Source organism: Pinus tabuliformis, chromosome 7 (assembly GCF_031772625.1).
Source record: "Pinus tabuliformis cultivar Carrire ecotype Pingquan chromosome 7, CPIR1, whole genome shotgun sequence".
In the NCBI taxonomy this organism is placed as follows: domain Eukaryota; kingdom Viridiplantae; phylum Streptophyta; class Pinopsida; order Pinales; family Pinaceae; genus Pinus; species Pinus tabuliformis.
Genome location: NC_142293.1, coordinates 546,178,551 through 546,250,639, shown reverse-complemented (window position 1 = coordinate 546,250,639; position 72,089 = coordinate 546,178,551). Strand labels below are relative to the sequence as shown.

The 72,089-nt window shown below is 35.7% G+C and overlaps 1 protein-coding gene and 2 pseudogenes across 2 annotated transcripts; 2 read left to right on the top strand and 1 right to left on the bottom strand.

Moving 5' to 3' along the window:
* Positions 1-40,566: 40,566 nt before the first annotated feature.
* Positions 40,567-41,393, bottom strand: LOC149248500 (transcription factor MYB106 pseudogene; annotated as a pseudogene). The gene is made up of 3 exons (XR_016265037.1): positions 41,042-41,393; positions 40,804-40,940; positions 40,567-40,644 (listed from the first exon to the last, which is right to left on the bottom strand). The product of XR_016265037.1 is annotated as a transcription factor MYB106 pseudogene (transcript).
* Positions 41,394-46,254: 4,861 nt separating this feature from the next.
* LOC149248499 (putative receptor-like protein kinase At1g80640) lies at positions 46,255-66,250 on the top strand. The gene is made up of 7 exons (XM_089450253.1): positions 46,255-46,468; positions 46,950-47,197; positions 47,445-47,577; positions 52,217-52,280; positions 52,402-52,498; positions 56,901-57,006; positions 66,054-66,250. The coding sequence occupies exons 1-7, from the start codon at positions 46,279-46,281 to the stop codon at positions 66,248-66,250; spliced, it is 1,035 nt and encodes a 344-aa protein (XP_089306379.1). The 5' UTR covers positions 46,255-46,278.
* Positions 66,251-71,231: 4,981 nt separating this feature from the next.
* The window catches only part of LOC149248498 (glucan endo-1,3-beta-glucosidase 12-like), a 6,817-nt pseudogene continuing 5,959 nt past the window's right edge, over positions 71,232-72,089 (top strand).

The window sequence follows — 72,089 nt, the reverse complement described above, 5'->3', positions numbered from 1 at the left end:
GAAGATTTTCATCCCTCTAAACTAACTCAGTGATGGATCAAGATAAAGCTTCTCATTATCATTCCATAAATGTCAAATACATCATCAAAATAACAGTCACAAGTGCTTCAACTCAATTACCTCTTAGCTACAATAAAAAATCGAATACTAATGAGTTCCTTAGCATGTTTATTTATACAAAAGCGTAGCTATCAACAAATCCATAGAAAATAGGGATGTTTGTCTCCCTAACTCGAGAATAGGTGGATCTAGATCTTCCTTGACTTGCACTAGCTTGACTTCCAATGACCTCAACGTGCTTGGTTGCCAATGACCTTGATTTGATAAGAGATAGAGTGGTGATATTTTGTTGATTTTAGGAGTTAAGGAGGTGGACAACCTCCTAGAATCTATCCTTGTTTTTTACTCTGAGCTCCTGCACTCAAATTATCTCAAAATTGCTCCAATTTCTGCATTTACCAGATATTAGACCATATGACATAGCAACACATCTTTTACTCCTCACACTAAGCATAATATAACAAAATTTGTATATAAATGTGAGAAAAAGATAATTTAATAAGTTTGAGTATGGAATTGTGAACCTTATGATATACCTATTGATGAGCCTCACCAACATCGTTACCGGGGAGGTGTCTAGGTGTATGTTATTTTTTATTAAGCATTGTTTTATGCTTTTCATATAGTTTTAAAAAAGAAACATTAAAAAAAAGAGAAAAAATTTATTTCATGCCTCGTAGAAGTAGAAATACTCAAGGAAAATAATTACAAAAAATCCCCACACCCTCAAGCATTCAACCTTCACTCTTCTTCGGTGACTGTCAATTTCCCTCTCCACCTACAAGGGAGTTAGAAGACCCTCTAGATGAGAAAACTGAAATATTTGAATAACCTATTGAGGAAGAAGAAGAACCCATTTCACCTACCCAACCTATGGTTGAAAAAAGAAAAATGAATTTTTCCCTATCAGAGAGAATAATGGAGAGGCTAGAATGAAAAATATAAGCCCTACTGCCCTTCCACACTTTCATGGCTTAACGTCTAAGGATATTGATACCTTCATGTTTGGATTTGTTTTTGTTTGTAGGACCTATGACTATTCCTCCAAAGAGAAAAAGCTAAAGCTACTCCCCTCTACCCTTAAGGATGCAGCCTTATGCTAGTTTATGGGGCTGCTTGGGGGTAGCATCATTACCTAGCCTCAAATGCAACAAGCCTTTAATGACAAGTACATGAACTATTATAGGTCCAAAGAAACCAAGAAAGAAATCTTTAAAATGACTCTTGGACTTCGTGAATCCCTATAAGACTATGAGGAGATATTTAAAATCAGTTATAGGAGGGCCAAGTCCACCGTTGATCCAGAATGACTCAAACTAGTTCTTCTCCTGGGGTAAATGCATGGTAAAGCATGGTCCACTTTGCATTGTGACAAGTATTTTCTTAATATGAAAACAAACCGTGGTCAACCATGTTTATTTTAGGATTTACAATATCTATCTCAGGGTTTACATACCTTGGGTTTATAATGTTAATACCTTGGGGTTAATGTTATCCCCTTGGGTTTATAATCCCTTGGGGTTTTAGTATTAATCCCTTAAATTTATTAATCTAAGGGTTCAATATGGAAATCCATCATGGTCAACCATGGTCAATAATAATAATAATAATAATAATAATAATAATAATTATTATTATTATTATTATTATTATTATTATTATTATTATTATTATTATTATATATAACAAAGATACCATCGATATTTCTAAATGGTTTGGATGTCGGGGAGGGTTTCGATCTCTGCGATAGCAATGGCTCCTTCTCACGTCGGCCAACTCTCGGGAGATTCCAAGAAGCCGGAAGCCGTGCGACCTGCGTGGGACATCTTCGGTGTGCAAAGAGTAAGGCTCCTATGTTATCTGCAGCAGTCAGGGGGTATAAGGAAAACAGAGGTGCGAACTTGCCCAGATCTGGTGTATACAGGTCTCCCTCAGGCGGCGAAGACAGTCGATAAACTCCGGATCAACAAAAATAGTTTGGATGAGCTACGAAAATGTATACGGATCGACCATTTGACAGTCTGCCCCAAGGCCGTAGCTGCCTGTGAGATTATGCTTGGTGAGGGAGCTATCTCTAGCAATAATGGAGCCCTCAGGACGAAAAATCACCGACTCTGTCAAAGGTATGAAGGAAAACCCCAGATCTCTGCTTATCAAAACGCTGATCTGTTTTATTATGACGCCGATCTGGACATCCATCTGCCATTGAGCCCTGATTGGGCACCATATCCATCGTTCTGCGGCATCGAGTACAGATCGAGTCTCGGGCTTTTAGATTCAGACCATCTTGTGGCAGATCGACCCTCTTTCTGGTCAGATCTGGAAGCCCCCTCACCGAATAAGCTGTGCCGATATGAACAAAAGGAGCAGAATAGAATCACAGGGTTAGATCTGCCAAAAACAAGATCTGGAATCCTGGTAAGAGACCACAGTTTCCAAGTTTTTGTAAAAAACCCTGAAGGAAAATCAAAAATAATTTGGGTAAAAGAGACAGATACTGTCGAGCAAATGCAGGATATTATTATGCAACAGTTGGGTTACCCCATCAGAACACAAAACCTGATACATGGGGGCAGAGTGTTACAAGACACAAAATACCTTTGGGAATACAGAATCGCACCTCTGACAACAATCATCCTCAATCTGAGGTTAAGAGGAGGTGCAACCAACAATAACATGAATCCAGACAGGGCGGGAGGAAGTGGCATTGGTTCAATTGGGAAAAAACCAGGCAACATTTCCTTCAAAAATGTCCTACAAGGGAAAAACACAGAAGGAACAGCACCGAACCAAACAGGTATGGACGCAAGGCCATACATTGTGGAACAGCTGAACCACACCCCAGAATACAACATAGATACACCAGAAATAGATGAGCAATGCACCATATATGAAAGACAAGTAATAATATGCAGATTTAACTGCTTTTGGCCCAAACTGGCTGATCTTTTTCTTTGGATCTACACGAACTGGACCACGCACTGTGAAATACATCTCTGCTCCAAGGGGTTTTTCATAGTGAAATTTCTATCAGCAATAGATAGAGACATAGTAATGCAGGAAGGACCTTGGTTTTGGGGATCCACTGGACTCTTCATCACACCATGGTTCCCAGATTTTGATGCAAACACAATGGTTGTCTCCAAGATGCCAGTTTGGGTGCAGCTACACAACCTCCCAATACATCTTTGGAATCAACAAGTACTCACTGGAATTGGAAATACAATTGGGCGTTACATTAAAATGGACACCCAGCGAGTGGAGGAAAGAATATATACTTTTGCACGAATATGTGTGGAAGTAGACCTCAGCAAAGGCCTGCCAGACCAAATTCAGCTGAAGCATAGACAGAGCAGCTGGACACAAGTATTAGATTATGAAAACACTGCATTCAGATGTCGAATATGTAGACAAACAGGACACCTACAAAGCACGTGCCCAGCAGTCAAAAAAGACAATCGCAGAAAGAAGAAAACGGAAAAACAAGCAAAGGGATGGTATATCCCACCACCTCCCCCGGATGACGAGGAGGAAGAAGAGATGGATTATGCCAACCCAAATGAGAACAATCAGATGAATAAAGAACCTGCTGCAGAAGATACAAATCCACAGGAAGATATAGAGACAGCATTGGCAAGAAGATCAGAAATGGATATGGGCAGAAATAAACGCCAACACACATCAGACACATCAGATTCTGATAACCCACAACCTGTGGCTGAAAATGCATTAGCACTCATAACTCCCACAGAATCACAGGGGGTTTGGAGAAAGGTTGAGAAGAAAAAAGGGCGAAAAGTCTGACTTTTCCCCACTTGTACATAAATATTTTTGCTTTTACATGTTTATTTCATGAAATCCATACACCCTGCGTGGTGTGAAAGGATCTATGCATCTTTTTGAGCATCTTTTTTGAAATCTGTTTACAGCATATGCCAAGAGGCATCTACAACATGTAATTTTTCAATCATAATGAAAGATTACGATTTTTCCAGTGGAAAAAAATTAATAACAATATTAATAATAATATTAAATCCATATCCACTAATGCCTATTAGTGTATATAAACCACATTTATTAATGTGGTTGATATACACCTATCGATGTATATCAACCATGCTCCAATGTCACATTGTGTCAAAGATTGTCTCAATATGAAAATCAACCATGGTCAACCATGCTCAACCATGGTCTAACGTCTCATTGTCACAAATATTGTCTCAAAATGAAAATCAATCATGGTCCAATGTCGCATTGTGACAAAAATTTTCTCAAAATGAAAATCAACCATGGTTAACAATGGTCGAATGTGGCATTATGACAAAGATTTTCTCAATATGATAATGCACAATGGTAAACCATGTTTATTTTAGGGTTTATAATATTTATCTTAGGGTTTATATACGATAGGTTTATAATATTAATCCATTGGGATTAATATTATTCACATGAGTTTATAATACCTTAGGATTTTAGAATTAATCCCTTGGGTTTACTATTCCCTTGGGAAAATAATATCAATACCTTGGGTTTATTAATTTAAGGGTTCATATTCCTAGGGTATAATATTATTCATAGAGTTTAAAATATCAATCCTAGTGTTTAATATAAATCCCTTAGGTTTACAATGATGGTTAGCCGTGGTCTACCATGGTCCAACGTCCCATTTTGACACACATTGTCTCAATATGAAAATAAACCATGGTAAAACGTGGTCAACCATGTTTATTTTAGGGTTTATAATATTTATCTTAGCATTTATATACCTTGGGTTTATAATATTAATCCCTCATGTTTATTATTTTGTTGGGTTAATAATATGAATCCCTTGGATTTGTTAATCACAGGGCTCATATATCAAGGGCATAATATTATTCATAGGGTTTAAAATGTTGATCTTTGGGTTTAATATAAATACCTTGGGTTGATAATCATAGTCAACCATGCTCCAACGTGACATTGTGACATATTTTTCAATAAGAAAGTAAACCATTGTCTAACGCTGCATTGTGACAAAAAATGTACCCATATGAAAATCATCCATGGCCAACCATCTTCCAACATCAGATTGTGAAAAATATTGTCTCTATATTAAAATCAACCATGTAAACCATTGTCAACCATCATCATTTTGAGGTTTATAATATTAATCTGTTGAGTTTAATATTATTCCCTTGGGTTTAATATTGTTCTCTCGGGTTTATATCACCTTGGGTTTTAAATATTAATCCCTTGGATTTATTATTCCCTTGGGTTTCTAATCCTTTAGGTTTTTAGTATTAATGGCTTTGGTTTATAATATATATCCCTTGTGTTTATTAATCTAAGTGTTCATATTCCAAGGGCATAATATTATTCATAGGGTATATAATATTGATCCTTGAGTTTAATATAAATGCATTGGATTTATAATTATGGTTAACCATGGTCCAACATCACATTATGGTACAAAATTTCACAATAAATAATTAATTAACAATCATTAATATATTATTATAATATTATATAATATATTAGAATAATAAATAGCATTATGATATAATTAATTAATTAAATTAATTTATTATATTAATATATCTTTATTTATATTTAAATAATTTATATAATTAATTAATATAAATTAATATAATAAATACAAATTAATTAATATGAATCAATATTGATAGTGATGTTAATATTTATTATGATAGTTATTTTTGTAATATTATTATTATTTTTATTATTATATATTTTATGAAAATGTATATTAATAAATTTCATTAATATTACATCTATATCATTAATACCTATTGTGTTTTTCACCCACATTTATTGATGTAGTTTTGCTAACATATATTAACTTGACAGCTATGAAGTATATCAATAATATTTATTAATTTGGTTATGCTAATTTATAACATAAAATGTTTTATTTTTATTTATTTATTATTATTGTTGTTTATTTAAATGTATTGTGTATATTCTTTTATAATATTAATATAAGTTTTGCCATTTATTTTACAATGGATTTTTGGTTTTAATGCAAGTAATGTTATAAATATATATATGTTCTATATTATTTTAGAAAATTTAAATATATTTAATTATTTATTTGTATTCCTAAACTAGCTAATTAACTATTTGGCGCTCTTTATATAATTTTAGATATTTTACAATTCATGTTTAACCATTAAAAAAAAAAAACCATGTAGTTATATAAACATATTTAATTATTTTTTTTATTGTCAAATTAGCGAATGATTTGATGCATTATGTATTTATATAATTTTCAAGATTTTAAATATTATATTGAAACATTAGAAAATTTCTCAAGGAGGGGTGTCAACTTTCAACATGATGAATTACATCAACAGGATATTATAAATAATAAAACAGGTTTGAACCCACTTTCAAATAGGGATTGTAGAGGTTTCTAACATTTCAATCAATAATAATATACAAACAATGTATTTAAAAAAATATATAATATTCTTACAAGTAAGAAACATGAAGCTCTCTCGTCGACTTTAACACTTTGAAGGCGTAAACATAGTTACATTAAGATTATAATACAAATGTATTGAATGCATTAAGGCCATGGTAGCCACGCACTAGAGATTTGACTATCTAACCACAAAATGATATGTTTTATAATCAAACTAATAAATATGTAAGTTTTTTAAAAATTGAGCTCTATCACCAATGTACCAACATTTCTCTTAAAATGAAAAAATAACTATTCGACGTAAACAAACAAGAAAACTTCATTCTATTATTTTTATTGTATAGGTAAAAAACCCTTCAATTTGATTACTCTATCTGCGAAGTTTAGTGTTTTATATAGCATACTAATGCTTGTACTCTATCCCCATATATTCGTGTTTTATATAGCATACTAATGCTTGTACTCTATCCCCATATATTAGTGTTTTATATGGCATACTAATGGTTTTACTCTATCCCCATAGATTAGTGTTTTATATAGCATAATAATGGCTCATGGGCATGGACTTCCCACGTGAGTCTCAATGTTTAGGCTTTAGGCTTCATAATCTAGGTTGTAAACTTTCAGATTAGATGACTTTATTATTTTTTATCTATCTTGGTACTTTTAGAATGGATCAATTCAATGAATCACCCTGTAGGGTCACTTTTACTATTGGGTACTAGTTTGAGGAAATGGGGTTTTAAACCTATTGAAGTTGTTTTGAGGTACTAAAAAAAATTTTGTAAGGTAAAAAATGTTTCGATCAAGTATTGGACACAAAGATGTTGTTATACACGCAAATACCTTTCCAATGGTGCAAGAATCATATAAATCTAAGTTCATATACAAATTTATGTGTTCTACAAGTTAACCTTCTAGGTTTGACCCCTATGATATGAGTGGATACCGCATTATCCTATGAATATTTTTTTACCACCATGGGATGAGTGCATGCCACATTATCCCCTCTTACTGATGCATGCAGTGGTTGGTCAACCACATAGATGCTTTGAATAACAATCTAGAATGTACACGATTATAACTTAAGTTGAGAATTGAGGGTGTCAAAGCTAACCCCTAGTTAGCTATTGGGATATGTTACATATCAAACGAGTAGGACAAGTGTTCCATTCTATGCTATTACATCTTCTTATATAGTATAGCAAAGAAATATAGACTGGGCAAAGATGGTTAATATTCTATGGTACAGTTAATAGACAACATGTCATAGGTAATTCTATAAAGAGTGTCATCTTATTTGTACATGCACATTGATTATAGTATAGAAAAAAAAAAACAGAGTAGCTTCACATTTTAGCTAAATTTTCATGTATATTATTTTCTTAGAAAAAATCTTTATATTCATTATGAATTATGTGTAGTTATATTAGTTGTTTACTTTCAACCTATTTATTTCATACTTAAATCAATAATTAACAAATCTGAAACCTAAAATGAATTTAACAATTATACTATACATTTTATTTTAAATTTTAATTTATTTTATCAAAATCATTATTTTATCAAAATTATTGTTATTATAATGTATAGATCATAGATTAAATGTGCAGAATTTCATAAATAACACAATTTTTTTAACACAATTAAAAATCCGCTATGGGTAAATTTATGGTTGTAGCATTATGAAGGCATTATTGATCATGTTGTATTGTGAAGCTACATGGTGCAATGCAAATCTTTGAGTTCTTATTTTCTACCTTCTTTTTTTGAAATTTCTTATATCTATAAAATATTAGAGTTGTCTATATATATATATGGAGCTCTAAACTTTTAACTTACCCGTCAATTAATGATTTCATTAGTAATTGAAAAAAAATAAAAATATATATATAAATAAATACACACCAAACTTATCCTCGAATCTTATGACAAGACAAAACATACGAAGTATTGATTCTTGAAATCTCATGACAAGACAAAACATCTGAAGTATTGATTTGGGACAATATTAAATTAAGTTAATTAGACCTTTCAGCCATGTAACCGGCTGTAAACGACCAACGACAATAGTCAAATGAATGAAATTTAACCTTTTTCCCATCTAAAATGGAACAAGTAATGAATGAGTTAAATCTTGAAGAACATATACAATCGGTAAATGCTCCAGACTTACCGTAATACAAAAATAGATGCCACCTAATAACAAATCTCATGGATTATGAAAATCAAACTGTGGGAAATCCCAGAGGTACATGTGAAAGCCTTACAATCGAATCAAATTACTAACAAGAAAATAATATATATTTAAATAAATTGATATAGAAACAACAGTGAGAAAAATATTTAATATAGTTTGAATAAAAAAAATATTTGATACAAAAAATGAAATCAATGAAAATATAATGCATAGAATAAAATATTAAATTTAAGTGTGAAATCAATGAAAATATATTGCATTAGAATAAAATATTAAATTTAAGTGTCTAATAAACTATTCGAAATGGCAACAAATATTGAGCATAATAAACTATTCGAAATGGCAACAAATATTGAGCATGCTATAAGGTATTAATTGGACCGTGGCTATATCTTTTGGGTAAAATCTAAAAATGGGCGGATACAGACGGGCTAAATTAATACCCTATAGCATGTTATTTATTTTCAGCCCTGCCAAATCTTTCAGCCCTGCCAAATCATTTAGAAAAAGCTTAGCATGTTATTTATTTTCAACCATGGGAAATCATTTAGACAAAGCTTAGTCAATTTTTTTTTATGGAAGTCTACTCAGGTTTCTCGTTATTAAATGTAATATGCCGGCACCTGAACACTAGCTCGGTTGCAGGTTGCTCACATACTTAGAAAGTTTTCAAACTGAAGATTTCTTTCTTAACCAAACTGACAGGGGCATCCTTACGTGGGTAGCAGATTTAGGGAACATTTCTGAATTTGACTGTCTGAAAAGATTAAGCAATTATTGATCTCTTTCCCATTGTCAAATTAGAAATCGCTTTCTTAACCCAACTAGGAGGGGCATCTCTATGTCGATAGCAAATTTAAGAAATATTTCTGAATTTGATTGTCTTGTTCAAAGATTCCTATCTATTTCACAATACATTTTGAAATCTTCCAAAATTTAGTAGTAGATTTAGGGAATATTTCTGAATTTGACAGTCTGAACAGATTAAACAATTATTGATCTCTTTCCCATTGTCAAATTAGAAATCGCTTTCTTAACCCAACTGAGAGGGGCATCTTTATGTCGATAGCAAATTTAAGAAATATTTCTGAATTTGATTGTCTTTTTAAAAGATTCATGTCTTTTTCACAGTCAAATTTTGAAAACTTTCAAAAATCTAGAATCACAGACGTTCAAGAAACTGAGAGTTAGCTGTGAAATTTGTCCGCGCATTTCTACACCGGGGATCCCAGGAAAGGTAGGAATGTGGAAGTAATAATAATGAGTATGGGTATCCCAGGAAAGGTAGGAATGTGGAAGTATGCAGAAGGTAGGAAGGTAGGTTTGGTGATCGCTGGTAGCAGAGGCCGCTGATGTGGAGGTTGTGTGGTCAAGTCAATTCAGTCCCATTGAGCAAAGCTTCACTTTCTTCACCATAATCATCGTAAAATCAAAGTCTAAAAGGCTTGTTCAACACATTTCGTTGTAGTATTTATGACTACTCACTCTATATGTTTTGTTTATTCCTTTTTGTCCTCAAATTTATATTTTGTTTATCTTTTTCTTTTTGTTATTAATTTTTATTTTTTTAATATCTAAAACAAATCTCTCAATATACATAAATAGTAATGGAAATATTATGTTGCGAAGATAATTAATAGAATCTATAAATTTGTAGGCTTAAGAAACTATTGGGAAATTTAATGAATTTAATAACTTAAATGCCTTCGGAAAAAAAAAAAAAATCAATGGTTATTATGGTCTTGTACTTCAAATGACCTTTAAAAATGACTGCTTGTTACAATGGCTAAGGCTAGCTGATCTTATTATGATGATTATAGTTTGGAGAGATGGTGATTCCTTAGCGGATCTTGTTATGATGATTGGCTAAGGCTAGCTGATCTTGTTATGATGTATATAGTTTGGGGAGTTGGTGGTTCTTTAGCGGATCTTGTTATTATGATTATAGTTTGCAGAGATGGTGGTTATCTTATGAACAAGGGTAGCTGTTTTTCTCACTGAAAATTTGATGAAAAACTACTCTCCTCTATGGTTTGGTGCTTTTGCAAACTGCGGTGCTAGAGTACAGCGAATTAGGGATCTTCCTCCATGAGAAACCAGCTTTGGCCTCTAACATTGCTTCGATATGCTCTGTTCATCTTCTAATCTGGTTCCGCTGCACAATACTACACAATCTTGGGTTTAAAATATGGATTGAATGAATTGTTAGCCAAATAGACACAAAAATTAATGTTCTAATAAATAAATTTTGAAACTCTTCTAATGCGGTTCCACTACACAATACTACACAATCGTGGGTTTAAAATATGGATTGAATGAATTGTTAGCCAATTAGACACAAAATTATTAAAGTTCTAATAATGAAATTTTAAAAATTATAAGCTTATGTAAGATTTTTCTCTACTATGTTATAAGTAGTATTTTTTATTTATTAACATCGCCACATTAATAAACATTATTGATATACGTTGATATTTATTACATTTGCATATTTTGAAAGAGATGTTGAATGAGAAGTGGTTTTTTTATAATTGTATTCGGTATATCTTATCCAATTTCCACATACATAATAAGCCACAAAGTAATAGAGGCTTTCCCATGCTTTCATTATGCAGAACCAAGCCCTTATTTCTGGATTGGGATATTTTCTTTTCTCATTCAACATGATATTGCTTAATAAAGGTGTTCTCTCAAAGTTATAATTTAGAACCAAGCCCTTATTTCTGGATTGGGATATTTTCTTTTCTCATTCAACATGATATTGCTTAATAAAGGTGTTCTCTCAAAGTTATAATTTAGATGTAATGTTTTAATCCTGATGCTACGAACATCTTGTTTTAGAGAAATTCCTAGGATCATCTCATTATTTCATTCTATTCAACCCATGCTTGACACTAATATTATTTTGGTTCTGAACTTCTGAGAAAAACTTACTTAATGAGCGTGGAACTGGATGAATTAGACATGTGGGAAAGGTTTTGATCAGAGTAATTTTGAAATTAGCTATCAAGCGAACCAAACCCTCCTCCCTGCCAAATTGTGCTATGCCTTTCTAATCGGCCTAAAGTTGGTTGCCCTGTAAGTTTTTGATGTTATTTATTCCTTCTCTCATAATTTAAGTTCCGCAATTACATCTGTTGGATCACTGGATTACTGAGTATTATGTGGCCACTATGTAATATAATTATAAGGTACACACTTATTCAATTTGTACCATGGTAAAATCTATCACAAGTATTTTCTAATATTCCATATTCTAGACCCCTGGGGTATTTCTTATTAATTATTGTATCATAAACCAATGTGTCGTCATGATTATATAGTGGATGGTACAATCTGTTTGATTACTTGTTAAAACAATTCAGTGTGATTAAAAAACTAATTTCTTTCTTGGAAGTTTACTATTTTATATATTAATATTATATAAAATATTTTTTCAATGGTAGCTTATCTAGATTCGGAAGATTACTACTTTATATATTAATATTGTTTTCAATGAACACTGTTATCTAGATTTGGCATTTAAAAGAATAATAAGAAACCACTGTGAAATGGCTTTGTTCTTTTTTGGTCAAGTTGTCTTGAACTTGAATTAAATTGTAAATGAAAAAAACACATACATGATATTAATCTTCATTATATAATCCAGGAGTTCCAGGAGTTCCATCTCTCGAACCAAATAGATTCCCCATTGATTCTGGATGGATTCCCAATTGATTTTGGATGACCAAGCCCACTACAAAAACCAAGGGCTTATGGAAATTTCATACAGCCTATACACAATTCGTTTGTGGTCTCCCCACCTCACGATCCAGTGATAGATCCCCACCTCACGATCCAGTGATAGATCCATAGATAGGGGGAAAACAAAATGCATGCTATCCATCCAAACACTTTTCATAGCCTGACCACCCCTAATAAGTAGTAGTCGCATATCGGAGAGCCCCATATTTAGATATAGCTATTTGTATCTCCACAGCTGACAACAAAAAAGGAACACAATCGAATGAAAAATGATAATTTTCAGGCTTTAAATATCCGTTCTACACTTTCGCATCTGCATTATTCTCCAGATTGTAAAAATTACATCGAACCTATTGATATATGATTTTTCACGTTTAGCTGAGATTTTGTGCTTCTATCCCTATAGTTGGGCTTGATTGGAGTTCTAGATGCCATTGCTAAGGACGGGAGGTTTCTGTCGAATACGATTTTTTACTCCCTCCTCCCGAGGACAAAGCTATTTCATTCATTTAATTTCAAACGCTAGTTTGATTTGGAGTTAGAAATTGTTACTCAGAAAATTGTTTCCTAGTTTACCCTAATATGTTGAGGGATATGAGAATTTAAGCCTTATATTATTGAATTTGGAGTTGCAACAGGGATACGTGAACTTAAGTTGCCAATCATGCTGATATCCCAACCTCTTTATTACATGCCCTCATTTCTGGGCTGAGTTAGAGTAGTATGAAATAGACAGGGAGGATGCAGTTTCTCTCCCTATATTCAGCAGTATGGCACATTAACTTATGAAGGAGCAATTATAAAAAACATAACAACTTGTATTCCATGCATTGTGATTGTGCTGTAAGGAAGGAAAATAACTTAGAAAACAGAGGAAATGAAGAGTGCTGTGTCAGGTGAAGGTGGCCCCTATTTATTATTTTGGAAGATCTGTTTGTGGAGTACGAACAAAGGAATTTGATTATCAACAATTCCCAACGAAGCCTCACACATTTCCAACGATAGAAATGTAGTGATAGTAGTGAAGCCACGGCATTTGTGTTGGTTTCTAACTCAATGCAAGGGTTGTTTATGGCGGACAAAGTGGGGTAAAGCTATGACATCCTATCTCTTCATTGTGTCAGAATTGCTTAGTTTTTTTATCTTAATGTTGTCGTTACTCAGTAAGATCTTTATTTGCATTCCTTGTAGTCGGTATGTACTCAAGTGTTACATATACCCTGAAGGATTACAAATTACATAACAGCATGCATGCGCTTCTAATTATAGTGAAGGATATAGAGAAGAATTGGGTCGTGCCAGAAAAATGTAACGCTTATGAGGGAATTAATAAGAGCAACTTTGACCCTAATGCATGATATTGGTAGGCTTATTTCTTCTTTTCTATATAATATTATTTTATATTTTAAATAGGGTTAATGACTTCCTGCTTAGCAACTCCCCTTATTTATTTTCGTATTTTCTATGTAATATTATTTTATATTTTAAAATCTAATTAATGCCCTACTCCAGATCTCAATCCTCACTATGTTTGATCTTTGCTCAATCTCTTCGTCATTCAAATTGGTTCTAGTGGATCTTATCTTCTCTATCATCTGAACTCTTTGTTGAAATGTCATCTTAATTAAAAAGGGGAGGTAGGGTTGATTCAAACTATATAAAAAATGATCTCCTCCAATGTGGTTTAAGATAGCTCCATTAACAAAAACCTCTTTCGTTTCATCGTCTTTTAGTTAATAACAAGAAACCAGACACGTTCCATGATAATATGAAAACGGAGATTTAAACATTATTCTTTCTTGATGTAAGTTTAACATTTTTATTGAATTACAATAAACTAAGATGAAACGTACTTAATCTATATTTTTGTATAGGAATAGATTAATAATTAAACTAGGTCAACTTGCTTAAATTTTTTTTTTTTTTTTCAATACTTCTTTCTGGTTTTATACATTTAAGTATATGGTGTAGATGTTGTATTAAAATATATATATATTTTTTAATTAATAAAAATTAAATAATATTATTAAATATATGGATTTAATTAATTTTTTCCACAAAAAGTACATATGTACAAGGATATTATTATTCCCGAAAGAAAATTAAGTCTGGAAAATAAAATGAATATAAAGTGCATTTAACATAAGAGTATGGTACAGAAAACTTCAAAAAAAAAAAAAAGCTAGAGAATTTGTAACCTATAATAAATAAATAAAGATCATTGCTCTCTAGTTTCATATTAATATAATAAATTCACCTTATCATAAAATTTACTTATCATATCATATAAAATTATTTACCAAAAAATTTACTTATTATATCATATAAAATTATTTACCAAAATGTGAAACTAATTAAATATGTGATTATTCTTACTTGGAGCACTTACCACTCTCATTTGGAACACCTACAAAACTAAAATGCTAATTCTTGTATTTTTATTTAGAAAACTTACAAAACTAAAATAGTAATTCTGGTTAGTGTAAATATTGCATGAAAATGGAATAATTACAAAACATGAGAGTATAATACTTACAAAACTAAAATGTTGCATGAAATGTTGCATGAAGAAATTGAAAGAAAAAAATAGTTAGTATTTCAAAGATATAAATTAGGTAAATTGATATGATAGTTAAAAAAAAATTGTGTGAGTTAAATTTTCTCTAGTAAAAGACAATAAGTGTTTCTAACAAATAAACTATCATAGATGAAGTTTAACTTTGGATCTAATAGGGACCTTTTAACTTTGGATCTAATAGGGACTTGCATCCATCAAATCTCTTATTATGAAAACCTCTTTTTGCGTGCCAAACTTGACTAAATATTTACACCTCAGAAGATTTGATGCCTCTAGACCCTTGATAGATCTAGAATTAATATAGATCTATACTAGTCATTAAATAAGTCAAAACTTTTAAGATTAACATTTTATATTTAAAATTGTTATCAAAAATTAATAATAAAAATGTTTTTTAAATAATAATAATAATAATAAATTACATATATATATATATAAGGCTTCCAGGTTAATCACATAGGATTTTGATTACATATTTATTAAACATTAAAATATTAATTTTGTATCTTATAAAATATATTATTTATATAACTTCTTGTTTCTTATTTAAAAAGTGATGCATGCTCGTCTAATCTTTATTATAAAACTAGAAAATTTATAACCTATAGTTAAATTTAATATGATTAAATATACTTTATCAAAATATAATTATTCACTCATAATTGAAGTAATTGGATTTAATCTACTCATGTGAAGTGGGGATGATTTCGATTCCAATTGCTACCACTATAACTTGTAGGTGAAGGATTTGAACCCACACATAACACTTTATTTAAGTTGCCTCAATATTTTCTATATCTATATGTTATTCTATTATACTTATTATAATACACATTTTTTTATATAATTATAGCTAATATTATAATATTATTTTGTATATAATATTCATTTCATTATATAAAATTGTTAATTTTTATATATATATCCAACATAGATTCATCTTAATCTTAGATTTACTAAACATTTTGAGATCAAATTTCTGATAATACAAACATCTTTTTAATAACAACACTCTACTAAAATGTTTTATTTTTTATTATTTCATATAACATATACAAATATTTTTTTATTACTATTTTTTAAAATGATATAAAATTATAAAATTTATTATGTAAAGTAAATATTATTGTTATATATTAAATATATGTATACTAGTACTTAATATATTATGATTTATTATAGTATATATTATTAAACTAAATTAAGCAGACTTAATAAGATTGCATATAATTGTGATAAAACATGTTTTTTGTATTACACTCATGGATGTAGCTTAGTGGGGGATCAGAATACTAATCTATCAAAAATTTTAAAAAATAACTCCTCTAATAAATCCACTAATAAATGAAATTTAATATATATATATATATAAATATTATGAGAATAGATTAAAATAATCATAACCTAAACTAATAGTTATTAATTTATATAATTATTTTATAATTAAATTTCATTTACAATTTTAAATTCCATTTTTATTTGGAATAATGTAAAATTGAAATTTAAATGTGGCGTTAGCTTAAGTGTTTATTTAAGGAGTTAGTTTGTAAAGTAGGATTTAATTAATTAATGTATTTTTTTAATAGTTTTAAAAGAATGATAATTCTTGTAAATAGGAGAAGATTTTAGAGTATTGTGGAAGGTTTGAGAGAATTATGGATTAGTTAGTTCTTATCTGGGGATAAAGAATTAGATGAGAGATATTATGGATTAGGAGAGATATTTTGGGAGGAGTTTGTCGAAGGATCTAGAACCTACTTGGGTACCTACTTGGGTTTTAATCCATTTGTATAAATTGAAGATAGCGTATGAGGCATGTAAATTGTAAAAGTGTGTGAATGAGTGACATCATTGAAAGACCAAGCATGAGGGGAATACTCCTTGAGTAATTATTTTTATTTATTAATGAATTATTTGACTTTTTTTTGTGTCCATGCCTATTGGATTTTCTTTTCGGTTTTATTGTGTTAATTTTATTAATGTAAAAACCTATTGTGAGAGACCTGCATCGATTTTTGGTATCAACGCTGGAGCATCAAAGTATGCAAGCTTGCTAAGTTGAAAAAGGGGTGGTTATCCATTGTGTGAGTAACATCGGTAGAAAATTTGTGGTGAGCTGCGTTGAACCTGCGCTCGAAACGTGTTATTGAGCTTGCAATTTAAGTTGCAGCGTTTGATGTATGTGAATCACTAGCGAAAAGAGTTGGAAGACTGCGTGGAAGTTCAAATGGTTACAACACTGGAAGGAGGAGCAAAAAGAATCACTGACTTACTCAGGCCGAGATCCAGAAGCATGGAAAGAGGTCGAATCCTTTTTCCACCAAAGGGCTTGACATATTCGAGCGCCTCTGTGCCGAGCTCTCTACTAAAAGAGAACATATTGTGAAGAAAACTGGCGAGACATAGAACCTGGTAAGTTGAGTTGATTTTTGTGTAACGTGTAATGAAGAAGAAGTAAAATTGTGTTGTTGATGTCTTGCCTTGAAGCATTGTGACTGAAAGAAGTCAAAGTATTTCTTTGTTGAAGTGGAACTGAGGAACAACAATTATGTGGATATTAATCTCATGATTTCTGGTTCGTAATTGCATCTATTTGGTTTTCCAAATTTTTTTTTTTTTTTTTCTGAATTTGACTAATTCTATTATCATACAAAACAAATATACATAATAGAGTACAAAGGACAAGGCTTAAGAAGATTTGCCTGTCAGCCCTGGCCTTGCCCACTTGTCAGCTCCAAAATTGAAAGGATTCAAAATTGGGAATGTTGCTGAACCACTACCGTCATTGTTACATAACATAGATGGACTGAACATAGATGGACATAACATAGATGGACACCAAGACACCACGGCCGTAGGATGACCCGGACAATTCATGTTAATCGATTGACTAAAATAGTAAATAATGGCCGAGGGTTAATAAGAAATGGGAGTTCGATTGAAAAAAATATATATGCATGGTTGCGATTCATAATTGGATGTTGGATATCTAAAGATTGGATTACAGAGACCCAATTATATAGCTATAAATCTAGATGGGTGGTGTGGTAAAAATGTTGTTGTTGAATAGTCAACAGTTGAAGAAAAAAAAAGGTTTTAGAAATCAAACGAAGTACCCTCCACGTGGTTTAATAAATCCAAGCACGAGACTCACAAAATGTGATAATTTACAATTATTATAAGCGGGCTTAAAGATTTATAACGTAGCATTGGCATTCAACATTGAATTTGGTGGATAATAAAGGTGAGAGTAAATAGTAAGTAGGTGTTGTATTAAAAGTGAAAGTAAATTGTAAAAGCAAATTGTTTTAAAATAGGGTGGTTTTTATGAAGATAGAGGATAAGTGGTTAAGGAATGAGAAAATCGTATGGTTGAATAATAAATAGTGAGTTGTTGCATATGTTTTGAGTGGGTGATATATGGTTTCATAAAACTATGTTTGGGTTTGAGAATGCATAGATTTATTTATTCACGAATTATAATGATGGTAATGTATTAAATGATATATGCAAAAAAACATGAATAGTATATGTATATATATATATATATATATATATATATATATATATATATATATATATATATATATATATATCATCAACAAATTTTCAAGGTGTTTTAATTTGTATATGGGTTGAAAGTCTATTTTCAAAATAAAATTAAGAGTGAAATAGTCAAGTCAAAAAGTTTGATTCTTTGATTGTAATGAATGCATGATAGTGATCGGTGAAGCCCGACACCCAAAGCATATTCATTGTGAAGACAATTGGAAGAGTTACTGCAGTTGTTGTTTTCAGCAAAAGGAAGCAGAGGACCAAGGAGTGCTCAGAAAGAAGGTTCAAGTGAAGTGAACCATTGGCCAAGTTCAGAGAAAATAACTTGGTAAAGTGTTAATTCAATTGCAGGTTACAATAAACAAGGTGAAGTTCACGAAAGGTGAAGATTCCATAGAAAGGCCACGATGATGCCATAGCAATTGGCATTGGTGATGATGAGAAAGAGATTGTTGAATTAAAGGTACATCTTGACGTGTTGCTAAAACTATTACAAAGACAAAGACATTGATGGGTAATAAAGAGAATAGTTAAATGGCCAATCAAACAATTGATGGAAAGAAGATTGAAGCGCAAACTGAAAGTTTTAAAAGAAGAGAAATTCCAAACAAATATATATATATATATATATATATATATATATATATATATATATATATATATATATATATATATATATATTTGTGAACGAGAGCAAAGATCGTTTGTTCATGACGAAGATGATGATATGAACGTGGGTTCAGTTCCCACAGATGATGCTACAAATTGTTTAGAAGACCAGCATGAAGACATGAAGACAGATTCATCTGTCAAACCTCATGTTTTTAAATCTAGCCATTGGTGTGTGGATGCAGGATATGTTGCTAAACAATTAATTGATACAGAAATGAAGCAAGTTGCTAATGAATTGGAAAATGATGGGCCAAATGTCAACATGAGAGATATTGCAGCAGAACTAAAGTTCTTAGAAGAATGGTTGAACAATCCAAAGCTAGAGTGTGACGCAAAGGAAATTAAGATGGAATACAATATGCCTTCAAATCGAGAAATTTGGCGCGACGAAAGTGTAGAGATCAACAACAAAGTTTAGCAAACCAACAATAATGTACACCAACTAGAAAATAAGTTAGTTATTGAAACTGAAAATATGAAGAAGATGATGTTGAAAGAATCTCACGAAATATTCATTGAAGAAATAAAAAGAAAATTTGACCATAGATTACTAATTACTGAACAATTATACATGAGTAAAAAGGGAGGACAACTACAACATAAAGTTTGGAAGCTTGGAAGACTAAAGGAGAAAGTCACAGAACATCAACAATATGACAAAGTAATTGATCAACAATAAACCAAATTTTGGGATCTAAGTGGAGTTTTATAATCTATTGAAGATTAATGGTCAGAAGACCATGATTTTCTTTTCCCTCGGGAGTCTGATGCAGGTGCATCTAACCTAGGTTAAGTGTTACTTAGGGAGTTAGTTTGTAAAGTAAGATTTAATTAATTAATGTATTTTTTTAATAGTTTTAAGAGAAAATGATAATTCTTGTAAATAGGGGAAGATTTGAGAGTATTGTGGAAGGTTTGAGAGGATTATGGATTAGTTAGCTCTTATCTAGGTATAAGGGATTAGATGAGAGATTTTATGGATTAAGAGATATATTTTGGGAGTTGGGTTTTAATCCATTTGTATAAATTAGGGAGAGCCTATAAAACATGTAAGATGTAGAAGTGTCTAAGTGAATAAGAAGATTGAAAGACCAAGAATGAGACCAATACTCCTTTTGTAATTATTTTTATTTATTAATAAACCATTTATGAGTTTTTGATATCCATACCTATTACATTTTCTTTTCAATTTTAATATAGTAATTTTATTAATGTACCTACATATTGTTAGACCTCCATAAGTGTCATTTGTTCCTTTTCTATGTCTCTTTTGTTCTTTTCGACATTTATTTCCTATACTTAAAACATTTAGAACATACATATTGGTATATTATTAGTATATATTCAACGTGGTAATATAGTCATATTTGCTTAAGCAACCTCTGTTTACGATTTCAAGTTAAGTTATATTAATTTTATATTTTATTTAATGTTATTATATATTTATTATTATTAGGTTAATAAACATACAAATTATATATTTATTATAATTATTTATTAGGTGTAGTAATTTTTATATTTTTAATTAAACCTAACGATTATATAGATAGGTTTATTTATTTTGGATTAGAATTTTAATTTATTTATTAATAATTATTAAATGGATAGCAGATATTTACGTTTCATAAAGTATTTTAAAATATTTTTAATAATAGTCATATATCTAAAATTGGAACTTATCTTAAAAATATTTTGTTTTTTTACTTTTTTAATTAATTTGGGTAGCTAAAAAACAGGTCATATGAACATAGGTAGTATGACGATGAGTTATAGTTTTTTGGATGTGCCTATTAATAAATTATAATATTAACCTATGATATTGTAGAAAAATATATTTACAACTTAAAAATCTCCATAATTAATTAAAATAAATTTCAATAATTAGAAATTTTATTTTATATATATATATATATATATATATATATATATATATAGATATATAGATATTAATTATTCATATGTCAATTATTTTATAATTAATTATTATTATTATTATTATTATTATTTTTATTTTTAAAATTAATTCCACAGAAATTAAGAAATTAATAGTGAAATGAATAACGATAACTGTTTTTATTTTTATCAATCAGTTATTTTTTTTTTTTTTACAAATTCGGTTGCTATATTAATGGCTGAAAAAAGAGGAGTCAGTTCTCCTGGAGTACAATATACTTCTGGTGGTTTGGATCAAAGGAGTTAAAAAATGGGATCTCTCTTGATCCTTGTTCTGCTAGTTTTACCTCTAAAGCTTCCTGAGCTGCTATAGACTCTTACATAGTGAAATAACCAAAATTTACATTTGCATAACATCTTTAATCTATTTCTATGTGGCTTATCTGCCGTGCTGTGGACTCCTCCGGATTTGGGTCCGGTTCTATCTGTTTGACACTGGAGGAACTAGTTGCTGCCTTATTCTTTTTGTCCATCATATACTGCAGTATTGCTATGGATTCCTCAGCATGGCTACATCGGTTCGACAGATTTCTAAATTGCTCGTGAAGAGAGGCTACCCTGTGCAGAAAGAGATCTATCTCTGCTCTATATTTGTCATTGATGGTGCGGTATTGATCCTCCATTCTGGTCTCCAGGTTCCTGACCTGATTCTCCAAGATGCGCTGTTGCGCCCTTACTTCGTCTAGTTCACCTTGCAGGTCCACACAATGTAGGCAATCCTCGGAGCGAGCCATGCTTGCTTCAGGGTTGTTACTGTCCAAAATGCCTGCAACAAAAAAAGAAATAGAACAGAGAGGAACATGAGCTTGCTTGAAGGCGCAGATAGTCAAACGGGAGTAGGGAGGAGCTATCCAGAGGTTCTGATTGACGCAGATGGAGTAGGAATAGTTTCTAAGGGAAGAGCAACAAATCGATGAGGAAGACAAGACAGAGAGGACCTCAGAGAACAGTTGCTCGCGGAGGCAGCAAGGAACAGAGTAATGAAAATGGCGATATGAGGGACAATAAATAGGAGGAGAATGCATAGAGCAAAGGCAGGAAGGGAGCATGCCTATCGCGTTGTGGAGATAGTAAATCTGCAGAAAGGACTGGAGAAAATCCTGCAAGACTCGAGGATTGGGTCCGAGAAGACATTTACCGGTTGGGATGTTGAGACTTTCAATGCCCTTGAGTGTTTTACGAACTTCATATCTGTTCCAAATCTTTATACCATAAACTGTTCTGCTGACGGCCCAAATCTCATGATTCATCTCAGTGATTCTGTCAGTGATGCAGTGCTTGATGCTAAGGAGATGTGACTGAGTCATGGCAAGGGTTGGAAGGATTCGCTGGAGTTACAGCTCAAGATACTGATGGGTCTTTCACATGCTTTGTTGGCACGCTCATTGACTTTCTTATTCAATTTACGGAGAATATGATAATATTTAATATCTTCCATTGCCTAATGAAGGATCTGGTTGCGTCTGTTTATTTGCTGAAGGAGAGTATTTGGTGTGTTCTGCTGATGCACCATAATGTGAATGACGACTGAGGAGTCCCCAAATACCTTCGCCTTTTTTATTCCTAACTTGCTTAACTGGATTAGTCCCTGGAACAGAGCTAATGATTCAGCTCTGTTGTTAGAGTTCTTCCCAAGACCCCATTCATAATGGAGAATACATTCTCCATTGGCATTACAAATCAGCCCTCCTGCTCTGGCTAGACCCGGGTTTGACTTAGACGCCCCGTTGAAAAATAAGTGGAAGATGTTACAGTTGCATATCCAGTTAGCAAATTCTTCTTCTTTTAATCTCAGTTTCCATGTACTGACTTCTCCTTTTGTCTGAACCTCCCTCCTGCGGGCTTCCTGAGCATTGGGATTGTTCTCCAAGATGTAACTGATAAAGTTTCGCTCCTCTATGCTATAGTCTGCTGCATCAATCTTGCCGGTGGTGTTACATGAGATTGTTTCCAGAGCCAATGTTTTAGCTTTGTGGCAAATTTTACGAATGCTTGAGCCTTTATCCTGGAAGACTTTATGGTTTCGAGCTAGCCAGATGCGCTAGAGTAGAGTGTGTGGGAGAGTGTTCCATACTCTCTTCACCAAACTACTTTTTTCTTTCCAGGGGCAGTCTTTCCTCGATTTATATATTGTCTCTGCTATAGTGCGCTAGGGTTCCCAATTTGTATTTCCTATTGAGGCCATTTTCCCCCAACAACCAATGGCAACTGGACATTCTATGAATAAATGGTGCACCGTTTCCTCTGATTTGCAACAGTTCGGACATCTGGATGGACCAATAATGCCTCTTCTTCTTAGATTTTCAACTGTTAGTATTTTACCTTTCAGTAAGAGCCAGATGAAGAATTTCATTTTTAGAGGAGCCTCTGTTCGCCATACTATTTTCCAGTGATTCCATAGGCTTATTTGATAGATGCTATTACAGAGGTATTGATGACCGGCTTTAACTATATAATTTGTTCCAGATGCATCCCATCGAAAACCATCCATTTCGCCTTCTTGAATGTGAGCCTTACTGTGAAGGAGCATCTTCAGATAGTTGAAGCTAGGTTCTAAGGCATTGGGAAGCTCAGGAAAATTCCAGCCAATCCAAACATGGGAGAGGGAGTCCCATCTTGAGATTTGAGACAAATGGTATAATCCTTTATTGTTAAGCCAATTTATAATAAGAATGGCCTCTGTGTTCATGACCAGAGGTTGCTGCCCTAGAATTTTGTCTGTTCCAAACTTTATGCTGGTTCCCCTACCAGGGACTTTCGAGATGTTTTGATGCATAAATGGAAGAGCCTTCTTGCAAAGTCTCTAGATTTTTGTGGATTCTCTATTAGGGATGTTCGTGTCTAAGAGTTGTTGTCTTGGACAACTCAAGTATTTTACCTCCAGTACCTTTTTCCACCACATTGTAGGCCTTGTGATTAGTTTCCATATAATTTTTGCGCCAAAGGCCAGGTTTAGGAGCTTTGGTGATATGATGCCAAGCCCGCCTCTGTCTTGGGTTTGGATTACATGCTTCCAGCTAACTAAGTTGAACCTGTTCTTATCAGTTTTCCCCCCTTGCCAGAGGAAATGTCTAAGAGCAACTTCCATTTTATGATGAAAGATAGCTGGAGATTGATATAAAGAAAAGCGATAGATGGGAAGTGAAGCGATACCTGATTTAAGGAGAATAAGCCTGCCTGCTGGATTAAGCCACATTGTACCCCATTGCTACACTTTCCTCTTAATCTTTTCAAGGATTCCATTCCAGGTTTCGGCCTTCAAAGGCCCCAAGCTCACAGGCATACCTAAATAGGAGAAGTGGGTCCATTCCAGGTTGCATGTGACTCTGAATATGCTTGCAATGCTGTGTATAACATGATTTGCAGTGTTCCATCCATAGATGCAGCTTTTGAGCTTATTGACCTTGCCTCCGGAATACTCCATGAATTGGTCCAGGAGTTTCTTGAATCGCCTTGCTATTGTGGTAGATGCTCCCCCAATTAGCAAGATGTCATCAGCAAATTGAGAATGGTTAATGTTTTCTGCTCCATTCCAAAATTTGACGCTAGTTATGAGCCCCACTCTACGATTTTAATCTAAAGCTTGACTGAAGGATTCAGCCATGAGGATGAACAGGTAAGGAGATAGGGGGCAGCCCTGTCTTAGCCCCCGAGAGGATTGGAAAGCTTCACAAGGCCTCCCGTTGATCAGGGGCGATATCCAGGGCCCAGAAATGCAGGCTGGAATCATGTTGATGAATGATGGCTCGAAGCCCATTCTGATTAAAACAGCAAAAAGGAAGGAATGTCTTACTCTGTCAAAGGCATTTGCTAGATCCAGTTTTAAGACAAATCCTTTTTCTTTCCTAGATAAGCTTGAGTGAATGGCTTCTTGGACAAGAAGGATGGAGTCGGTGATATGCCTGTTGGGAAGGAAGCCTCCTTGATTTTCAGAAATCAAGGAGGGAAGAAGAGGTTTGAGCCTGGTTGCTAGGATTTTGGATATAATTTTATAGGATGAGTTACATAAGGAAATGGGTCAGAATCTAGAAAAGGAGGAGGGGCGGTTTTCCTTGGGTATGAGAGCAAGATAATTGGAGTTAGTGAATCCTCCTAACTTTCCTTTTTTCAGCACCCAATGGATCATCTTTATCAGGTCCTTTTTTATCATTGTCCAATACTCCCTAAAGAAGCAAATGGGGAATCCATTCGGTCCTAGAGCCTTGTCGGGATGCAAGCTCCAAATTGTTGCCTTGACCTCCTCTTCCTCTATTTCTTTGCTGAGCTTGTTGTTCATCTCTTGAGTAACCCCTTTGGGCAGATGCTAGAGCAAATCAGAATAATCTGCTTCCTCTTTATTTTCAGTTAGTAGGTCCCTGTAATTTTTAGTGGCAGCTTTCTTTATAGTTTCCTGAGTGCTGTACCGATTTCCTTCATTATCTGTGATTATGCTTACAGTATTCCTGAGCTTTCTAACAGTAGCTTGTTTGTGGAAGTATGTTGTATTTTTATCTCCTGCTTGAAGCCAAAGTTGCCTAGATTTTAGGCGCCATTTTATCTCTTCCTCCCTGTTAATTTGGCTTAGCTATGCATATAAGTTGCCTTCGTGATCTTTGTTTTGCTGAGATAGTCCTTGTTCTTCTATTTTTTGGTGAACATCTTCTAGCTCTCTTTTGACTTTCTTTTTGTTCTCTTTTGGTTCCTGATAGCTATCCCTAGCCCAATCTTTTAGTGTCTGCTTGACTCTTTTTAGCTTTGATTCCCAAATAAAGCTTGGTGAGCCTTCGACATGCTGGCTCCATGTCGTTTGGACCACTTCTCTAGCTGCTGACATCCGGTTCCAAAGAGGGCTGTATTTAAAGGGGATGGGACCAAGAGGGCAGTGATTTTGCAGAGTCAACGTAATGGGGTAATGATCAGAGGCCGATGTGTTGAGAATATTAGCGTATCCTGCTGAGAAAGAAGAGAGGAAAGCTATATTAATTAGAAATCTGTCTAATCATTCCATTATGTTACCAACACCAATCCTTCGATTGCTCCAGGTGTATCTGCGATTTTTGGGAATAACATCAACTAAATCATGCTCCTGGATGATGGTTTCTAGCCGGCCTCTGGAAGGATCTGGTGCGAAAGTTCCTCCTCTTTTTCATTGGCGTGAAGGATCAGATTGAAATCTCCTGCAACTATGAGATTGTTGTTTTGTTCCCCTTCTATGCTTACCTTCAGATCGTCCCAGCAGATTTCTTTTTCTCTGTAGTGGTTGGGAGCATAAACGTTGTAAATGGTTACTGTTTGACTGCCTGTTCTGCTGTCGAGAGTGGTTTTGATCCAGTTCTGATGAATGTTTGTAGAGCTGAAAACCCATTTGTTGTTGTCCCATATGGTTACAATGCCTCTGGAAGCTCCTTTGGCTTCACTGATGCTTCCAAAAACTGTCTCTGCTGGCTTATAATTTTTTTCATCTCGTGCTGATCTTGTTTTGTGTCCTGTATTAGCATGATTTCTGGTTTTTCATTGTGAATTAGTTCTCTGAGGGTGGCTAGCTTGGAGGGGTGCCCTAAACCCCTACTGTTCTGAGAAAGAATTTTCATCATGGGACATTGGGCGTGCGGAGAGGTGCTCGCCTCTCTTGGTCTTTACTGCTTGTCTCTTTTTCTTGATGCCCAAGAATGAAAGATTCTATTGGGGTTTGTGTGCCCATAGCTATATCTTTTTGGGCGCTCTCATCCCTCTGTTGCCTGGCTGATTTTCTGCTCGGTCCTTGTTTTTTCAAAACATCACTAGCTGCTCCATGTTCCTTGGAAGAACTTCTGGTAATTCTGGATGAAAGAGGATCAGGAGGGGCCTGAGAGGTGATGGAAGGACGTTGCTGAGAGATTGGGGGTTCAAAGGAAGGGTTGTCGGGGGCAGATTCTACCGCAGAGAGGATAGAGAAGGGATTGGTAGAGGGAGGAAGGGGCGGTTCGGGGTGTTGTAGATCTGAGGATAAAGGGGAAGAGGAGGAAGGGCGCGGATTGGAGGGTCCAGGGATTTCAGGATCCAAAGAAGGCTTGGAGGGGGGGTTGGTTTCTTCTTTTTGACAATTTCCCAGTGGCCATCCCGCTCTTCATTGTCTACATTAACAACTTTTGTGCATCTATTAGCGAAATGTCTGTATTTGTGACATACCTTGCATTTAAAAGGAATCTGTTCGTAGTCCAGCTGCTGGATATGGCTCCAATCGTCCACTTTCAGCTTTATCGCTTCCGGCAATCCTCGACCTAGATCCACTTCAACACAGATCCTTGCACATGCTTGCATGTTGTCCTTGGGCTCACTGCGATCGATGTACTTGCCAACAACATTCCCTATGGCCTTAACCGAATCATCCCCCCAGCAGTGTAGAGGAAGGTGAGGTAGGCGAACCCAGACTGGAACAGCACTTGGGATGTCCAGTTCCGAGTCGAAATCTGGGGTCCATTTGTTGAGATAAAGTCCCCTTGAGTCCATGAAGTATGGCCCGTTCCTGAATATCAGATCTTTGTCCTCCTTTGATTCAAAATGAAATGTATAATACCCTTTGCCACAAAATCTGATGGATATTTTTCCTTGGATCTTGTCTGACCAGTTTCGCTCGACCCATATTTAAACTGTTCTGGGCGATGGCCAAAGCCCTGTAAATTGCCCTATTAATCCTTTTTCGGCAAGGGAAAGTGCTGCCATACGGGGAATAGTTGGTGGTAGTTGAACTTCCTGCAGCACATCAAGTTTCCTGACAAATTTCGTGGTTACAGGTATGGGTTGTTGCGGGGGAAGGGACTTCACCAGTTCAGAGAACGCTTTTTGCGGATCAAGATCCTCATGGGACGGATCCGAAGGGCCCATGGCTGGGCCAAGGCCCAGGCCGAAGCAGATCTGAGCTCAGAGGTCACGCGGTTCAGGCAGACGCGCGCAGCGCAGCAGCAGCTCTCTATCTCAATCAGTTATTAAGACATAAAGATTATTAAAATATATTTCTAATCTTTTCATAATACTAAATGAAATTTAAAATTGGTTTTCAAAATTCAAACACGTTATGCCAGAACAGAAGTCATACATCTATAATATCAACCTACCCCTACATTTATATGAAAACTAAAGGGTCCAGAACAGAAGTCATGCATCTATAATATCAACCTGCCCCTATCTTTATAGGAAAACTAAAGGGGTTGCTTCGTGGTTATTATAAGGAATTGCCCGAGGTATGGTTTGCCCTCACACTAATGCCTCTTTCCAATAGAGGTATAGGTCGCATGAAGCGAAGCGTGCTTGCATGAGCATTTTTGGACGAAACTAGCATGTAGAAATGTGACAGTTTGCAAACATTTTTACCGTAACGTATATAATGTTTATTAGTCCCTGCCCAAAGGGCCTTGCAGGGACTATAGCAATTGGTTTTACCGATAAGCATTAGTCCGACACTCAAATCAATGATTGTTTTTCTATTTTAACAAAAGTTTGTTTATATTAATGAAATATTCTTTTTTAACCAATGAGCGAAATCAAATATTTTTTTTAACCAATCAAAGGATTCATCGTCTTATTTGGCCTCATATCGAGGCCAAAGCAATTTAAAAGCAATTTAAATGAACCATTTTTCATTTTGAAACTTAAACTAATGAGTAAAGACGTCATATAAATGTTCATATGGATTACTGGTGGTTTAATGTTAACATTAATTCATAGACATTAAATATTAGTAACATGTATCTCAGAGTTTCAATAAGATTGAGACATTATATTTTTTTATTTTAAATATGTATTTTTGACGTGTCTAGAGAACTACTGTCGTGTCAAAATTGTGGTTTGCATGAGAACCATACTTGACAATTGTTGTTTTCATGAGAACCCGATCTGGCAGGGAACACTGCTACACAACAATATTTCTGAAATTTCTGATTTGGCGATATTTCTAATTTGGCTCTTGGTTCAAATAGTCACAATTGCTTCAATGTTTGCTACACAATATTTATGTTTATTCACTCTTGTTCATTCACTATTTTTGGATGGAATAGTGGCAATTGCTTCAATTACACTCGCAATTGCAGCAATGTTTTCTGGTGGTGAGAACTTATGTTTTCTGGTGGCGACCACTTAAGAGCATGTTTTTTGGTGGCAAACACTTAAGAGCATGCAGGAATGATAGTTTAGCAACAACAACTTCTTCTGTTGAGCCTGCAGGAATGATAGTTTAGCAACAACAGCTTCTGTCACTGAGCCTGCAGGAGCAAAAACTTCTTCTGCTCTAATTAAAGGGCTTCAACTGGGCTTCAACTTGGCTTTTGGGTAAATTATCTTGACAACGTCTTCTTCTAATTCTTCTACTCTAATTAAAGGGTTTTGATAGCTCTGGCTTCAACTTTTGCTTACTCTAATTAAAGGGTTTTGGGTTTTGACAACTTTGGCTTCAACTTCTTGACAGAAAAAATTAGAAAATTTTCCTATTTCTATACTAACTCTACTGGAATAACTAGAAAAAATTAGAAATCTATACTAACTCTACTGGAAAAACTCTACGGGAATTTGTTTACCTAAAACAATGCTCACCTGTACACCTAGGTTGGCTTGCAAGGAGATACACATCAGACACAGAGGAAGGTGCCTGGTATCTTAATACATGCACCGCCTACCTATCAATTCTGCTTTTGGTTATCTTTGTTCCTTTTTTATTTGCTTTGTAGACAGATTTTGAAGTAGTGGATTGAATGTTTCATGATACAGGAAACACTGGAGGCCTTCATTATAATCATGAATTTCACCTAGCTGTTGTATTTGCTTTTATTAGATGCGATTCTTGTGAGCAGCAGATAATGTTGATGGATTGGCATCATTTACCCAGGCGTCAAGATGCTTCAACGTACTCATAAAGGCAAAGCCGCATTCCAAACTCGTATCACCTGAAAAACAGTACAGGAAGTGGGGCAAGCCACCTCTGAATGTGCTCCGTGACGAAACACTTTCATTTCGTTTGGATAAAGGAAGGATGACAAACAATATAGGAAGTGGGTTAGGCCACCTCTGAATGTGCTCTGTGATGAAACGATTTCATTTTGTTTGGATAAAGGAAAAATGGCGAGCTTGCTCAGTTCCTGCCCTTATTTTGCCTCTGTTGTTGGTGGTGCAACTATTTCGACTGGTTCAATTGGATCAACTCTATTGTTGGTGGTACAGCGATTTCAACTGGTTTGACTGAATCAACTTGGTAAGTTGGTGAAAGGTTATAAGCTCGCTCCAACCCTACCTTTCTTTACCATTACCGCATACGCCACCATTTGCTCTTAAAACTCCCATATATGAAAGCGTGGTACAACCAACTGGGATTGCTAGGTGGTATGGTTGGACTTGGTAGCAAGGCCATATCTCATTAGCGAGGTTGTTTCAATTGAATCTCTTGTCTTTCATTAGCGAGGTTGTTTCAATTGAATCTCTTGACACATATTGAAGATTTAGTGTGGAGGGGGGATACGTGGGCTACATGCAAGATTTAGTGTGGAGGGGGGATACGTGGGCGGCATGCAAGCTGCACGTGCCCACCGCAAGCTTTATATTTTCTATATTTAACTTTATGTTTCTTTATTTAACCACCTGCAAGTTTTAATTTTCTATTTGTTATTTATTTAATTTTTTATTTTTTATTAATTTCTCTATCCAACAAGATGATAGACAAAGGAGTTTCCTAGGGACAAGAACCCCAAATGGCATTATCATGATATTTTAGTCATTAAAATGTAGCAATGCAGCATAGTCTTGGTGGTGTGACGGTCAGGATCCATCAATAGGTCTACCTCTACTTGCATTTTTTTTATTCTTTCTTGTAGCTCTTCAACTAGTCGTTCTCTTTGCTTGACTAGATTCACCCAGTTTTGGGTTGCGGTGTAGATATCCTTATACTGCTCAGCCACAACCAATATTTTTTCCTTCATCGATGTTATTGAATGGGTGGTGTCTTGCAGTGAGTCCATCACCATGGAGGTTCTATTCTGTTCATATGTATTTTCTGTCGCTAGTGTCTCTTACAACTGCTACTTTTCCTTTGGTTTGGTTTGGTCTTTCCTTTATTATCATGAAAAAGGGTGCTTATATAAGGTCTGATTGTGCATTTGGCTTGATACGGGACCCATGTTGGGGCTGGTTTTTGGTCCAGGGATCCGTGTTTTTCCGTCTATTTTTATTTCTTCCGAATGGCTATGTAAATTCTTTTGTAATGATTGAATGAAAGCTCCCCCTGTGATCCTGTTCATTGGTGGATGCTAGGCTTGTTCATTGCCCATTCATCGGGGAGGCATAGTGCTTACTCTAGCATAGGGCAACAACATTCATATTTTGTTCGATTGGCTATTCTTTGTCTAGGGATGATCTCGAACCATTGGCCATGGGTTAGGTTTTATATACGTGCTTTGTAACCATTGAACTACGCATGTATTATATATGTAATATGTATTTATGGGCTTTGGACTCCCTTTTCCACTCTAAACCCAGGATCAAAACTACTCGCTTTGTATATGCATATGGCTATAGATATCGATCTCTAACCGAATGAAGGTAAGCTGAAACAAGTTGGGATGCTAGGCAAAATGCTGGTAGCCCTTAGGTTACTTATTTAGATGGCCTCCATGCTTAGTCAATTCCTAAGTATATTTCCAGCGAAATTATTAGTCAATTCTTTGGCAGCCCCCCTTAACTAAATAAGTTGAGTCAATTCCTTTTCCTTGAACTAGTAAGAACGAATGATTTATTGAGGGGAATATATTTAGTTAATGATTCTATTGGTAAGGATAGAAGGCAGAAAGATAAGATGGGTTGGTGCAGTAAGGTAGCCTACTGTCTAGAGCCCGAATAGCTAAGGCTACATGGTTGTCCTCGAGCACGAATCAAGTGACTTGTTGAAACGGTGCTCCTGGAACCAGGTCAATATATGGCTCTAGATCTCGATCTCAAACTGCTACTGATGAAACTACTGCTGTAACCACCCATGCTACGTTTGCAACTGGGTTTCGATCTTTCTCTAGTGGTTTTTTCTCTTTACCCAGATTTGGATTTCGATCTACTTCCACCATGGTTTATTGCTTTGTTGCTCCCCCCGCCTTTGCTTTTGCCTCTGCAGAGTCAACTGATAATGGATCTGGAACGAGCTACGACCCTGTAACTGGTTAAGATTGTAGCTATCAATCTCGATCTCTAACTGCGTAACGAAATACCTTCGCTTCTTACTCTAATGCCTTTGCTTCTACTGATGGTCGGTAGCGGTAAGCGATTTCTATTTCTAGTTTGAGGGGTCTACGGTTTAGGGCTCTGGTTCTTCCATAGAGGGAAGAGGATGCCCCCGGCAAGGCTCAACTGCAGCTAAATAACTAGATGTTCTAGGGCTAGACTAGGAACTTCATAAAGTGCTTAGTCTAGGTACAAGAAAGTCAAGCTATAGAAGGTAGCAGAATGGCATGGCATGAGGTGAACCTTATTAGCCTCGATCACAAAACATCCCTGAGCATTCCATTTTCACCCCGTCTTTTCCAGAGTGAGCCAAAGAACCAGTTGGCATAGATGGGGACAGTGCTAGCGAAGGCAGAGGCAACCTCCGACCTTATGCAACGGTGAATATATAACTGCCAACTACCTTGCACTTGTTTCTATAACCCCTGGATAATAATACTCTCCCAGTCTTGCTCTTCCACTAGCTTTAGCTCTACCTGGTCCTGGTCCTAGCCCAGGTTCTCCCTTAGTAGAAGTGCACAGAAGACCATGAATCTGCTATTTGTTGCTCTTACAGGTGCAGGCTTAACATGAGCTGACTTGGCTGTAGCTGGGATTTATGGTGGCGTCGTTTCCTTGCGTGCTTGTCAGGGCTTCAGACAGAGCTTAATTGGTCCCTTACTTTCAATAGCCCATTGTCAAAGCAGTTCTATTACTACTGGAATGCTACTGGAAGGTACGCTAGGAAAACTGCTGGCTTTCTCAGGAAAGGATGTGGGTCTTGTTTATGCATGCTTTGATGCTGTTGAAACTCTTACCTCGCCTGCTTTAGAAAGCTTTGTTTATGCCTATGCGGGATCTACTAGTGTGAAAGCGCTTAGGCAACTCAATCCACTGTTTCTGAATCTAGAAATGGTTCTTAATTAACAGGCTCCGAGTTATCCAATTGGATATGGAACATAGAGCGCTGATGGCTCTCGAACTACTTTGGGTGTTGCTTGTTAAGACTTAGTAGAAACTCAATTCACAGAATAATATACTGCCCCCACCTCTGCCTCTTATGCAGTCTCTCCCTTTACATTTGCCTATACCCTTGCTGCATCTCAGTGGTAAATGGTCACTTATACAGACTTTGATGCTTATGGACAAACTGGATCACCCACTCGGTCATCGACTGGATCAACAAAATAATATACTAATGGCGGTTCTACTGCTTAAGCAACAAAATATACAAGCTCTGATACTCCCAAATTTGTCTGAGAATTTATCTAATCTTCATAATATCAATCTGCGCTACTGTAAAAGTTTGGAGGTGCTTCCAAATTCCATAGAGAATTTAAGGAATCTCCGAGAGATCAATTTGACGTGCTATAAAAGTTTGAAAGTTCTTCCAATTCTGGCACATTAACAGGTGCAAAGTAAACTTAAACAACAACAAATGGGACTGAAACTACTACGACTGACACATTCACTTAAATTGGATAAACTAGATTCGCTGATGGTGAATCTGGAACTTTATCCTAAAAGTGTTTACTAAGCACGGCAGGGACTTGTTGCTTGCAACTCCCCTTATTTCAATATAGAGATCAATGATGTTATGGTTGTTAATCTGTTTATTCTTCATTCATGGTTTCTATGGTGATGTCATTATTTCTAACCATAAGATTAGAGGATTACAGTGAATATCATTTATGTATTTGGGAGAAGAGCTTAATGTCTATGTAAAGACGCTTCACAACCATTTAATTGGGAAGCTTCAGATATAGTTATTAATCTTGTCTTCAAAGAAGAAAAGATTTGTGAAATAATATAAGAGTTTGAAATACTTCTATAACTGATCTGTACTATCCTTTTTTCCTTCTGCAGTTATCTTCACCTCTGTCTCATTGCAGCCAGCGTTCATAAATCCACACAATTTGTTATACAGAATTAAAAAACAAAAAGAGTGGAAGAATTAAGTCTAAGCGTAGTCGACCCTGCTAGATTTGGAAAGCAAGGTATTAACGTGGGGGACCTGTGGAGATGTGCCCAGAAATTATCCGAAGGTTATGATTTGTTCATAATATAGTATTTGATGTCAGAACCGTAAATTCAATGACTTACTTATCCTTGATTTGAAATTGTTTGTTTATCTTGCTTTATTTAAAATGGCACTTTTAAGTTTACAACATCGTTTGAAACAATTAAGTTTTGGGGATTGTACTCATTTCAAATCCCATTTTTAATAATACAGCGGTTACATGTCCTTGATTTGAAGTGATTTGTTGAGTCACTTTTTAGTTTACAATATTGGCTGAAACAATGTTTTTGTGATAGGGATAGTATTGAGTTTAAATTTTATTTTCAATAAATGTTAGAGTGTTTTTATTTCAATTTAAAGTGGATAAATATTGGTTGATTTCTTTTTTTTAATTCATGGGCTAGATTGATTTTCAAGGGAATGCACTAAGCATATACTTAGTCTGAATGCTTATCAAGGGCTGTAGTTTGTTAGGTTGCATTGACTTTTAATAAAATTCAAAAATTAGATTAGTGGCAAGTGGCTTTCCCCACCCACCAATTTCCTAAGGATTTTAACTTATTCCAATTTTAATGAATTCTTCCATAATAAGTTTCTCATTACTAGTTATAATATTCATTTATATATAAGCAAATTTTATTTAGCAAAATAGTCCATTTCTTTTCATAAATTTAAAATATTATATTTGTACCAAGTGGCTCCAGTCCACCAATTTCCTAAGGATTTGACATTATTTCAATTCTAACAAGTTCCTCCATGATAAGTTTCTCATTATTATTTATAACATTAATTTATATATAAGTAAATTTTACTTAGTAAAATGGTCAATTTTACAATAAAATATATAATTTAGTTTTTATTCTGAAGCTAAAATTAACCCAGTCATTTTATACATAATTAATCACTTAAATGTGTACATTCATAAAATAGGAATATTTTTTCTATTACAATATTTTTTTATTATATTTATAAAATCTTCCACTCAATCCACTACATTATATTTTTAATGTGATTTATATATTTTAATTTTACCAACCCACAAAAACTAATGCCAGTTTGGCATACGTTTTCATTCTTTTAAACCCGTACAAAAAAGTTACATGCAAATTGTTGATAGTATCAACAAAGTAGAATTGATCATTACTATACATGACCAGATTTCTTTGCAAACCTGGGAACTTCGACCTCACGTAACAAAACTACCTTGTGCCTCTGTCGTTCGTTGATGCATAGATCCTTACTCTGGTATGTCACTCACTGATTATTATAAGGCGTGTCTGTTTATCGAATGCCATGACGTGAAATATGATTTCTTGTTTCAAGTTCACTTTATGTCAAAACCAGAGTATTCGAAAAATTAAACAAATCCACATCCGAAAACCAAATCATTTGTATTAAAGTAGAGGCATGTTGTTGTTTACATCTGCATTTTAGTAAGAGAAATCTCGGGATTTATTGTTAATCTTAACAAGACGATCTGTTTTGTTTGTATTTACATGGAACTTCCCCGGAAATCACTAAAGTGGACGTATCCGAAAGAAACGTGCGTTGATTACGATTTTCCTGAGATATAGTCATGCTACTATATTGGTTTAGCCAAATTTGCGAAGTTAATTATATTTTATGATTGAAATCATTAAAATATTTTGGGCAAATAAAATTTCAAACATTTCGTTGTGGAGGTTTAATGATGAAAGTTACATCAAGCGTTCACTTATCGTAGAATAATTATTAATGCATATTCCAAGTCTCTATTATTTGGAATAGTGATTTACTTTTGATGCAAGAGCATCCAGAATTAGCCAGCAATGTGATGAAATGGTCACATGTTGTGGCTAATGCAAGTTGGAAGAAAAATTGGTTATTCAAATTGTATTAATTTTAAATTATAAAAGTAGTTAATTTGTCACCTAATTCTAAACAGAATTGGGAATAAATGGCAAATGATCCTCCCTGCGTGGGGATCAATCCAAGTAGTCTAGTTTGTTTAGATTAGGATAGGATTTCGTTTCTAAATGTATAGTCTATTCCTTCATATGTGGAAGGAAACTTTTAGGTATGACATATATGCAATTTCCTTTGTTTCTGAAGGGAGATGCGGAAGGAAAGAGAGAGAGGGAAGAGATCCGAGAGCTTTGTAAACCTACGGGGAGCCTAGGAGGAGAAAGCTGCTAACTAGAATAATCAGGCCAAAGAGGGCAGAGAACTTCAAATATAGTTTTGTATTTATGTTTATAGAGAATTGATGATTGGAGTGTGGAACTGTGTAATTGATGCACTTTTTGAGATAGAGGACTTTACCTGTGTGATTAAGCCGAAGGGCGAAGCTCTGTTATTTGTTTATTGTGAATAATCAGTGTTGCATGCGTAATCACATAATTGGGCCGTGGAGACCTTAAAATGCTTGTTTTTATATATTTTAGGATAATATTGATGCCGGCCTATGGTTTTTCATGTTTTTTAATGGAGATCTGGTGTTAAAGGATTATTGGGCGAGAGCATTCCATCGTTCTGGCTTCGTAGGTGGAAAAGCCCAAATATACTAAGTATCGGGCTCAAAACGCTTTTAAACATAGAATTCGGACTTCAAATCCTTTAAACGGAGGTTTTGAGTCATATCGGATCCAGGTGCTTAGATCGCATCGGCATTTTGGAGCAGGGTATGTCAAAGGCTTAGACCCCAAACCTTTGGGATTACATTGCCTTCGGCGTATGATAAGTGCGCTGATGGGAAAAGGTAAAAATCATTGTTTGTGCTTCATGTATTCATATATTCCGGCATGTATGGCCCGCGATGGTTTGCGATAGCGATATTGCATTAATACAATGGTATAGGGGTGATGTGTGAACCCGATAGGGTTATGCACGCAGTTGTAATGTTTTTAAAGTCCGGATAAACGCTTCAAGCAGAGTTTTCAGGCAATTCCGCATATTTTAATATATATAACCAAAGAAAGGCATGGTCCTGGGGTTTTAAAGGTATACAAATATCCCAATATATAAGGGGCATGGAGGTATAAAACTTAATAAGGGGCTATTAAGGGGAATTTAAGTCCCGACAAGGTAGATTGGTTGTGCAGCCGTAGGGTTGCACCAACTTTGCTTCAGTAAATGCCCATTTCATAAATCTATATTTTCTATTGTTATTTGCCTTCGATGTGTCGTGTTAGGGTTTGAACTATTTTTTTTCAGAGGGAAAATCAACATATGGCCGAGGCCAGCAGATTTTTACAACATATGGCCGAAGCCAGCAGATTTTTACAGCATATGGCCGAAGCCAGCAGATTTTTACAGCATATGGCCGAAGCCAGCAGATTTTTACAGCATATGGCTGAACTATAAACTTCATAATTTTTATAAAACACATTTTATCAAATAATCTCTAATTTCATAGTTCACTTTTACTATAAAACACATGCTTTATCACATAATCTATAACGTATAACTTCATAGTTCAATGTTATTATATATCAACATTGTAGATATATTTTGATTATATATATATATAGATTTAAATATATATTATAATTTACTTAAACATATGATTGATATAAATATAATAATCATAAACTTGTTTGTTTGCAAAATAATATAAAGAAGTATATAACTTCAAACCCAACAAAAAAAACAAATGAATTTGTTTCACTACCTTATTTATTATTTATTATGAATATGAATGCATCAAAATAAATACGCCCCTATAATTGTCTAAGATTCTAAAACGAATTCAAATCAAAACAAGGGCGGCTGCGACGCAGCGAGTCCCTGCATCAAGTTGACTTAGCATCTCAAGGCATCGTTAACAGTGTGAAGACATGCAGGCAAGCGGCCAGGCAAGCAACTCTAGCTCTCAAACTCAAAAAGAGAGGCTGCAATTTTCCAGTTTTGTCTTAGAACAAAGAGAAATTTTCTTAATTTGCACGTTAAACTCCCTGCGAATGCAAAAAATAGCAAAAACTCTTGCTTGCAGAAACGAAGGGAACGGTTCACCTTCATCTGCCATCTCCAGCAACTTCTTGAGCAATGATACCAACGGACATCTCCAGCAGCAACTTCTTGAATCAGTGACGTTATATATTGAAAGTAATGACTGTGAGGGCTCTAAATCTTCATTAAGGATCCAGTGTGTATGCTTTATTTACTATTTTAAAATTTGTATTATTAATGTATACAGGAAAACCCCGGGACTAGTTTTACAGCGTAGTTTATGTTCTAGGCGAGTCTGGATTGAGAGCAATTCATGCAAAAAAAAGATGGTAGTCCTGTCTGTTATATTACAGGCATCACCGATTTTGGGGACTGTACAGTCTGTTGTTGTGATTACCAAGCTACTTAATGCGCCACCGCCACCGCCACCCTCTGTCACATGATCAGAAAACGTTAAACTCCCCAAACCACATAGAGCACCAGTAAACCATATCTAGTTATGCTATTATGGCATTACATACGTATTTGCGCTTCAAACCCTTCATATTAAAAAAGAAACTGATGCATAAGAGAATGCGTATGAACATCTATGTACACTGAACACTGAAAATTTGTGATATTCAATAATGCAGGCAGCCAATTATTGCAATTGCATTTCTAACAAGATTTAGAAAGCCTGCACATGGAAGATTTCCTGTGAAAAATGTTCTTCAGAATAAAATAACTCTATGGCATGAATTCCCAACGACGATGTGGAAACAAGCTATTTGTGAAGTTTTAAAACAGTAATCCATATCTGTGAAATATATACAAGAAACCAAAACATTGAGATAAACCATGATTAGCCCAGTTGAAAGCGGAAGCTTTTTCTCAAAGAGTCCTCTCGTATTCAGAAATACTGGCAGATGCGCATTATTAGACAACCACGAGTCTACGAAAGACCTGTTATGGATACCTTGTATCATTTGTATATGTGTGGATACCTGAGGTGGGAAAAGAGATGGATGGCAGGTTGGTGAGAATTGAACTACATTTCAGCATCCCTCCAACAGCCAATAGGCCCTCGACAAACCCAGCAGCCTATCCCAGTAGCCTTGTCCATGTGATGGTTCATGTTTATGCTTATGGATTTATTTTTGTAAGTTGTAACTGATTATATATATGACTAGATATATCAATAACCTAACTAGGCTTGTTTGTATTTACGAGTTTGGTTCTGGTTCCGTTTTCTCTATGAAATATCATAGATCGATGAGACTTCTGATAATCTTTCATGCAATCTCTTATGTCTAGTTTGGATAAGGCACTTCTTGAATCGAGCCACATCACGCAAGGCAAGAGACGCCACGTCACAAAAGGAGGTCCCACCGTCCTGTGGGAGTGTCAAAGCAATAAGGCACCCACATGATTGTTTTTTCATGATGAACACAGCCACGTATCGCTCATGCAGAAGCATTTCATTCTTGTGAAGATGATGAGAAAATATGGTTTAGCCTCGACGCAGATTTTAAGCTTCGGGCTATCAATTTTATTTGTCAGCGTTCATGGACTTCCGTGGTAGAATCTACCGTGCTGGTGTATTGCATTTTCACGAGAGAGATTTGGCTTGAAGTTTGGTAGTATTTGTATCTGATGCTTCAGTACCAGAAGGGATGGAGGATTTACTTAGAAAGCGAGTAGCCAGACAAGGATTTTATTGCCTTCGCAAAGTCCACGAGTGACCCATTTCAGTTCATGGCGCTGACTCTGTGTAACAGAAGAGTGGGTGCTATCAATAGCCTTCGTGAGTTGAATACCACCGCCAATAAGAAATTACTTCGATGATTACTTGTAAGATATTTTGTATTCTAGATGAATTGTAAAAGAGATTTTGGCTAGAATGCATTTAACCAGGCTGTGGAAATGGATGCAGTCATATCCACACAAGATTTTGACAGGGAGAAGATCCAAAATGCATACAATCAGACAGACCTCTGGTTTGGCCGGATTTCCCAAACGGGACGAAAGCAAATACGATGCTTTTGGCGCTAGACATAGTTCTACCAGTATCTCCGCTGGACAGGTATTTGGGGCTGGAATGAACAGTTGGTTACAAGAATTATATGGGTTTTCAGGTATGGCAGTTGGGAGAGATTTACTGAAGAAAAAAAAACCATGTGGTGGCCGTGATTGGGGATGGAGCCATGACAGCAGGACAAGCTTACGAGGCTATGAATAATTCGCAAGTTTCGCTGCCAACTGCCACACTAGACGGAGCTGCGCCGCCCGTAGGAGCACTTACCAGGGCTCTCACAAAGCTCCAGTCCAGCAAAAAACTTCGCAAACTCAGAGAAGCCACCAAGGTAACATTTTACATATATTTGTCCTGAAAACAAGTGGAATTTTGGTTAGATTATCTGGGTTTATTGAATTTATTTTGATCTTAAATGTTAAGAATATTTTGGAATCAGATAGTTATAATTAAGGTTATTTATTCCACCTACCTCATGTATGTCTGATTGTGCAGCGTGCAGCTGGATAATGGTCTGCTCTTCTTGCAGGCTGAATTTTCCTGTCTTGATGTCCGGTCTGAGATAATTCGTCCACCGCAAGCTGCAGCTTTTTCCACACCGTTGCAGACCTGCAATACAACAAAATAAAGCCCCACGAGCAAATTTGTGAAACATCCTTCTGTTACAGGGAATTGAACGCTAACACAGATCTATGCACAGAAGTCGTTACCTGCATTGACTGGAACGGATCTCCAGTTGCCAAGGCCGTGTTGCTCGATGTATGCCAGCAGCTTCTTGTCTTCTTCGGGAGTCCAGGGCCCTCTCTTCACTCCAGCTTTGTCGCAGCACGGTGCACGGCCCATGCTTCAAATTTAAAGAACTGAAAGAACAAAAAGAAGTTTCACAGTCCCGGAGCCTGGCAGAGGCGAATGAGCAATGGAGTGGTGCGTGCATAGAATAAATAAGCGGCGACATCAAACTACACAGCTGCTGTCCATGTAGCACGCACAGCCCCTGCATGCACGGACACCTGCACACCTGCAGCACCAACACCCGTTAACATCAAAGCTCAGCATACCTTGCAACCAAAACAAAGCACCCGTTACCCATTAGCATATCCTGCAAACGAATTAATGTTAACATTAATACCAAACCGTGACGGTTAACGATAATGAACAGGTCGCAAATTTCCGAAATAGCCTAAGTTTTGGCCTCTCCCGCCTCGGGAAGAGGCCAAATAAGATGGCAGTCCTTCGGCATCCTGGCGGGGAGGGCAGACAGCCTTGAAACTTTGATCTAACCTTGATATAACCGCCGTATAACAGAGAAGCAAAGGGGTGAAGTAATGCTAAGTAGGGGTCATATCGATTACTATAGTCCCTGCCGGATGCCAGATGGCAGGGACTAATAAATACACCCTTATAACTATCTAAGATTCTAAAACAATCTCAATTACTTAACAATTAGAATTTTAACAACTTACTAATAAGTGTTTTCTATTACTCTTGCTTAATGGGAAATGACTTTTGTATAATTTCTAACTTGTTTTTATACATTACGATTTTTTTTTGGTAAGTTTGGTTAATATGGTAACAACATTATTATTTGTACTATAGTAAATCAAATCAATTTATTGTAATTGAATTTTTTATCGGTTGATTTTTAATGATTTTGGCTTTTCATTATAAATTAGATTGTTTATCAATTTTATTGAGCTTTGATTATAATATTTAATAGATCTAGAAACATGTTGCTTTTCTCTAATGATAATTAACTTCATTTCAGGATCAAAAAACAACTAATTATTTCTTGCTACTCCAAGACACAATTCTAGATCATGTATTTGATGCATATACCATGGTGTATTTTCTATGATCTAAATCTCTTTCCCAATCAAAATATGAATCAGTTATCAACTCAACACTCAAATGATTAGTACATTCATTATCAAAGTATATTGTGGTTAAATAGTTTAAACTTCTCACCAAATATACATACAAAATACCATTTACTTGTTTTGTATTATCATTATTGCAAAACTTAATATTATATTCTAGTGCATTAGATATTAGATGACATTATATTACACCTTCTTATTAGTTTCTTTATACATTTATTGACTAATTAAAGTTTTACCATTTCCTCTCCAAATATCAATCCCTAAACAATAATAAATCTAATCAAACTTATTCCTTTGGAATTCTTATGATAAGTGTCTTTTAATTTCATCAATCAATTTAATAGCACTTCTTATCAATCCCTAAACAATAATAAATCTAATCAAACTTATTCCTTTGGAATTCTTATGATAAGTGTCTTTTAATTTCATCAATCAATTTAATAGCACTTCTTATCATGAATAATCATCAACATATAATGAAATCAAAAAAATACTCTCATTTCCATTTTTTATTTAAAAATTTGGATCTCTTACTTTTGATGAAACTTTTCTAAAAGAAGAAAGTGTCAATTTTGATGTACCATGACTTGAGTGTTTTTTAAGATGATGTAATGCTTTCTTTAAGCAAGGAACAAGATGTTTTTTTCGTGCTTTACAAAACCTTTTGGTCAAAGTAGATACACTTTTTTTAATTTCGTTCAAAATGTTGACTTAATTTGGAGCTAATCTAATTTTCAATTATACTTAGCAGCTAATGCATGCACATATCTATAATTTGCACCTTTTTTTTAGTCACTTTTTGCAAACAATACAAGTTCAAATTTGTCTATACTATCATCAATTTTCAATTATACTTAGCAGCTAATGCATGCATGTCTCTATAATTTGCACCTTTTTTTTAGTCACTTTTTGCAAACAATACAGGTTCAAATTTGTCTATACTACCATCAATTTTCAACTATACTTAGCAGCTAACGCATGCATGTCTCTATACTTTGCAACTTTTTTTTAGTCACTTTTTGCGAACAATACAGGTTCAAATTTGTCTATACTACCATCAACATTGAACATAGATTTGAGCAAACATACTGAACCTACAATAATTTTATTTCCAAGCAAGTCCTTAAGTTCCCAAGTTTCATTTTTCATTATTAAATCATATTCCTCTTTCATAGAATTCATCCATTCATTGTTAGAAATTAAATATCAGAGGAATGAAATTAAAATATTAGAAACACAAAAAGTATAAAACAATAGAGACAGATATACCTGGTTCACCCAGTTTCTGCTACATCCAAGGAGAAATAGTTAGTCTTTCCTTTTATATTATCTAGTAAACTAAAGTGATATAACGTACAACACATCCTCTATAGTTTCCTTTTCACTCTCACATTGTCTCCCTTTCTTTTGTCACAAAATATTACATAGCTGCAATGCAATTCCCTCATATAAACCAAGGGTTTCCTTCTAGGGAAAATATATAAATTAATATAACATCTACCACCAGATCTTCTACCTAAACAATGACCTTGATTGACTATGAAATTACAATGTTTTATATGGAAATTTTTCTCTAAATTTTCTTTTGGCGGCACTACCCTTGGACCCCCCTGGTAGCACTAGTGTGGGGAAGCCCCCCACACCCCCTTGTCAGGGACTAGGATCCAAACAGAGTTGAAACAAGGCTTCTGAATCAGGAAGATAATCAAGCTCCATACCCAATATTCTTTTCAATTGTTAACATGATGAAAGGTCAAAAATTATTTTACACTCATAAGTTGAATCATCATATCATCATAGGATATTATTTATACCAAATAATTGTTTAAATTTTCTCTTTTTGTCTTCATAATGCATCATTTCTTTGCTAAGTTTCTCTACTTTTTCTCGGTCTACTTAAACTACTTGTATATTTAATGCCACTTTGGTCTTTAACACATCTCGTTAAACTTTAATTTATTCTACTTTTACACTTTCAATTCCTTCTTTAGGAAGGTTTCAAACATCTTGATTATCTTTATTTTGATCCTCATTTCCATACTCACGGAATATACCTTATTTCCTTCCAAAAATATTATGAGTAATGGGATTATACACTTGGTGGTGTTGATGGTCAACAAAATAACAAAAAAAAAAATTATACATTTGATTGATTTTGCATAAGTTTCCTTCTATCTTCCTTTCGAATGTGATAAAATTATTTCTTCAATAAAAATCTCCTATAATTAGCAATTGGTTTATAAATATAAAATATTTCATAACGATTTCTATGGTCTAATAATTTGACTAGATTTTTATTTTTAAGATTAATAATAGTAATTTCTACTTTAGACCCAAAATTCTTGGGAGTATATTTACATGTTATCATTATTAGAGCACATTCAACGAATGTTATACTTCTCCTCTAACCGCATCATTTTATTGAGTTGCATTGTTTCAAAATCCCATTGTCTCTACAATTTCCATGAAATATTTTGATGTGTATTCTCCTCCTATCATTTATGAGTATTGATATGTTCTCTTATATGTTTTTTACCCATGTTTTAAAATATTTGAAATATTCAAATGTAAATAGTGTTTTTTATTATAAATGAAGATAAGAAAATAAATAGGTCCACCAAGTGGTTTAGCTTGTATTGTCTCACACACTAATTATGGACAAATTCAAGAATATCTCTTTCCCTTTCATATGTACTTTTAGGAAATTAAATTTGATGTTTCTTTCCTAGTGTACAAGCATCATGTTTAGTATTTCTAGTTTTAGAATTTGGAAGAAACTTCACCATTTCATTCTTTTAATGTAAAATTGGATATTTACAATTTTAATTATCATATCTTATTTGTCATAGTTCCTTTTTAGTTTTTGATGAAATTCTTAAGATCTTTAGAAATAACATCGAGTTAGTAAAGGCCTCTAGTTTTTATTCCTTCTACCACATTGTTGTAATGATCACGTATGCCTTTCACATGAAAACCTAACTTCACAAATTCAATTTTTTAAGGCTTGATCTATAATGTCTAGCTGTTGATGAGCTACTTAATGATATTTATAAATAACATCAAATTTGTAAAGACCTCAATTTTTACGCTGTAAGGTGTTTCCCTTTGAAATGAATTGCCCCAGCCGCCGCCATGTCCTATTGTTGACCGTGGATTTGTGGTGTTAGATGATTGAATGAAGTGTGATCGTTGATCCAACACTGATCCAAAACTGAACGGTTAATGAGGAAGCGGGACGGACGCACCGCCAGCGAGCCATTCATTTCGCAGCAATGCGTGATATGTGTGGGCTCACGAATAAGCGCTGAAGGACCAGTTTGCATGTACAGCTCTTCAACTAAGCGCACACTCATTTGGAGGCCTGAACTTCACTTGTGGAGGACTGCTGGGCATTTGGTGCTGCAAATCTTGTTGTGATCAGTGAAGATCAACTCTCTTTTCAGATCTGTTTACATTCTCGCTTGAAGTGTTCAAAGAAATCCAATGTAAATGGGATTTGATCTACCCCGTGTATTCTTGTTACCAATTTTACAAATTTGAGAGCAGTGCTATGCATTTTGGGGTTTGAACCTTCCTTGAGAAAATGCAGATATCTACCTCTTTGAATATCCCCTGAGCTTTTTGCCACAGCCTGACTGACTTTCAAGTAGAACTCATTTTCAAGATGGGGCATTCAGTTTTACTGCATATTTTGATTCTGAGTCTCTCTCTTTTTAACAAAGTCGAGACTGCAAAGGGACGTTCTTTACTGGTGCCTACCTTTGCGCCAGTTTCTTTGCATTTCGCACTGTCATCGACTTCCCTACTTGATGATCCCCTGGCAAAAAGAAATGTGTCAACTAAACCAGAAAATTCAATGGGTAAGGGCTTCAACGCCAGCCTTTTCATTAAATTTTTGAAGAGTATATTTATGCTAAAAAATACAGCCTATGTAAGATTTTTTCAGAAATTGAAATCTCTCAATCTGAATTGCTTGTTTGCATCTTTCTACAAGTTCTGAGAAGTCATTGCACTTTGTTCTTTTGACGATTGCAAAATGGGTTGTGTGTTCAGACACAGGTTCTCCAATGCAGATAGACAAAGAATCTCATCACATCAACAAAGGACTGTTATTGGCAATTATCATACTGCCAATATTTGTTGGATGTATCATGATTTCTTCAGTTTGTACTTGGTTGTATAGAAAGACTTACAACTCTGGTCCTTCTTCACCTCAACCTCATGCATTTAAGCGAAATTTAGATCCAGACGCCTCAGGTTGGTATCACCACTATGTCATATTTTATCCCTTTCACTGTGTGAAACCAAACCCTCTCTTGATGTGTACACCAACAGGGCAGCCACCAGAGAGTGGTGCTTCCTATGGAGATATTGTTTGATTGGATTCGGGGCTGAGATTCAATGACTTCCCCTGTTGAATCTGTGTGGATATCTTTGGATGTACGTATACATATTAACTATTATGCATTACTGCCAGTGCATTGGAATGGTTTCCATGACTATAGAAATTCTTCTCCTCTGTCAAACTATTATTTTTCATGGGGGTTAACATAATAAACATCAGACTTGATTTCATGATCTGAATCATCTGATAAAATCAAAATTTTGGATTCTAACAAATTATAAAAAGCCATGGGTGCGGATGACCTCTATTTACATGAGAGTTCGATTAGTTACATTACGACTATTTTGATCTAGGGTTAGCTCACTAAGTTGCCTGTAATTTGAATTTTCATAGATGCCTATAGGGGTATTCCACTCATGCCTCTCCTGAGTCGTTTGAACTCCCGTGTTTCTAAGAAAAAGGGATGTGCAACTGCAATTGAATATTCTAAGCTGCTAACAGCTACAAATAACTTCAGCAGCAATAACATACTTGGAGAGGGTGGATTTGGGTGTGTATACAAGGCAATGTTTGATGATGATTCCTTTGCTGCTGTGAAGAAGCTAGATGAGGGTAGTAGACAGGCTGAGCATGAATTTCAGGTAGGTAATAAAAACGTTACAGGTATTATTTTGGAAGCTGGCTGCTTCTTCAAACTTAAGAAGATATTAGTGAAGGCATTTTCTGGGGGGGTGCCCTAAAGTTGCCCTTTTGAGTGTCTTTTCTTTTGTGGATTTGGTGATGCACTGCATTTAACATATTGCATTGTGATTTTTTATTCTCCCTATAATTTTAGAACTTAGAAGAAGCTTTGCTGATTTCATCTGTTGGTATTGTCATTGGTTGCAGAATGAAGTGGAGCTAATGAGCAAAATCCGACATCCAAACCTTGTTTCTTTTCTTGGGTTTTGTACTCATGAACATACATGGTTTTTATTATACGATCTGATGCAGAATGGCTCTTTGGAAGACCAACTACATGGTAGCTTTCTCCAACCACTGGGCAAGTTCAATATTGCCTATGTTTTGAAGCCTTTTATTTGTTCAAACAAACTTGATACTACCATTCGTCATGGATAAACTAGTAGGCCATGAGTAAGCAGCCTTTCACAGCTATGCTTTGTTAAGAAACTGTGCTGGATTGCTTGTCAGGACCATCTCACGGATCTGCACTTAAATGGTTTTTGTGGATGAAGATAGACCTTGATTCAGCAAGGTAGTTCTAACACAGATAATTTGATTCCCTACTACTAAATTTTACCAATTGAAATCACTTTTTCACTTGGTCCTCTATCGACCTGGGAGCTCAAGCTTACCATGGTTTTCTTTCTTTTACAGGGTCTAGAACACTTGCATGAGCACTACAACCCTGCAATGATTCACCGAGATTTCAAATCATCAAATATTCTTCTTGACGCAAACTTCAACGCCAAGGTGAGGGCAAGGTTTTCCAATCTCCCACTTACACTGACTGTAGTGTTAAAAATAGTAATACCATTAAATCTGCCTGGAAATGAATGTTTCTTATGTAATATTTATCAGTTAATTTGGGAAGATTCTTGTAAAGCATTAAGAAATTTTCCTAGAATGTAATTGACAAAAGCCTTTGTAAATGTATGGCATGTGCATTCCATGCAATATGAGATTCTGTGAGATGGGAATTCCATTGCTTTCCTACTGAATTTTTTTTACTTTATGAACTGTTTTAAGCATCAGTTATTTTTTTTGTCAAAATATTTTCATGTAGGACTTCAGTTTTTCTTTTCTATCAATTTTGTGACATGTGCAACTGTTTGTATTAATTTATTATTGCTTATCATGAATTATACTTTGAGAAATTTCTAAATAGATTTATTTGTCCATCTTGGTTTATGTTGTTTAAAACACTTGGTCCGAAGTGAAACATTTCCTAAGTAGATGGTATTGTAGTCACCGCTCTCTAACCACTGGCTATGGATGCAACTTTCAGATTTTGGTCTTGCAGTAACAAGTGCATGATGTGTTGGTAACACAAATGTTGATCTAGTAGGGACATTGGGATATTTAGCTTTAGAATACATGCTTGATGGTAAGTCTCTAATAAAGAAATTAGATCCAATTTTGAATTTCTCTCATTGTTCGCATATATATAGTGATATATAGTGTAGTAGAGATTATAATATTAGTCCACCTACAATGATGTATTACCTAGAGTGTTGAAAGTATCTACGGGCCATAGTACAACAAATTACAATGCATGATCATTATAGATACACAATAGATTTGAGTTTTATTTTAGAGAACAAACACGTGTCTAGTAAAATGCTGAATGATATTTGTGGTTGAGTTTGAAACCAATCATAAAGAATCAAAATTTTCCAGTTGTCTTTATTTTGTATAAACATACCACAATAAACTTGATACTACCATTCGTCATGGATAAACTAGTAGGCCATGAGTAAGCAGCCTTTCACAGCTATGCTTTGTTAAGAAACTGTGTTGGATTTCTTGTCAGGACCATCTCATGGATCTGCACTTACATGGTTTTTGTGGATGAAGATAGACCTTGATTCAACAAGATAGTTCTAACAAAGATAATTTGATTCCCTACTACTATATTTTACCAATTGAAATCACTTTTTCACTTGGTCCTCTATCAACCTGGGAGCTCAAGCTTACCATGGTTTTCTTTCTTTTACAGGGTCTAGAACACTTGCATGAGCACTACAACGCTGCAATGATTCACCGAGATTTCAAATCATCAAATATTCTTCTTGATGGAAACTTCAACGCCAAGGTGAGGGCAAGGTTTTCCAATCTCCCACTTACACTGACTGTAGTGTTAAAAATATTAATACCATTAAATCTGCCTGGAAATGAATGTTTCTTATGTAGTATTTATCAGTTAATTTGGGAAGATTCTTATAAAGCATTAAGAAAGTTTCCTAGAATGTAATTGACAAAAGCCTTTGTAATTGTATGGCATGTGCATTGCATGCAATGGGAGATTCTGTGAGATGGGAATTCCATTGCTTTCCTACTGAATTTTTTTTACTTTATGAACTGTTTTAAGCATCAGTTATTCTTTTTGTCAAAATATTTTCATGTAGGACTTCAGTTTTTCTTTTCTATCAATTTTGTGACATGTGCATCTGTTTGTATTAATTTCTTATTGCTTATCATGAATTATACATTGAGAAATTTCTAAATAGATTTATTTGTCCATCTTGGTTTATGTTGTTTAAAACACTTGGTCCGAAGTGAAACATTTCCTAAGTAGATGGTATTGTAGTCACCGCTCTCTAACCATTGGCTATGGATGCAGCTTTCAGATTTTGGTCTTGCAGTAATAAGTGCATGATGTGCTGGTAACACAAATATTGATCTAGTAGGGACATTGGGATATGTAGCTTCAGAATACATGCTTGATGGTAAGTCTCTAATAAAGAAATTAGATCCAATTTTGAATTTCTCCCAGTGTTCGCATATATATAGTGATATATAGTGTAGTAGAGATTAAAATATTAGTCCACCTACAATGATGTATTACCTGGAGTGTTGAAAGTATCTACGGGCCATAGTACAACAAATTACAATGCATGATCATTATAGATAATATATAGTGTAGTAGAGATTAAAATATTAGTCCACCTACAATGATGTATTACCTAGAGTGTTGAAAGTATCTATGGGCCATAGTACAACAAATTACAATGCATGATCATTATAGATACATAATAGATTTGAGTTTTATTTTAGAGAACAAACACGTGTCTAGTAAAATGCTGAATGATATTTGTGGTTGAGTTTGAAACCAATCATAAAGAATCAAAATTTTCCAGTTGTCTTTATTTTGTATAAACATACCACAATAGATACATACCTGTAGCAGGGTCAAGTTGGATGCCTTTCAATAAAACCAAAGTCATTGCTGCTTTAAATTTTGGTTCAGATACAAGTTAAAATCAATGTCTATCTCTTTTTAGTCTTGCAAGAGGTTACATAAAAAATATGCATTTACCTTGGACACATGACATGAAAATGAACCTTTTGTCATGTTTTGTCTACTATAAAGTTATCTTGCATCTTAAAAGTTGGAGCGTTCGTGTGAGGATTCAATATGAAAATTTCTCTCGTGTGCAAAATGATGTGTGTTTGGTATCCTACAAGTCTTCTAATTCATAGGACACATGCCTAGGGGGTCATGTGTTATGAATCCCACATGTTGGACATGGATTTGTAAGGACAAGTTTGGCACATGTCTGGTTCATGTTTGGTATCTTACAAGTCTTCTAAGTTAGATGACACACACCTAGGGGGTCACGTGTCACAATTTCCACATGTCAGACATGGATTCGTGAGGATGAGTTCAGGGCATGTGCCAAACTCATGTTCGACATGTGCTCTAAATGTGTCCCAAGTTTAGGACATAGATATCTACCTCTTTGAATATCTCCCGAGCTTTCTGCCACAGCCTGACTGACTTTCAAGTAGAACTCATTTTCAAGATGGGGCATTCCGTTTTACTGCATATTTTGATTCCGAGTCTCTCTCTTTTTAACAAAGTCGAGACTGCAAATGGACGTTCTTTACTGGTGCCTACCTCTGCGCTAGTTTCTTTGCATTTCGCACTGTCATCAGCTTCCCTACTTGATGATCCCCTGGCAAAAAGAAATGCATCAACTAAACCAGAAAATTCAACCAGTAAGGGCTTCAATGCCAGCCTTTTCATTAAATTTTTGAAGAGTATATTTATGCTAAAAAATACAGCCTGTGTAAGATTTCTTCAGAAATTGAAATCTCTCAATTTGAATTTCTTGTTTGCATCTTTCTACAAGTTCTGAAAGTCATTGCGCTTTGTTCTTTTGACGATTGCAAAATGGGTTGTGTGTTCAAACACAGGTTCTCCAATGCAGATAGACAAAGAATCTCATCACATCAACAAAGGACTGCTATTGGCAATTATCATACTGCCAATATTTGTTGGATGTATCATGATTTCTTCAGTTTGTACTTGGTTGTATAGAAAGACTTACAACTCTGCTCCTTCTTCACCTCAACCTAATGCATTCAATCGAAATTTAGATCCAGGCGCCTTAGGTTGGTATCACCACTATGTCATATTTTATCCCTTTCACTGTGTGAAACCAAACCCTCTCTTGATGTGTACTCCAACAGGGCAGCCACAGAGAGAGTGGTGCTTCCTATGGAGATATTGTTTGATTGGATTCGGGGTTGAGATTCGATGACTTCCCCTATTGAATATGTGTGGATATCTTTTGGATGTATGTATACATATTAACTATTATGCATTACTGCTAGTGCATTGGAATGGTTTCCATGACTATAGAAATTCTTCTCCTCTGTCAAACTATTATTTTTTGTGGGGGTTAACATAATAAACATCAGACTTGATTTCATGATCTGAATCATCTGATAAAATCAAAATTTTGGATTCTAACAAATTATAAAAAGCCATGGGTGCGGATGACCTCTGTTTACATGAGAGTTCGATTAGTTACATTACGACTATTTTGTATAAACTTGATACTACCATTCGTCATGGATAAACTAGTATGCCATGAGTAAGCAGCCTTTCACAACTATGCTTTGTTAAGAAACTGTGCTGGATTGCTTGTCAGGACCATCTCACGGATCTGCACTTACATGGTTTTTGTGGATGAAGATAGACCTTGATTCAGCAAGGTAGTTCTAACACAGATAATTTGATTCCCTACTACTATATTTTACCAATTGAAATCACTTTTTCACTTGGTCCTCTATCAACCTGGGAGCTCAAGCTTACCATGGTTTTCTTTCTTTTACAGGGTCTAGAACACTTGCATGAGCACTACAACCCTGCAGTGATTCACCAAGATTTCAAATCATCAAATATTCTTCTTGATGCAAACTTCAACGCCAAGGTGAGGGCAAGGTTTTCCAATCTCCCACTTACACTGACTGTAGTGTTAAAAATAGTCATACCATTAAATCTGCCTGGAAATGAATGTTTCTTATGTAATATTTATCAGTTAATTTGGGAAGATTCTTGTAAAGCATTAAGAAAGTTTCCTAGAATTTAATTGACAAAAGCCTTTGTAAATGTATGGCATGTGCATTCCATGCAATATGAGATTCTGTGAGATGGGAATTCCATTGCTTTCCTACTGAATTTTTTTTACTTTATGAACTGTTTTAAGGATCAATTATTTTTTTTGTCAAAATATTTTCATGTAGGACTTCAGTTTTTCTTTTCTATCAATTTTGTGACATGTGCAGCTGTTTGTATTAATTTATTATTGCTTATCATGAATTATACTTTGAGAAATTTCTAAATAGATTTATTTGTCCATCTTGGTTTATGTTGTTTAAAACACTTGGTCCGAAGTGAAACATTTCCTAAGTAGATGGTATTGTAGTCACCGCTCTCTAACCACTGGCTATGGATGCAGCTTTTAGATTTTGGTCTTGCAGTAACAAGTGCATGATGTGCTGGTAACACAAATATTGATCTAGTAGGGACATTGGGATATGTAGCTTCAGAATACATGCTTGATGGTAAGTCTCTAATAAAGAAATTAGATCCAATTATGAATTTCTCTCATTGTTCGCATATATATAGTGATATATAGTGTAGTAGAGATTAAAATATTAGTCCACCTACAATGATGTATTACCTGGAGTGTTGAAAGTATCTACGGGCCATAGTACAACAAATTACAATGCATGATCATTATAGATAATATATAGTGTTATATAGTGTAGTAGAGATTAAAATATTAGTCCACCTACAATGATGTATTACCTGGAGTGTTGAAAGTATCTACGGGCCATAGTACAACAAATTACAATGCATGATCATTATAGATACACAATAGATTTGAGTTTTATTTTAGAGAACAAACACGTGTCTAGTAAAATGCTGAATGATATTTGTGGTTGAGTTTGAAACCAATCATAAAGAATCAAAATTTTCCAGTTGTCTTTATTTTGTATAAACATACCACAATAGATACATACCTGTAGCAGGGTCAAGTTGGATGCCTTTCAATAAAACCAAAGTCATTGCTGCTTTAAATTTTGGTTCAAGTACAAGATAAAATCAATGTCTATCTCTTTTTAGTCTTGCAAGAGGTTACATAAAAAATATGCATTTACCTTGGACACATGACATGAAAATGAACCTTTTGTCATGTTTTGTCTACTATAAAGTTATCTTGCATCTTAAAAGTTGGAGCGTTCATGTGAGGATTCATTATGAAAATTTCTCTCGTGTGCAAAATGATGTGTGTTTGGTATCCTACAAGTCTTCTAATTTATAGGACACATGCCTAGGGGGTCATGTGTTATGAATCCCACATGTTGGACATGGATTTGTAAGGACGAGTTTGGCATATGTCTGGTTCATGTTTGGTATCTTACAAGTCTTCTAAGTTAGATGACACACACCTAGGGGGTCACGTGTCACAATTTTCACATGTCAGACATGGATTCGTAAGGATGAGTTCAGGGCATGTGCCAAACTCATGTTCGACATGTGCTCTAAATGTGTCCCAAGTTTAGGACATAGATATCTACCTCTTTGAATATCTCCCGAGCTTTCTGCCACAGCCTGACTGACTTTCAAGTAGAACTCATTTTCAAGATGGGGCATTCAGTTTTACTGCATATTTTGATTCCGAGTCTCTCTCTTTTTAACAAAGTCGAGACTGCAAATGGACGTTCTTTACTGGTGCCTACCTCTGCACTAGTTTCTTTGCATTTCGCACTGTCATTGGCTTCCCTACTTGATGATCCCCTAGCAAAAAGAAATGCATCAACTAAACCAGAAAATTCAACCGGTAAGGGCTTCAATGCCAGCCTTTTCTTTAAATTTTTGAAGAGTATATTTATGCTAAAAAATACAGCCTGTGTAAGATTTCTTCAGAAATTGAAATCTCTCAATTTGAATTGCTTGTTTGCATCTTTCTACAAGTTCTGAAAGTCATTGCGCTTTGTTCTTTTGACGATTGAAAAATGGGTTGTGTGTTCAGACACAGGTTCTCCAATGCAGATAGACAAAGAATCTAATCACATCAACAAAGGACTACTATTGGCAATTATCATACAGCCAATATTTGTTGGATGTATCATGATTTCTTCAGTTTGTACTTGGTTGTATAGAAAGACTTACAACTCTGCTCCTTCTTCACCTCAACCTAATGCATTCAAGCGAAATTTAGATCCAGGCGCCTCAGGTTGGTATCACCACTATGTCATATTTTATCCCTTTCACTGTGTGAAACCAAACCCTCTCTTGATGTGTACTCCAACAGGGCAGCCACAGAGAGAGTGGTGCTTCCTATGGAGATATTGTTTGATTGGATTCGGGGCTGAGATTCGATGACTTCCCGTGTTGAATTTGTGTGGATATCTTTTGGATGTATGTATACATATTAACTATTATGCATTACTGCCAGTGCATTGGAATGGTTTCCATGACTATAGAAATTCTTCTCCTCTGTCAAACTATTATTTTTTGTGGGGGTTAACATAATAAACATCAGACTTGATTTCATGATCTGAATAATCTGATAAAATCAAAATTTTGGATTCTAACAAATTATAAAAAGCCATGGGTACGGATGACCTCTGTTTACATGAGAGTTCGATTAGTTACATTACGACTATTTTGATCTAGGGTTAGCTCACTAAGTTGCCTGTAATTTGAATTTTCGCAGATGCCTATAGGGGCATTCCACTCATGCCTCTCCTGAGTCGTTTGAACTCCCATGTTTCTAAGAAAAAGGATGTGCAACTGCAATTGAATATTCTAAGCTGCTAACAGCTACAAATAACTTCAGCAGCAATAACATACTTGGAGAGGGTGGATTTGGGTGTGTATACAAGGCAATGTTTGATGATGATTCCTTTGCTGCTCTAAAGAAGCTAGATGAGGGTAGTAGACAGGCTGAGCATGAATTTCAGGTAGGTAATAAAAATGTTACAGGTATTATTTTGGAAGCTGGCTGCTTCTTCAAACTTAAGAGGATATTAGTGAAGGCATTTTCTGGGGGGGTGCCCTAAAGTTGCCCTTTTGAGTGTCTTTTCTTTTGTGGATTTGGTGATGCACTGCATTTAACATATTGCATTGTGCTTTTTTATTCTCCCTATAATTTTAGAACTTAGAAGAAGCTTTGTTGATTTCATCTGTTGGTATTGTCATTGGTTGCAGAATGAAGTGGAGCCAATGAGCAAAATCCGACATCCAAACCTTGTTTCTTTGCTTGGGTTCTGTACTCATGAACATACATGGTTTTTAGTATACGATCTGATGCAGAATGGCTCTTTGGAAGACCAATTACATGGTAGCTTTCTCCAACCACTAGGCAATTTCAATATTGCCTATGTTTTGAAGCCTTTTATTTGTTCAAACAAACTTGATACTACCATTCGTCATGGATAAACTAGTAGGCCATGAGTAAGCAGCCTTTCATAGCTATGCTTTGTTAAGAAACTGTGTTGGATTGCTTGTCAGTACCATCTCACGGATCTACACTTACATGGTTTTTGCAGATGAAGATAGCCCTTGATTCAGCAAGGTAGTTCTAACACAGATAATTTGATTCCCTACTACTAGATTTTACCAATTGAAATCACTTTTTCACTTGGTCCTCTATCAACCTGGGAGCTCAAGCTTACCATGGTTTTCTTTCTTTTACAGGGTCTAGAAACTTGCATGAGCACTGCAACCCTGCAGTGATTCACCGAGATTTCAAATCATCAAATATTCTTCTTGATGCAAGCTTCAACGCCAAGGTGAGGGCAAGGTTTTCCAATCTCCCACTTACACTGACTGTAGTGTTAAAAATAGTAATACCATTAAATCTGCCTGGAAATGAATGTTTCTTATGTAATATTTATCAGTTAATTTGGGAAGATTCTTGTAAAGCATTAAGAAAGTTTCCTAGAATGTAATTGACAAAAGCCTTTGTAAATGTATGGCATGTGCATTGAATTCAATGGGAGATTCTGTGAGATGGGAATTCCATTGCTTGCCTACTGAATTTTTTTTTACTTTATGAACTGTTTTAAGCATCAGTTATTTTTTTGTCAAAATATTTTCATGTAGGACTTCAGTTTTTCTTTTCTATCAATTTTGTGACATGTGCAGCTGTTTGTATTAATTTATTATTACTTATCATGAATTATACTTTGAGAAATTTCTAAATAGATTTATTTGTCCATCTTGGTTTATGTTGTTTAAAACACTTGGTCCGAAGTGAAACATTTCCTAAGTAGACGGTATTGTAGTCACCGCTCTCTAACCACTAGCTATGGATGCAGCTTTCAGATTTTGGTCTTGCAGTAACAAGTGCAGGATGTGCTGGTAACACAAATATTGATCTAGTAGGGACATTGGGATATGTAGCTTCAGAATACATGCTTGATGGTAAGTCTCTAATAAAGAAATTAGATCCAATTTTGAATTTCTCTCATTGTTTTCATATATATAGTGATATATAGTGTAGTAGAGATTAAAATATTAGTCCACCTACAATGATGTATTACCTAGAGTGTTGAAAGTATCTACGGGCCACAGTACAACAAATTACAATTCATGATCATTATAGATACACAATAGATTTGAGTTTTATTTTAGAGAACAAACACGTGTCTAGTAAAACGCTAAATGATATTTTTGGTTGAGTTTGAAACCAATCATAAAGAATCAAAATTTTCCAGTTGTCTTTATTTTGTATAAACATACCACAATAGATACATACCTGTAGCAGGGTCAAATTGGATGCCTTCCAATAAAACCAAAGTCATTGCTGCTTTAAATTTTGGTTCAGATACAAGTTAAAATCAATGTCTATCTCTTTTTAGTCTTGCAAGAGGTTACATATAAAAATATGCATTTACCTTGGACACATGACGTGAAAATGAACCTTTTGTCATGTTTTGTCTACTATAAAGTTATCTTGCATCTTGAAAGTTGTAGCGTTCATGTGAGGATTCATTATGAAAATTTTGTTGGCATTATGTTTTCTGGTATGACTGTATGTTACAGATGTTGTACTTGATGGCAACTCCAGTGGTAAGGCTCTCAGTTTGTTGGAAATTAAGAAGGACGCGGGAAATCGGTTTAGAAAGTGCGTCCCCGCAGGTATACCATGCAGAACCCGCGTCCAGGGACGCCGGCCAGCCGTTCAGGGGGTGCGTCTACCCAGTGCACACATTTCAAGGCAGAGAAAAAGTACGTGGGGGTTTCTTGTGTGATATCTAGCCGACGGTTTTGTGTTTCTATGGTGTCGGCTCGTGGTATTGTTCCATGTTTTGGGGAGGAGCTTGCCTATATAAAGCAAAGGAGTTCATTTGATTTTAGCATTGTCTTTGGTTGAATATCTTATTTGGTGAGATCTAGTCCAGATCTAAGAGGGCAAATCTTCTAATGGACTGTGATCTCTATGGCGCATTATCAGATCAGTAGATCTGACTGTTTGGGTTAGTCTTGAAGTCTTCATATCATTTATATCTGAAGGGACGCAGGTTCAGTAGAAGAAAAGTGCGCCGGGACGCAGGTACTGTAAAGGGCAAGTGCGCCGAGACGCAGCACAGTAGAAATAGACCTGCGTGGGGACGCAGGGCGATCAAGGTTCAGGTGCGTCTCTGAAGTAGAAGGACGCGGCGCGATAGTGTTTTCAGGTGCGTCTCTGTAGCGAAAGACGCGGCGCGATAGTATCTTTGGGTGCGTCCCTGAAGCAACAGAACGCAGAGCAGTCAAAGGAACAGTGCGTGGGCACGCAGCGGAGCAGAAGGATATCTGCGTGTGGACGCAGAGTAGCAGAAGGTTAACGGCGTCTGGTCGCAGGCCACAGAAAGAAAAACTGCGTCTCTGTTTTTAAGATGTTCTGTTGATTAAATTTCTCTATTGATAAGGTGTTCTGGGTTAGTTCTGTTGTTGCTGATCTGATATCTGTAGTGATCTATATCTGTTATGTACTTGTTGATTATCTGATGCTTTATGAAAAGAAGTAGGGGGTTGTAGCTCCCTTCCAGGAGTAGACTGGAAAACGAGAGAGAGAGAGAGAGTTGTAGCTCTCTGCAGGTTGCAGCCTGCGTACTGGTAAAGGACTGCACCAGTACAAAATCATTGTAAAAGAAGTTTCTAAATTGAAAGAAGATAGAGACATATTGCAGCAGGTGGTTTTCACCCACATTGGGTTTCCACCTTACATCTTGTGTTCTTTGGTGTGACTATCTGTTTTTCATGCTCATTATTTCATGGTACTGACATGCAAAAATAATTCAAAGATCAAATAAGGAAGATTTATTAAATTGCTAGATAATACTGATTCACCCCCCCTCTCAGTATTATTTCCAACAATTGGTATCAGAGCCGGTCCTTCAGAGAAGCTTGATCGCTTGAAGGTAGATCGTTCATCATGAGCAACTACGAGAGAGAAGCATCAATCAGGCCACCAATTTTTGATGGGACAAACTTCAATTATTGGAAGGTAAGAGTTACTGCATATCTTCAATCTCTTGGTACAGAAGTTTGGGACATTGTAGAAACAGGCTATGCTTTTCCTTCAGCTACTCCTACAGATCCAGCTGAGAAAAAGAAGTATGAAACAAATGCAAAAGCAGTCAGTACTCTATTAGGAAGTATATCCCAAACAGAATTCATGAAGGTAATGCACTTCAAATCAGCAAAAGAGATATGGGACAAAATGGTCACAAGCTATGAAGGAGATGAACAGGTAAAACAAGCCAAACTTCAAACTCTCAGGATTCAATATGAGACTCTCAAGATGTATAATGATGAAAGTGTTGCTAATTATTTTCTTCGGGTAGATGAGATTGTTAATTGTATGAAAAATCTGGGTGAAGAAATAAAAGAGGCTATAGTAGTTCAAAACATTCTAAGATCATTATCCCCCAAGTTTGAATCTAAAGTATCTGCAATAGAAGAAAAGGAAAATCTCCGTGTTCTCACTATGTCTCAGTTACATGGAATTCTAACTGCTTATGAAATGAGAAAGGGAGGTCCATCAGACAGAAGGGAAGCTGCTTTTAAGGCATCAGGCAAAGAAGATTACTATGAAGCAAGCCATGTTCCAGAAGAAGAGGAAGAAGAATCAAATTTCGTCAGAAATCTTCAAAGGGGTTCTGGAAGGTTCAGAGGTAAGCTACCTTTCAAATGCTTTGCTTGTGGAAGAGTAGGTCATTATGCTGCAAAATGTCCTTATAAGGATAAAGGAAAAGAACCTGCTAGATGGAACAGGAAACAAAGTGCAAATAAGAAAAGCTACTACACCCATGAAGATAGTGATGGCTTATCAAACAGTGATGAAGATGAACAAGGTAATAAATATAAGTTGTTAATGGCATTTGAAGATGATGATTATGAGGATGCTGTAAATGTGGATAATCTCTATGATGAAATTACTAGACTCAAGAGATGCATAGAAGAAAAGAATGTGATCATTGATACTTTGCAATTTCAAATTGATGAAAAGGAAAAACATCTTGAAAAACTAGAAGGTGAAATTGTTGGTCTCAGAAAAGAAATTGAGAAAACAAAAGCTATTAATCTTAAGTTTGTCAAAGGATCTGAAACTTTGGATGAGATTATCAATGTGCAGCGGTCTCCTCTAAACAAGACAGGTTTGGGCTATAATGGAGAAACCTCTCAAGCATCCACCTCAAAAAGTTATCTTGATGCAGCAAGAAGAAATGAGCAGAAGAACAATGAAGATAATCAGATAAAGCAGGGACGAATTACAAACAGAAACTATCAGGGACAATCCATCCTAAGGGTGAACAAAAGCTACAACCAGCCACAGGTAAAATCTTCTCAGTTTGGTTCAAGAATAGATGAAAATAGAAATTACAATCAGTTGGCTGGTAGATTCAATAACCGCAAAAGCTTCTTCAATGGACAATGCTTTTCTTGCCATAACTTTGGTCACAAAGCAGCTCAATGTGTTGCATATAAAACAATCATGACTAGGGAAGCTCAAAAACAAAGAAGTATGACAGGGATTACAAAGAGGACCTATAACAACTTTTCGGTTCTTGAAAATGAAGTTGAATGTTCTATTTGCAATAATTTTGGTCATGAAGACTCTGAATGCAGGAGCAGGTTTCAGGAGAAAAAGGAACAAGCCACAAGCACCAAAACATGGAGAATAAAGGAACCTCAAACAGAAAGATGTGGGATAGCATTTTATGCAGAAGGACAGGAAAATCTATGGTACATTGACAGTGGATGTTCGAAACATATGACAGGTGATAAAGAAAAACTTGAATCTTATTCTACTTTAGAAAAGGGAAAGAAAGTTTCTTTTGGAAATGATACTCCTGCAACTATAAAAGGAAAAGGTATTGCTCCTTTGAAAGAAAAGGTCAAGGCTGGAAATGTTTTGTATGTTGATGGATTGAAGCATAATCTACTAAGTGTCAGCCAGATGTGTGATCAAAAAACCGAGGTTATTTTCAGATCGAATGGATGTCTTGTTCGTGATCTTGATACAGGTAAAACAGTACTCAAAGGAAAAAGAACTCCAAATAATCTGTACATATTTGAAGAAGGAGAACAACAATGCTATCTTAGCAAGGATGAAGAGCACTGGTTATGGCATCGAAGGTTGGGACATCTAAGCTTCTCACAAATAAGGAAAGCATGCAAATATCAGGCAATTCGCGATCTTCCAGATATCAAAATTCCTGACAACACCATATGCAGATCATGTCAGTTTGGAAAACAAACCAGGACTAACTTTCCAGAGAAAGAGGGATCAGCTAGCATGCCTCTTGAGCTAGTACATACAGATACATGTGGCCCATTCAGAAAAAGAACACCTAGAGGAGAGGAATACTTGATATTATTTATTGACGATTTCTCCAGGTTTGTCTGGTTAGGACTTATGAAGCACAAAGATGAAGCATTCGAAAAATTCAAGACCTTCAAAGCCTTGGTTGAAAATGAATCAGGTCACAAAATTAAGTGCCTCAGATCCGACAGAGGTGGGGAATTTACTTCAAATGAATTTTTCGATTTCTGTGATGAACATGGGATAAGGAGAGAATTCTCTACAGCTAGAACTCCTCAGCAAAATGGAGTTGTTGAAAGAATGAACAGAACAATCCAACAAATGGCTCGTGCTATGCTTGATGAATCAGGAACTCCCACAACTTTCTGGGGTGAAGCTGCACATGCTGCGGTTATTATTCTCAACAAAACAAATGTCCGGGTGAACAGCACTCAAACTCCTCATGAGCTCTGGAGTGGTAAAACTCCTTCGGTAAAGCACTTCAAAATCTTTGGGAGCAAATGCTATATCAAGAATACTGATGAGCAGCTTGGCAAACTTGAACCTAGAGCAGATGAAGGCATTCTTCTTGGCTATTCTCCACATAGCAAAGCATACAAATGCTACAATAAAAGACTTGGCAGAATTGTTGACAGCATTGATGTAGTGGTTGATGAGAAGGGATATATTCCTAGGCAAGTACATCATGAAGATATAGAAGAAGATGAAGGCTACCCTCAAAGACAGAATGATGAAGAAGAAGAAGAACCCCAAGGAGAACCTCAAGAAGAACCAGAGGAGCAGATAAGAATAGAAGAGAAAACTCCATCCAGATATGTTCAGAAGAATCATCCAGAATCTCAGATTGTGGGGCAGAAAGAAGCAGGTGTACAAACAAGAAGAACAGTTGCAGAAGCCTCAAGCTATTTGGCATTACTCTCCTCTACTGAACCACAAAATGTGAAAGAAGCATGCAAAGATGAATGTTGGGTAAAAGCAATGGATGAAGAACTTGAGCAAATCGAAAAGAACAACACTTGGGAGCTGGTTCCTAGACCAAAGGATAAGAATGTTATCGGAACAAAATGGGTCTTCAAAAATAAATTGAATGAAAATGGAGAAGTAATTAGAAACAAAGCCAGACTTGTTTGTAAAGGGTATGCGCAGCAAGAAGGAATAGACTTTGAAGAAACTTTTGCTCCTGTTGCAAGACTTGAGGCCATCCGAATGTTCCTTGCTCTCTCAAGTTTTCAAAACTTCAAAGTATTTCAAATGGACGTGAAATCAGCCTTTCTGAATGGAGACTTGGAAGAAGAAGTGTACATTGAACAGCCAGATGGGTTCATTCTTGGAAATGATCCAAATCTTGTATGCCGATTGAAAAAGGCTCTCTATGGTCTCAAACAAGCTCCAAGGGCTTGGTACTACCAGTTGGACAAATATCTTCATCAACAAGGCTTCTCAAAAGGTTCAGCAGATAGCAATCTGTATATAAAAATTGAAAATGACAAATTACTAATACTTGTTGTGTATGTAGATGACATTATTTTTGGCAGCAATGAAGAAGCTATGAGTCAAAACTTTGCCTCGGTCATGCAGAAAGAATTTGAAATGTCCTTGCTAGGAGAACTGACATATTTCCTTGGTTTGCAAATCCAACAAAAGGAAGGAGGAATCCTTTTATCTCAAACCAAGTATCTCAAGCAGATTTTGAAGAAATATGGCATGGAAGATGCAAAACCAGTATGTACACCCATGGTCACAGGATGTAGTCTCAGTGCAAATGATGAATCTGCAGCAGTACATCAACCAACCTACAGATCTATGATTGGAAGTTTACTATATTTGACAGGTACCCGACCAGACATCATGCATGCAGTTGGAATAGTTGGAAGATTTCAGGCAAATCCGAAGGAGACTCATCTTCAGGCAGTAAAGAGAATTTTCAAATATCTTCAAGGGACTCAAAATTTTGGCTTATGGTATCCTAGAGATACAGATCTTACTCTTCATGCTTATACAGATGCAGATTGGGCCGGAAGCGTGGATGACAGGAAAAGCACAAGTGGTGGTGCGTTCTTTATGGGTTCCAGACTGGTATCTTGGTTCAGCAAGAAACAGAGTTCAATTGCCTTGTCTACAGCTGAAGCAGAATATGTTGCTGCTGCATCTTGTTGCACTCAACTCCTTTGGATGATGCAGACTTTGCAGGATTTTCAAATCACTTGTACACCACCTATCCCCATCTTATGTGATAACACAAGTGCAATCAGCATCTCAAAGAATCCGGTTATGCATTCAAAAACCAAGCACATACCAATCAAGTACCATTTTCTCCGGGAACAAGTGCTTGAACAGAAAGTCAAGTTGGAGTATGTTCCTTCCAAGGAACAAGTTGCTGATATTCTTACCAAACCATTGCCCAGGGACACGTTTGAATACCTCAGGCAAAAGCTGGGGGTTGTTGATGCATCATCTTGTTGAACTTCTTCTTATTGGTGGTACAGGCTCAGGGGGAGCACATAATGCATTGTTGGCATTATGGAGAAGGAGATCTTGGAAATAGCTGCAATATGTCTCTATCTCTTTCATGGTGGTGCGTTGCTGCAGATCTGGTTCATATTCAGGGGGAGCATGAGCTTAGGGGGAGCATACCCTTTGCCCTTGATGTCAAAGGGGGAGAATGAAGTTGAAGTTTGTAAGGTTGCCATCAAGTCCAAAGGGGGAGATTGTTGGCATTATGTTTTCTGGTATGACTGTATGTTACAGATGTTGTACTTGATGGCAACTCCAGTGGTAAGGCTCTCAGTTTGTTGGAAATTAAGAAGGACGCGGGAAATCGGTTTAGAAAGTGCGTCCCCGCAGGTATACCATGCAGAACCCGCGTCCAGGGACGCCGGCCAGCCGTTCAGGGGGTGCGTCTACCCAGTGCACACATTTCAAGGCAGAGAAAAAGCACGTGGGGGTTTCTTGTGTGATATCTAGCCGACGGTTTTGTGTTTCTATGGTGTCGGCTCGTGGTATTGTTCCATGTTTTGGGGAGGAGCTTGCCTATATAAAGCAAAGGAGTTCATTTGATTTTAGCATTGTCTTTGGTTGAATATCTTATTTGGTGATATCTAGTCCAGATCTAAGAGGGCGAATCTTCTAATGGACTGTGATCTCTATGGCGCATTATCAGATCTGTAGATCTGACTGTTTGGGTTAGTCTTGAAGTCTTCATATCATTTATATCTGAAGGGACGCAGGTTTAGTAGAAGAAAAGTGTGCCGGGACGCAGGTACTGTAAAGGGCAAGTGCGCCGAGACGCAGCACAGTAGAAATAGACCTGCGTGGGGACGCAGGGCGATCAAGGTTCAGGTGCGTCTCTGAAGTAGAAGGACGCGGCGCGATAGTGTTTTCAGGTGCGTCTCTGTAGCGAAAGACGCGGCGCGATAGTATCTTTGGGTGCGTCCCTGAAGCAACAGAACGCAGAGCAGTCAAAGGAACAGTGCGTGGGCACGCAGCGGAGCAGAAGGATATCTGCGAGTGGACGCAGAGTAGCAGAAGGTTAACGGCGTCTGGTCGCAGGCCACAGAAAGAAAAACTGCGTCTCTGTTTTTAAGATGTTCTGTTGATTGAATTTCTCTATTGATAAGGTGTTCTGGGTTAGTTCTGTTGTTGCTGATCTGATATCTGTAGTGATCTATATCTGTTATGTACTTGTTGATTATCTGATGCTTTATGAAAAGAAGTAGGGGGTTGTAGCTCCCTTCCAGGAGTAGACTGGAAAACGAGAGAGAGAGAGAGAGTTGTAGCTCTCTGCAGGTTGCAGCCTGCGTACTGGTAAAGGACTGCACCAGTACAAAATCATTGTAAAAGAAGTTTCTAAATTGAAAGAAGATAGAGACATATTGCAGCAGGTGGTTTTCACCCACATTGGGTTTCCACCTTACATCTTGTGTTCTTTGGTGTGACTATCTGTTTTTCATGCTCATTATTTTATGGTACTAACATGCAAAAATAATTCAAAGATCAAATAAGGAAGATTTATTAAATTGCTAGATAATACTGATTCACCCCCCCCTCTCAGTATTATTTCCAACAAATTTCTCTCGTGTGCAAAATGATGTGTGTTTGGTATCCTACAAGTCTTCTAATTCATAGGACACATGCCTCGGGGGTCATGTGTTATGAATCCCACATGTTGGACATGGATTTGTAAGGACGAGTTTGGCACATGTCCGGTTCATGTTTGGTATCTTACAAGTCTTCTAAGTTAGATGACACACACCTAGGGGGTCATGTGTCACAATTTCCACATGTTAGACATGGATTCGTGAGGACGAGTTTAGGGCATGTGCCAAACTCATGTTCGACATGTGCTCTAAATGTATCCCAAGTTTAGGACACATGTTATTCAAAAGTGGCCCGTGGGTTTGAAAAAGGTGACTTGTCTGTCTTTTTTCCTCATTTCATTTAGTAGGTTGAAGTTCATAGGCATTTTGGAGTGCATTTGAGGGTTATAGTGTAGCTTTGAAAGGATTCCAAGTGCAAGACAATGGTGTATGGTGTATGTGCACATCAACCTCCGTCTTATTTCTAAATAGAGGGAAGAGTGGTTGAAGGGAAAGACAAAGATGTGGGATGCGTTTCCTAATGATATGGGGTTTGGATAGTAGTGTTGAGTTGGCATTAGCAAACTTGGATCTTAATGAACCAGTGCTAGAGCCATTCAATTTTGCTGATGGTGATCCAGTTGAGGGTTCATTCTCCACACCAACATATGCATTGATTGGATTGGATATAGATGAGGAAGAGAAGGGGGAGGATGGAGGAGAGAGTCATGGAAGTGATGCTGATTTTGATGATTCTAACATGGAGAAGGACTATTGACAATCACAAGCTATGAGATTCTTCCATTTATGGTTCTAGTATCTACCCTATTTTGTATTTTTCATTGGCATTCCCACTTGTAGTAATAGTGACTCATTATTTATGTAATACATTTCGATTTTAATGACTTAATGAGAAACTATAGTTTATGGTTCTAATTTCTTGTGTTTGTCACTTGAACGTCATTGACTTAGGACAAGTAAGTACTAAGTAGTATTTAGTTGCATGATCGAATTTGTATCATGTAAATGTTCTAGTTTCTAAATTCTAACAAAATTTGAATCTTTGTGTCTATAATTTCTATTTGTGTCATGCGTTGTTTTCTTTTAAGGTATATATATAAACCTTGTTCTTCGTGTATTGTTATTGGGGTCACCATGTCATGTGTTAGACACTTGTATTTTAGTGTCCTTCATGTCTCGTCTCATTGTGTCATGTAACTTAGGTATGGAGTGATAACTTTTAGTGGTTGAAGATTTCTAGGGGATGACGTGAAACTTGATCAATATAGAGATGAAAAAATTTATAATTTTCTTTTGAAAAAGGGAATAATTGATTTGTGCATTTGAGTGCTTTTGATGAGCTCTAGACCTTTACCAAGTCTTAGTGTGTTAGAATAGCATGTTGCCTTATTGTTCAACCAACACCAATTCTAGATTGTGCTCACCCTTTGGCATGTGCCTTTCTGTAACACATCCCCTACTATCCCTAGCCCCAACTAAGGATAGAAGGAGGAAATTATTAAGTTGACCCAACCTCCAAAGTCTTGTTATGGAAATGGGGTCTAAATTTTTCGACCTTTTTCGACTTTCTTAAGACTTAAAACAGATGATGATGTTGTGTTCATCTTGTCAAAACCTTTATGAAAATATAAGATTTGTCTCAATACGATTCTCGGATCAAAATATATGGCCATTCGAAGATTAGCCTACCAGATAGTGCCATGTCGTCTTGATTTGCCATGTGGTGTCCACAAGCTATCCGAGTTAGCCACCTCATCGCCACATGGCAGCGTTACCTTAGCCTTCAGCCCGTTCATACCGGGTCATAAATTAACCCCTCTCTACGACCACATCACATCGAGATTAAAATCCCAACAGATTCCATTGTGATTCCCCACTGAAACTGCTGGGAAAGATCCTCTGGGGTTACACAGATCCTTGGTAGACCTCCTCCATGTGTCCCATCATCATTTGCTACTGTAGCACGTTTGGGCTCCACCACACCATGTCGTCCCGACCCATTCTCTTCTGTGAGGCTTACAATCTGCCAAGGTTTCGTGGAAGTCCACCTGGCTACTCACCACCTCAACTCCGCTCTAACCAATCATGTGGTTGTGGTCCCTTATGCTTGTGTAGGTGGGCTTCACCGTGCCACATCACCCTGGGGACTAAATCTCAGCGAGGTTGCACCTCGCTCCAACATAAATCGCGGGTTCATGGTCCCGGGGTGATGTCACCCTCCACATGGCCCCACACTAGGTATGCCATGTGTCACTTAGATCCAGTCCACTTGGGACCATAAAACCCCCGAATTCAAGTAACATGTGTCTACCTTCCAGGATGTCACGTGGCTCTGAGTCCAAGTCACTTGCCACACTAATTGGGGGTTCTGCTTGGCCCTCTGCTGCATAGTAAGTTCAAATTTCACATTATAAGTGTTTTGGGGGTCCTCCGCCTCACCGTGCCAATCGTTGAACAACCAACCCCACCCGCCATGTCATCTCAACAATTCATTCCTGGTGGGATTTGTCAAGCCTCCCATCGTAATCTCTGGGACACGTGGTCAGCGCTAACAGTTCGCGACATTATTCGACTAGGACCTCTCTTGCATGTGCTTGTGGACATGGCTCCTGGCCATATGGTTTATAAGACATGTGTCTCCATGCTCCTCTGAGCCCTAACTTATAGACCCACAACACATGCATATAAGAAGATAGATTGGGCTCTTTCATCCTTGACACTTGGTTACAGTGCCCGCGCATAGGGACAAGGGCCAAACCTCTTAACACCTTATGCTAAGCCCCTGCTCGTTTCCATAAAAGTTTATACATATAGTGGTAAAGCTCTTTAAGAGCTATCCCTCTTGAGCTTAAACTGTGTTCGCATACACAGTACTCACGCTATCCTTCCTGAGCTTTAGAGGCTTTGACACCTTTGCTGACCTATTCATATTGGTACTTCCACTAAGTTTACAACTCTGGACGATAAGGAGGGGTGGTTTTCTTGTACTTTGTTGACACCAGTTAAATTTCATTTTGTCTATATGCTCTCCAGAATTTATCTGCAACATGTTTTTAGAACTTTATTTACCATGTTTGTTGTACCATCGATTTGCAAATGGGAAAAAATGTACCAATCACTTTGAAAATAAATATACTTATCACTTGTAATTGTTTTGTGCACTCCATGCAAATGCACACTATCCTTGACCGAAGAAAATGAGTCATTACCTGTATGTTTTGAGATCGTTCCGATATAAAATTTTCAAAGATTTCCAACAAACATTTGTCTCCTATTTAAATGGCTGGTTGAAATTATTTTATGCAACACTCCCCTTTAATTACAAAAAAATAAAATTAAACTAAGATATTTTCTGGTCCAAGTCTAAGCTATGCTTACAATTTAATTTTTTTTTACATCAGTTGGATTTCCTTTTCTTTTCTTCATTGCTTTAGCTTTGTCTTTTTGTTGTAAGCTTCAGATTTCAATGTCTTTATTGGCTGGTGCAACTGTTTGATTGTTCCAAGTTGTCCATGCATGTCCTCTATTTCTTCAAAAATTGGCTTGTATGTAAACGACTACCACATGTCACCTTCCATAGCTTGCTCTTCATCAATTTGTTCCAAAATAAATCATAAAAATATTTTGTCTCTCAAGGACAGTATTGCATGGAAATTTCATTAACATTTTTATTTTCTACAACATCCATGTTGCCTTCAACATTCATTGTTGCAACTTCTATAAAAACATCATTAACACATGGTGTTTCAAGCCATGTTTCAAGAAGTTTTAGTGTGAGAGATTCTCAATGAATACATCAACCTCTTTTTCAATGAAGATAAGTTATTGTAGCATATGCCGCTAATCAATGCCAACGGCATGTCCGTGTTTATTTCAAAATGATTTAATGTATCTAACATCATCTACAATATAATATGAAAGATAACCCATCGATCATAACAAACCATAGCAGCTAGATTCTTTTAATGTCTTAAAAAAAACCAATGGATGCAACTTTGCGAGAGAAAAATGGCATTGCCACAGTAATATAAATCATAGCAGAGATCTTCATTCATATATATATATATATATATATATATATATATATATATATATATATATATATATATATATATATATGAGTATGTACTATAGAGATTTATTTATCTCAATGATAACTTGAGATTCTTCCAGTGATGACAAAAGAGTAAAATATTTAAAATAGAGCATGGACTATAGAAAGTAATATAAATCATAACAGAGATCTTCATTCATATATATATATATATATATATATATATATATATATATATATATATATATATATATATATATATATAACGAGTATGTACTATAGAGATTTATTTATCTGAATGATAACTTGAGATTCTTATCCCACGCTGCATACGATTTCAGTGTATGTAAATGAAAAATTAATAGATCAATTTAATCTTAATTTTGACGGATTTGATTACCTATTCTTCCCCACTCTATGCTATTCTTCTCCACTCTATACCTTACGGCATTTCCTTTGCAACATAAGGTGCAAATGCTAGTTTATTCCTTCTACTATATTGTTGTAATGGCGTGTATGCCCTTCACATGAAAACCTAGCTTCATAAATTCTGAAATTGAGTTCATTTTTTTCTTCATCCCTCATATATATATACTACTTTATTGATTTATTTCACATGACCACTTAGGAAAGTAGCACAAATCAGCATAACCTTTTATTTCATGGCATTTATCAGCGCATAAATAGGCTTTATAGCACCATTAGTTTTCTCATAATATGTTTCAAACAAGCCTCTATGACATGTAATATGAACAAAAAGAATGAATTTATGAACCATGAATTGCATTCATCTATTTTAAGTGATAAAGAAACATCCACAGTGAATAACTTTTATTTTTGAAATTATAATTTACAAGTTACCTCTCAATCAACAAAATTTCCTATATGTTTTTTATATTGGAGATTATGAAACTTCTTTTTCCTCAGCATAATGTTTAAAATTTACCCAAATATCGTTATGAATTATTCTTCTTCACACATGTATTTATCCGTGGTGATGCCCCACCTTAACGTAGTTTACATTAAACTTTCGCCAACATTACCATCCCTTTACTTTGTATGATTTTTTTATTTCAATGATCAACCTCCAAAAGTGTTATTCAAATTTTTACTCCATCTTATTTATTCTCACATTAGGAGACTTTTCAAATCATGAAATAAAAATGCTTTCCATTTTACTATAAGACAAATGATAAATATTTAAAATTTGTGTAACATGTCATTTAAAATAACGTTAATAACCTAATTAATACTTACTATATTCTCATCTATATCACCAAAGTTATTTTTTAAATATTTTATTTTGAACCATATTCCATTTTGTATTAGAGATGCCAAACAAATATATGTCGTAAGTATATGTCGTAAGGTGTTTCTTTCTGAGCACAACTCCCCGAGCTACTACTCTATACCAGTGTAAACAATTACATAGAATGTTAGATGATTGAAGATTTTTATATCACCAGATTAAGAGTTAATAGTTAAGAAAAAACTAATAGTTAAAACAAGTAATAATCACTTTCAACAAATAATCAAACAATTATTTCTTGTTGAACCATTTCTTGATACCATTAGATTTTGTGATATCTTCCACAATTATACTATTAAAAACATCTACCCAATTAGTAAAATTGTAGCTAGCTCCATGGAAGCCATTGGGAATCGTCGACATCACATCACTCACATGGTAAATAATACAAAAATTAGTTTATGGCCTCACCCTCCGCTGCTAGTACTCATGATATTTGTCTCAACGACAACTTTCACAGGTCTGAATCTTTGATTTTCTTTGTTAAAAATGGAAGAAAAAAGATATATTCATCAAACTGAGGAGCTCTCAAGTGAGGAGATTCACCTGGAGACTACCTCTAGAAGAACGCTCTACACCTTTCTCGTTAAGCATAAAGAATATATATTTTACAAGCAAATAGGAGAGTTAGAACAAACTCCTAAAATGTAGGAACTAAATCCTAATCTAAGGCTCACGCATAACTAATGAACTCACTCTCTCCAAGAATACATTTCTCCATTAACTTTAACACTCCCCCTTAATGGAAAAAGGGTTCATTAGTACTCCTAAAATCTCCCTAAATAACTCAAATTTAATTCTTCCAAGAGGCTTGGTAAAAATATCTGCAGCATTGTAACAAGTACTACAATATTCAATATGGATTTCCTTTGACTGAACCTTATCTCTAACAAAGTGAAACTGTGTATCAATATTCTTTGTGTTTTTATGAAACACTGGATTATTTGCAAGTTTGATTGAGCTCTGGTTGGCACATTTGATAATTGTTGCATCTTTTTTTCTTCTCCAACATCATGGAGAATTCTCCTCAACCAAACTAGCTCACACATTGCTTCACACATTGCTTGATACTCTACTTCTGCTGAAGACAAGGATACAATGTTCTGCTTCTTGTGGCTCCATGTAATGACCCCGGACCCAATGCTCAATCCATAACTTGTTATGGATCGTCAGTCATCTAGATTTTCGGCCCAATCTGAGTCCAAGAAACCTGTAATCTAACATCAAATGAAT

Coding starts and splice junctions, on each gene's coding strand:
- LOC149248499 (XM_089450253.1), top strand. CDS start 46,279: ATGCAGATAGACAAAGAATCTCATCACATCAACAAAGGACTGTTATTG. Junction 47,578..52,216: donor TTTGGAAGACCAACTACATG/GTAGCTTTCTCC, acceptor ATTGCTTGTCAG/GACCATCTCACGGATCTGCA. Junction 57,007..66,053: donor TTCAGAATACATGCTTGATG/GTAAGTCTCTAA, acceptor AGTTGGCATTAG/CAAACTTGGATCTTAATGAA.